Source organism: Monodelphis domestica, chromosome 1, assembly GCF_027887165.1.
Source record: "Monodelphis domestica isolate mMonDom1 chromosome 1, mMonDom1.pri, whole genome shotgun sequence".
Taxonomy (NCBI): Eukaryota; Metazoa; Chordata; class Mammalia; order Didelphimorphia; family Didelphidae; genus Monodelphis; species Monodelphis domestica.
This window is the reverse complement of record NC_077227.1, coordinates 283,380,285-283,441,272: the sequence shown is the minus strand read 5'-3', so window position 1 is coordinate 283,441,272 and position 60,988 is coordinate 283,380,285. Positions and strand designations below refer to the sequence as shown.

The 60,988-nt window shown below is 37.9% G+C and overlaps 1 protein-coding gene and 2 long non-coding RNA genes across 4 annotated transcripts; 1 reads left to right on the top strand and 2 right to left on the bottom strand.

Moving 5' to 3' along the window:
- Positions 1 to 17,547: 17,547 nt before the first annotated feature.
- Positions 17,548 to 43,550, top strand: LOC130456333 (uncharacterized). 2 transcript variants are annotated; one of them, XR_008915015.1, is made up of 3 exons: positions 17,548 to 17,710; positions 40,225 to 40,275; positions 43,185 to 43,550. It is a non-coding gene; the product is annotated as an uncharacterized LOC130456333 (long non-coding RNA). The 2 variants fall into 2 exon arrangements; XR_008915016.1 differs by lacking the exon at positions 43,185 to 43,550 and adding an exon at positions 42,931 to 43,174.
- On the bottom strand, positions 37,103 to 39,871 carry LOC103098538 (fibrous sheath CABYR-binding protein-like). The gene has a single exon (XM_056810959.1). It carries the CDS (start codon positions 39,651 to 39,653, stop codon positions 37,272 to 37,274), a length of 2,382 nt encoding a protein of 793 aa, XP_056666937.1. The 5' UTR covers positions 39,654 to 39,871; the 3' UTR covers positions 37,103 to 37,271.
- Positions 43,551 to 46,875: 3,325 nt separating the features above from the next.
- Positions 46,876 to 47,948, bottom strand: LOC130459000 (uncharacterized). Its single transcript, XR_008918305.1, has 2 exons — positions 47,806 to 47,948; positions 46,876 to 47,495 (listed from the first exon to the last, which is right to left on the bottom strand). It is a non-coding gene; the product is annotated as an uncharacterized LOC130459000 (long non-coding RNA).
- Between the last annotated feature and the right edge of the window lie 13,040 nt (positions 47,949 to 60,988).

Sequence of the window (60,988 nt, the reverse complement as noted above, 5' to 3'; positions counted from 1 at the left end):
AACATGAAACAGCAGCAATCTTTAAATACAGAAGGTATGGGTGCAAAAGGCCCAGAAAGGCAGTCAAGTAGTTAAAAAGTGGTAGAGGCAGATGGGGACATGGGCTTGGGATAGGGTGAAGGGAGGCAGAGAATAACATTCATATAAACATGATTAGATTTGGGAGTACTAGACAGCATGGACCCTAATGAGATGGGAAAATATTGCTGGAAACAGGAATTTGAGGTCTCATTTTATAATACTTTGGGGGGTGGCAGACAAGGGGGTTTATTAAAATATTCCCCAGGCTGGGGATCGCTATCAGATGGCAAAGCATGCCCATGGCTTGGTGTTTTATACCCATTTTCTTGGCACAGAAACATTACTTAACATGTCTAAATGGAGATAATTGGAAAAGAGATATAACTTTTAACAAATCACTTGGTTAACATTCTATATTGTATTGTGATTAGATTCTTGACAACATAAAGGTTTCACACAAGAAATGATTTTGTCACAGGTGGCTTAATTTTCTCATTACTCTGAGGAGTTTTGAGCTTACAAACAAGGAAAATTACTTATTGCTTTTAAGAAAAAATAATCAAATGTTCTTAAAAGACAATTCAATAATCATATTGAGGTTGGAGGGTACTGGGAACACAATTCAGATTTAATATTGGACTGGTCATTTTTCAGGAGGTTTGTGAAATCACTGAGGCATATTGGAAACTTAGTGTACTTGTGTATGGGCCTTTTATGATTGATTTGTGTGCTGGCTTCATGAGAATAAGTTTCTGTAGGTGGGAAAGTTCTGGGCTTCGCCTGTAGCTGTGGTTTTCCTGGGAAAAGTAAGTTAACCCATGATAGCCTTTTGGGGTTGGGTTTGAGGGTCTGATGTTTTGGGGAATTGGGGTACAGGTATTTTGCTCTTGCATTATTCCTTCTGAGATTAGGGGGAATGATAGTCATGTCAATTCCATAGGGACACTGATGAAAGAGGTCATGTAGAAGGGGGTTGAGTGGGCAATCACATTTCACCAAGGGCCACTGGCCTTAGCTACCATGTGTGACTATCAAGGCTCCCAGCATGACTAGGCTCTATACCAGTGATGATGAGCCTTTAAGAGATGGAGTTCCAGGCCCTGTCCCTACCATATCTCCCCAGATCCAGTGCTGTGCCCCTCCCCCCACTGCATGCCTGGCACTCCCTGCCCCCCCCTTCCATACACAGGGAAGGAAGAAAATACTCCCATTGGGCTATTGGGCAAAGGGGTGGGTAAAGTGAGGAATGTCCTCAGTGAGTATAAAGAGGGGAGGAGAGTGGCCCACCTTACCCCCTGTGCTCCCATTGGCTGCTGGGCAGAGGAGCCGGTGATGTGAAAAAAAGTAGTCAGGCACAGTGGAGAGGGGGAGGGGATCAGTTTCCCCTGAGTCCCTCTTCCTTTCTAATGATGAACTCTAGTGGGATGGGGAGGATGGCTGTGTACCCACAGAGAGTGCTCTGCATACCATCTTTGGCACCCATGCCATAGGTCCACCATCATTGCTCTAATCACAGTGCCTTTTTCAGCCACTTTTTCGATTATTGGAACAAATTGTTCTCATCAGCCCATTCTGCCAGTGGAAGTCTGCATTCTTTGAATAGACGTCTCCCTAATTCACCTGGTTTAGTTCATTTGCCAAGATGGTTTTATTGGTGTATGGCCACTGTACATGTTACAGCTTATTGGAGAAATAGGTGAGTTGAATGAAAGAGGGACACCTAAGGTGGAGGAGGAACCCTGAAAAGGGCTTGGCAAGCCCTCATACCAGAGATACTAGTTATTCCTAATACCTCACACTCCTGGGTGTGCTGAACAAATTATTCTTGTTTGTAAGCCTGTACCATTTGCCTTCTGGAATATTGTAACCTTTCTGCTTCTTTATAGTACGGCTTTTAAATTGTTATGAGCTTGACTGTGGCCCCTCAGTATTTAATTTCCTTCTTTCTGACTATTTGCATTATTTTTTCTTTGACCTAGAAGCTTTGGATTTTGCCTATCATATTACTAGGAGTTTTAAATTTGGGGTTTCTTTGAGGATGTGACTGGTGGATTTTTTCTATTTCCATTTTGCCCTCTGTTCCTCAGAAAAAGAAAAGCAAATGCCAGTAAGTGGTCTATAGGTCACAGGTTTTATGAGTGGAGAACGACATAGAGAGTTAGAATCTAGCCCAATTTCAGAGGGTCCAAAGGAGGGCACCTGAATTGAGCTTTAAAGGGCTGAAAAACTGCAGGCATTCTGAGAGAATGCTAAAGAGCAGTGGTGATTATACCAAGAAGCCTAAGCCTAACCCAATCAGAGGGGGAGCCAAAATGGTAGAGTAGCAGAAAGAAATACGAGTTTCATTCACCCCTAAAACTGCAAACAGATCTAGAAAGGTCAAATCCTCATTAGGAAGTTTAGAAAAAGTCACAGTGACTCATTTTTTTCCAGGCCAGGTTGATAAAGGGAGACAGCAGAGGTCTGTGTATAATAGTGGGACTATGATCTGGCCAGGATCATAGAGCATTCTAGAACCTAGGGACTGAAAAAGGACCAAGAATGTGCACGGAGCAAGAGGAGGTCCAGACCCATAGCAAGATGTAAGAATAGGTTCCAACTGGCAGTTTTGCTTCCCAGTTCCCAGTCATAGATATTTAGAGTAGTCTGAGCCTGGGCCTAAAGACTGCATTCCAGTGTAAGGATTGGGTTGAGGAATGATTTCAGGTGCTAACCTATGTATTAAGGAAAAGATGAACGCAGAAGTAAACAGTTGCTATATGGCTTGGATCCTCCAGTAGCATAGCTAGGTCTTAGTTCCAACTTCTAGTATGAAGTTTGCAGAGGAATAATGAGGACAGGAATCCCAGATCAAACAAACCAATTGTTCTGTCATTCTGAACCAGCAGAGCTTCTAGCTGATTGATAGTCCAGAAGTAATCTACTGAAACTGCAAAGTAATCAAGTTCATCAACCCGCTTCTCAGATTCAAACACAAATCAGGGACTTGCAGAGATCAGACTAGAGAGATGAGTGGTCAGATTTCTCCTAGATCAGAGCACTTTGGGGGCACTGGAAGGCTGCAGGCCTCCTCCCGAGTTGTCCCTGAGATCTTGGATACCACTTGATATCCCAAGAAAGCAGCAGCATCTTGACCAATGTGGACCTTTCCTCCAGAAGTATGAATATCAAGTCAGAAGTCAGGAAGCAGACTGGAAGAATGGACAAAGAATCTCAGTATTAAAAACTATTATGACAGGGACTCAAGGCACATGCAAAAGAATATAGCTTGGACACATATTTGACTAGGATTTCTGGGCAAGATGAAGCAAGAGCTTAAATACTTTAAAAATACTTTTCATCCTTTAAATGACAGTGCTGGAGGGAAAAAAAAACAAAAGAAATGAGCGTTATGGAAAAAAAGGATAAAGGGAGTTAACAGCTTGGCACAAGAGGTATAAAACCTTGTCAAAGCAACACAATTTCCTGAAAATTAGGATGGACCAAATAGAAGTCAATGACTCCATAAAGACAATAAGAAATATTTTTCAAAAGTCAAAAGACTAAAAAAATACAAGACAATATGAGGTATCTCATAGCAAAAATGACTGGCCTGGGAAACAGATCAAGGAGAAATATAAGCCATCCTTGAACTTGAAAGCCAGTTCCAAAAGAAAAGCCTTGACATTTATTTTTTCCCCCGGTTATATATAGAAACAATTTTTTACAATTATTTTCTGGCATTCTGCAATTCAGATTCTTCCCTCACCCTGAGGCAATAAATAGAATGCTCTAGATATACCAGTGATTTCATGCAATACATATTTCCATAATGCTCATGTTGTGAAGAAAACATCACACATCCAATAAAAACTCATGAAGGAAATTAAGTGGAAGATGATCTGCTGTCAGACTTCAAAAGTTCTTTCTTTGGCTGTGGATAGCATTTTTCATCATGAGGCCTTTGTGGATATCTTAGAAACTTGCTTTGTGAATAATAGTTTAGTTTTTTACAGTTGATCATTGTATCATAGTAACAATGTATAATAACAGTATTTGTTACACTGTTCTCCTGGTTCTGCTCACTTCACTTTGCATCAGTTCATATGTCTTTCCAGGTTTTTCAGAACTCATTCTGTTAATCATTTCTTCTGATACAAAAGTATTCCATTACAATCAAATACCACAACTTGTTCAGTCATCCCCCAACTGATGGATACCTCCTCAGTTTCCAATTCTTTGACACTATAAAAAGAACTGCTAAAAATATTTTTGGGCAGGCAGGTCTTTTTCTTTTCTCTCTGATATCGTTGGGATATGTAAAATATTAGTAATGGTTTAGTCAAAGGATATGCATAATCTTCTGACCTGTTGAGCACCATTCCAGATTACTCTCTAGATTGGTCGCATCATTTCATAGCTCTACCACCAGTGTATTAGTGACCCAATTTTCCCACATCTCCAACATTTATCATTTTCTTTTTTGGTCATATTAGTCTAAATGATGTAAAGTTATCAGAGTTGTTTTTAATTGGCATTTCTCTAATCAATATTGATTTGGAGCATTAAAAAAAAAAAACATGCTTATTTTCTGTCTTATACCAATACTGTGTATTGGTTCTAAGGCAGAAGAGTGGTAAGGACTAGGCAATGGGGGTTAAATGACTTGCCCAGGGTCACACAGCTAGGAAGTGTCTGGGATCAGATTTGAATCTAGGACCTCCTGACTCTAAATCCACTGAGTCACTCAGGTGTCCCCTGGAGCATTTTTCATATGACTCTAAGCAGTTTTAAGTTCTTCCTCAGACAACTACTAGTTCATATCTTTGGACCTTAATACTTTGTACTCATAAATTTGACCCAGTTCTCTACATATTTGAGAAATTAGGCCTTTGTCAGAGACATTTGCTATAAAAAAATTTCCCCAATTTGTTTTTATCCTTATAATCTTGGTTGTAGTTTGTTTGTTCAGAAACTATTTAATTTAACATAATCAAAATTATCCATTTCATTTTTGTGATATTCTTTGTGTCTTATTTGTTCATAAATTCTTCCCTTATCTGGGTTAGCTTTTCCAATCCTCTAATTTGTTTTGCAATCTGTATGTGTGTTTGGTAATTTGTTATATAATTTTTATGGTATCACTGTTTCTAGATCATGTATTCATTTTGACTTTATCTTGGTGTATAGTGTGAGATATTGATATTGTGATTGAAGAAATTTGGACAAAGACAAAAAAAATGGATCTACAAAGCAAGGAGAGCTCAGAACACAGAGGAACCAGATCATCGGGGGAAGGGAGAGAGAGAGAGTTCCATGGGAGGTTGGAGGAAGGAAAGTCAGTTGGGACCCCAACTATTCTGAACTTCACTTCTCACTTCTTTTTCAATGGAAAAGGGTCTGAAGACACCATTTCATCCTCTCTAATTATCCCTTTTCTATCTCTAATTGGAGCTGAAGAAAGCTGTCTTGCCCAGAAGACTCATAGCAGTGTTTGCTGTTATTTCTTCCCTCAGGGGAAGATATTTTTGTTTCATTGGAAAGGATTTACTTTCAAAGCTTTTAGTCAATGTTACAAATTTAATTTAGGGATAGCCTTTTTCCTCCTTCCTAACCTCACCCTTATTTCCACCTCCTCAAAAAGAACAAAAGATCCTTTAACTCAAGAATTTAGTCAAAAGGGTTGTTGTTATTGGAGGGAGAAATTTGATTTACCTTCTGTGAGGAAATCTCTATTAGGCTTGCTTAGTGAGCAGGAAGAGGAGAGGGGAGGGGCCCAAGATTTCATTGCTTACTTCCTGGTGTAACATCTTTAGATCTCCCCATTCATATCTCACCCAATTCTCCCTCTAAAACAGTATATGGCTAGTTTCTGTCATACTGCTTTCCAGTTAAATAGTGAGTTCTTTCCCTAAAAGCAAATCTTTTGGTTTATCAAACACTAAGCAACCATGGTCCTTAACTACTGTGTTGATTACTTATCTTCTATTGATCCCCTACTCTATTTCTTAGCCAGTTTCAGATTGTTTTGATGATTACTGCTTTATATATTACATTTTGAGATTTGGTCCTGCTAGGCCACTTCCCTTCATGTTTTTTCTCATTAATTCTCTTGATATTCTTTTTTTTTTAAACTCTTACCTTCTGTCTTGGAACCTATTGGTTCCAAAGCAGAAGAGTGGTAAGGGCTAGGCAATGGGGGTTAAGTGACTTGCCCAGGGTCACACAGCTGGGAAGTGTCTGAGTTCAGACTTGAACTCAGGACCTCCTGTCTCTGGGCTTGGTTCTCAATCCACTGAGCTACCCAGCTGCCTCCAATTCCCTTGATATTCATGACCCTTTTTTCTTCTATATGAATTTTGTTATTATTTTTTCTAGTTCTATAGAATAATTTTTGATTGTATTGGCACTGAATAAGTAAATTAATTTAGGTAAAATTGTCATACATATTAGCTCAGTCTACCCATGATCAATGAATATTTTTCCATTTGTTTAAATTTGACTTTATTTGTGTGAAGTGATTTATAATTGTGTTCATATAATTCCTGTGTTTGTCTTGGCAAATAGAATCTCAAGTGTAAGAGGGAAAATTATGATACTGGCCGTAAGTTAATAATTCTATTAAATCAAAAGTAATAGGGGGGAAAAGATGGAACGACAGGAGAGAGATATATAGGTTAAACTTATCCTTGCTGCTCCATTTACCTTGCTATTATGTGGCCCACATTAGGGCCCCCTCGCCATGTTCACAGGGAAGTCCAGTCAGCAACAAACTTGGAAGAGAAGAGAGGGAAATTCACTCTTGCCTCCAAGGTGGTATGATGACATTGGTCTGGGAGCTATGGAAGTCACCTCCCACTGCTGATTCAATCTCCTCTAGGGACTACAATGGTTTGCAGGGCCCAGAGATCTGTGAATTACTTTGTGCTGGGGCTCAGGGCCTCACCTCAAGCCAGGGAAGGGACTCTGGCCCTATATAGGCCAGACACACTATAGACTGCCTTGCCCTGGGGATTGGGCAGAACTCTGGGCCTCTTCTTAGGTTAGTACCAGCCAGGCACAGACTGCCTTATGCTGGGATTCAGGTCTTCACTACTGGCTTGGGCAGAGGCTTAGAGCCTAACTTTATCCTTACACCAGTCCCATGCACTGTACACTACCCTGCAATTCAGTTTGAAGCCTCACCATAAGCTTGATTAAGGGCTCTTGGCCTCCCCTTAGGCTTGAACAGGCCAGACTCCATGGACAGCCTTGGGCTTAGGGCTTCAGTGCAGGCTTGTGCTAGGGCTTGGAACTTCAAGGGTTAGACATGGGGTGCTCTCAGAAATTCAATGATCTGGGACAATTTTGAAAAACTGATGACAGGGAATGCTATCCATCTCCAGAGAAAGAACTATTGGAGTTTGGATAGATGCTGATCAAAGCATACTATCTTTCACATGAGTGTATTTATGAATTTATTTTGGAGTTTGGAATTTGTATGCTTGTGCTCTTACAACAATGACTAATATGGAAGTATGTTTTATATAATACATGTATGACCCAGATCAAATTACCTACCAAGATGGAACAGGGAAAGGGAGGTATAAAAGTGGTTTGGATCTTAACATTTTGGAAAATGTATATTGAAAATTGTTATTACATATATAATTGGGAAAATAAAGTATCTTTGAATCAAAAAAATAAAACCATCTCCTTGTCTTATTTATTAGCTCAATGATTTTCTTACTTCCAGTTTTATTAATTAATTAAATTTATTAATTAAAATGCTTTGCTTTTCAGGATTTTCAATTTGGTCTTTAATTGAGGATTTTAATTTGTTCTTTTTCCAGTTTTTTTCAGTTGCATGCCCAGTTCATTGATCTTCTCTTTATTTTATTTATGTAAGTGTTTAGAGATATAAATCTCCCTCACTTTGGCTGTACCCTATAAATTGTGGTATATTGTCTCCTCAGTATTATTTCTTTGATTTATTTTTTTAACTCATTCATTCTTTAAGATAAGGTTATTTAGTTTACAATTAATTTTTATTCCTTTTTTTCTGCAGTCCATTGTGGAGTGTAATTTTTATAGCATATAGTCTGAAAAGGATACATTTAGTATTTCTGCATTTCTACATTTGGCCTTGAGGTTTTTATACCTTATTATACTGGTAGTTTTTGTTAAGGTACTATGTACTGCTTATAAAAAGGTATATTCCTTTATATTTACATTTAATTTTCTCCAGAGATTTATCCTATAAAACTTTTCTAAAGTTCTATTTACCTCCTTGACTTCTTTTTTTTTTTTGGTTAGATTTATCTACTTCTGAGAGGGAAAGAGTGAGGTCCCCCACTAGAAATGTTTTACTATTTCCTCCCATAACTTGTGTAACTTTTCCTTTAGGAACTTGCTATGCCATTTGGTGCATATATGTTTAGTAATGATAGTCTTATTGTGTATGGTACCCTTTATCAGGGTGTAATTCCCTTTATCTTTTAATTAGATCAATTTTGCTTTGAGGACATTATTGCTTCTCCTGCTTTTTTTTACCTTAGCTGAGGCATAGGAGATTCTGTTCCAGTCCCTTTTATTTTCTGTGTGTTTCCCTCTCTTAAATATCTTTCTTGTAGACAGCATATTGGGATTCTGGAGTTTGGCAATAATAGTTCTTGGATATTTTATTTTGGAGTCTTTTTTGGGAGATGGTCAGTGGATTCTTTCAATTTCTATTTCCCCCCTTTTCCAAGATAGAGCAGTTTTCCCTGCTGGTTTCTCATAATATGGTATTGAGACTTTTTAAAAAAATTGTGGCTTTTAGGTATTCTTAACTTCTTAGATTAGATCTCTCCTGGATCTGTTTTCAAGTCAGTTGTTTTAGAAATTAAAAAAATACATATATATCATAAGGCAACTAAGTGGCTCACTGGATAGAGTCAGAGCCAGAGAAGTGAGATGGTTCAAATCTGGCCTCAGACATGTCCTGGCTGTGTGACCTTAGGCAAGTAATTTAACTCCAATTGCCTAGCTCTTACTTCTCTTCTGCCTTGGAACTGATTCTTAGTATAGATTCTAAAAAGAAGACAAGGTTTTTTTGTTTGTTTGCATGTTTTTAAGAAAGAAATACCACCTCTTCTCCAGAACTAAGATTAATTTAATTTTCTTCTATGTTATATGTGTACATGTGTATATATTTAAATATATTTTCTAGGTGTAATTCACTGCATTTATTTGTTGTGAACTATGAATCTAAATTCACATACCAACAATTTCCTATTTTCTTTCAAATATACTTTTTATTTATTTTTAAAATTAATTAATTTATTTAGTCAATTTAGAATATTATTCCTTGGTTACAAGAATCATATTCCTTCCCTCCCTTCCCTCCTCCCACCCTTCCTGTAGCTGATGCACAATTTCACTGGGTATTACAAGTGTCCTTGATCAGAACCTATTTCCATGTTGTTGATGTTTGCACTAGGATGTTCAAGTATACCCATATACTTCATCCATGACTTCCTTCAGCAATAGAAGGTCCAACCCCTGTATCAGCCCTACTCCACTCAAGAACTATAGTAGTAGCAGGTATTTTCCTTTTAATCCGTTTTCACCCAATAATAGAAAGTAACGAAACAATTCTAACTATTATTCTATGTTTAGGGGCAATAACAACACTATTCACAGCAATCTGTGCAATCACACAAAATGTGTGTCTATACCCCCAATCATATCCCCATGTAATCGACCCATGTAATCAAGCAGTTTTTCTTTTGTGTTTCTTCTCCCACAGTTTTCCCTCTGAATGTAGATAGTGTTCTTTCTCTCTTTCTCATAGATCCCTCCAGGATGTTCAGGAACACTGCATTGCCACTAATGGAGAAGTCCATTACATTCTATTGTACCACAGTGTATCAGTCTCTTTGTACAATGTTCTTCTGGTTCTGCTCCTTTCACTCTGCATCAATTCCTGGAGGTCATTCCAGTTCCCATGGAATTCCTCCAGTTTATTATTCCTTTGAGCACAATAATATTCCATCACCAACATATACCACAATTTGTTCAGCTATTCCCCAATCGAAGGGCATCCCCTCATTTTCCAATTTTTGGCCACCACAAAGAGCACAGCTATGAATATTCTTGTACATGCCTTTTTCCTTATTATGTCTTTGGGGTACAAATCTAGCAGTGCTATGGCTGGATCAAAGGGCAGACAGCCTTTTAGCACCCTTTGGGCATAGTTCCAAATTGTTCTCCAGAATGGTTGGATCAGTTCACAAATCCACCAGCAATGAATTAATGTCCCAACTTTGCCACATCCCCTCCAGCATTCATTACTTTCCATAGTTGTCATGTTAGCCAATTTGCTAGGTGTGAGATGATACCTGAGTTGTTTTGATTTGCATCTCTCTGATTATAAGAGATTTAGAGCACTTTTTCATGTGCTTAGTACTTTTGATTTCTTTATCTGAAAATTGCCTATTCATGTCTTTTGTCCATTTATCAATTGAAGAATGGCTTGATTTTTTTGTACAATTGATTTAGCTCTTTGTAAATTTGAGTAATTAGACCTTTGTCAGAGGTTTTTGTTATGAAGATTGTTTCCCAATTTGTTGCTTCCCTTCTAATTTTGGTTGCATTGGTTTTGTTTGTACAAAACTTTTTAATTTGATATAGTCAAAATTATTTATTTTACATTTTGTGATTTTTTTCTAGCTTTTGCTTGGTTTAAAAATCTTTCCTTTCCCAAAGATCTGACATGTATACTATTCTGTGTTCACATAATTTACTTATAGTTTCCTTCTTTATATTCAAGTCATTCACCCCTTCTGAGTTTATCTTGGTGTAGGGTATGAAATGTTGATCTAAACCTAATCTCTCCCAAGCTGTCTTCTAATTTTCCCAGCAGTTTTTATCAAATAGTGGATTTTGGTCCCAGAAGCTGGGATCTTTGGGTTTGTCATAGACTGCCTTGCTGAGGTCATTTATCTCAAGTCTATTCCACTGATCCTCCTTTCTGTCTCTTAGTCAGTACCAAATTGTTTTGATAACCACTGCTTTATAATATAGTTTGAGATCTGGTATTGCAAGGCCACCTTCCTTTGCATTTTTTTTTTCATGATTTCCCTGTATATCCTTGATCTTTTGTTCTTCCAAATGAACTTTGTTATGGCTTTTTCTAACTCAGTAAAAAAGTTTTTTGGTAGTTCGATGGGTATGGCACTAAATAAATAAGTTTGAGTAGGATTGTCATTTTTTATTATGTTAGCTCATCCTACCCATGAGCAATCAATGTTTTTCCAATTGTTTAGATCTAGTTTTAGTTGTGTGGAGAGTGTTTTGTAGTTGTGTTCATATAGTTCCTGTGTTTGTCTCGGCAGACAGATTCCTAAGTATTTTATATTATCTAGGGTGATTTTGAATGGAATTTCTCTTCTAATTCTTGCTTCTGAGATGTGTTGGAGATATATAGAAATGCTGATGACTTATGTGGGTTTATTTTGTATCCTGCAACTTTGCTAAAGTTGTTGATTATTTAGACTAGCTTTTTGGTTGACTTTCTAGGATTCTTTAAGTAGACCATTATATCATCCTCAAAGAGTGACAGCTTGGTCTCCTCATTGCCAATTTTAATACCTTCAATTCCTTTATCTTCTCTAATTGCTACTGCTAGTGTTTCTAGTACAATGTTAAATAATAGAGTTGATAATGGGCATCCTTGTTTCACTCCTGATCTTATTGGGAAGGCTTCTAGTTTATCCCCATTGCAGATGATGTTGACTAATGGTTTTAGATAGATACTGTTTATAGAAGGTTAGGGTTTTTAAAAAAAGACAAAAAAAGACAGAAGAACATTATACATATTAACAGCAGTATTGTACTATGATTTAACTGTGAAAGACTTAGCTATTCTTAATAATACAATGATCCAGGATAATTTTGAAGGATTTATGTATGACAAAGAATGCTGCCTACCTCCAGAAAAAGAACTGTTGGAGTTGGAATGCAGATCAAAGCATACTATTTTTCACTTTTGATTAATGTTTTTATTTTGGGATTTTGGTTTTATTTGAGTATTCTATTACAACAATGACCAATATGGAAACATATTTTGCATGATAATACACGTATAACCCAGATCAAATTGCTTATTATCTTCTGGAGGGGAGAGGGAAGGAGACAATTTGAATATTATAATTTTGGAAAACATTTATTAAAATTTGTTATTACATGTGATTGGGAAAATAAAGTGTATATTTATATTTAAAAAGTAAGAGTCCAACTGGACCAAAGAAAGGAAAAATGAAAACAATTCTCCAACAAATAGCTGATTTCATTTCATTAGCCATCTCATATTCTGTCCTTGACTCGGAGTTGCCCTCCTGAGACAGTTTATAGCACTACAACCATCTATACAAAAGCACAGTGTTGACCAAGGATTGAGGCAATAATAAACATGGTAGGGAAGCTATAAAGATGAGTAAGACATAGATTTCTGCCTCATAAATTTTATAAGCTATCTAGTTAGGGGTGTGAGGAATAATATAAATATATGAATTACATAAGGCACAAAATGTAGTAACTATCATAAAAATAAAACCAAGTAAAATAGAGAGAGAAAGGTCCTATTTCAGTGAGATCAAGTTTCACAGAGAAAGTAACAATGGGAAACCATTGAAGTTTTTTTTTTATTTAAACCCTTATCTTTTGTCTTAGAATCATTCCAAAGCACAAGATTGAGGCAATTGAGGTTAAGCATCTTGGGCAGGGTCACAGAACTAGAAGTGTATGAGGCCACATTTGAACCCAGGACCTCCCTTTTCTAAGCCTGGCTCTCCATCCATTGAGCCACCCAGCTGCCCCAGGTGTTAACATTTTTTGAACAGGGATTTGACTTCATCAGTGTTGTGCTTTATTCATTCAATTATGTTGTTCAGTTGTATCCAACTCTTCATAATCCCTTTTGGGATTTTCTTGGAAAAGATACTAGAGTAGTTTGCCATTTCCTTCTCTAGTTTATTTTATAGATAAACTGAGGCAAATAAGGTTAAGGGCTAGACCAAAGGGGTCTAGATCACAAAGGGCCACACAGCTAAGAAGTATTTGAGAGGGGAAGCTGGGTAGCTCAGTAGATTGAGAGCTAGAGCTAGAGACGGGAGGTCCTAGGTTCAAATCTGACCTCAAACACTTCCCGGTTGTGTGACCCTGGGCAAGTCACTTAACCCCCATTGCCTGGCCCTTACCACTCTTCTACCTTGGAACCAATACACGGTATTGACTCCAAGATGGAAGGTAAGGGTTAAAAAAAAAAAGAAGTATTTGAGATCAGAATTGAACTTAGGGAGATGAGTCTTCCTGACTCCAGACCCTATCTATTTGCTGTGCCACTTGTGATCACATAATTTATTACAAATCAGATGGTTCAATAGTTTTATTTGTCATATTTGTTTGTCATATTACATATATTTGAGTTATACAAGATTTATCTGGTAATTTGCAATTTACTGTGGGGAAAAAAGACCCCTACCTCCTTATACTTTTTTTTTTAACCCTTACCTTCTGCCTTGGAATCAATACTGTGTATTGGTTTGAAGGCAGAAGAGTGGTAAGGGCTAGGCAATGAAGGTCAAGTGACTTGCCCAGGGTCACACAGCTGGGAAGTGGCTGAGGCCAGATTTGAACCTAGGACCTCCCATCTCTAGGTCTGGCTCTCAATCCACTGAGCTACCCAGCTGCCCCTTACCCCCTTATACTTGATTGGATTTTAGTGATAGTGATTGGTTTAAGATAAGCAGTATTGTGATTCTAAAGTGATTAGTACAAATCTAGTATAAATATAATCTTAATACAATCAGTAACATTCACAATTTCACAAGGATTTCTAACTAAAGCATAAAAACTGCTTCTAATGGGATATCTAACCCCTTCCTCAGATTGTACTTCCCTTTATCATAAGATGCTGACTATTGGGATCTCATGTCCAAACATGGCACAGACATACCCTTTCCTATTTGGAAATAGTCATCTCTTCCCCCCAGATCATAGGAGAGAGAGGTAACAGTCACTTGACTAAGTCATTAGTCAAAGGACTAATATGGGCTTTCCAAAATGAACTAACCAATCAGTTTTGTAATTGGGTAACTGTTTCTAAATAAGGTCTATATGATGTTATGTCTTGTGATCTTGTAGGGAAGTATTCATTTTGTTATAAAAACCAGGTCTCAGCCTCTGGGCGTTTCTCTTGCCGGGGTCCAACAATGTAATGCATGCAAGAGAATGTTTTTTTGGAGGACTTGGCCCTCTTGCAATAAAATCTAACTTTCTACCTTGACTTGGAGAAATTTGGCTTTTTTACTTTATTTACCTAAATTGTCTATATGGAGTCTGTGGGTCTATGCAAAAGGCTTTGCATATATTATCTTAATTTGTCATTATAATAACCCTGTGAGGCAAGTAGTGCAAATATTACCATCACTTTACAAATGATGAAACTAAGCATCAGGGAATTTGTAATTTCCCCAAAGTATTACAACTCATAAACCATAAAAATCAGAATTAAGCCCATGTTGTCTTCTGATTATGTATCTAATGTTGTGAAACCTACATTGCTATGTAGACACAATTTCAGGGTCAGCTACTGTGATTTCTGGGAAGGTCTTGTAAAAAATTGCAGAGATTTCTGAGAGAATAACAGTGGAAGGAGTTGAGACAAGTCAGGAGAGTTTAGAGTTTTGAATTTACCCTTCATATGAAAATCACGTGGCCAGACCATGTCGTGCCCTAAAAGAAACGTGATAAGGCATTCCCACTGTTGCTGCTGCTGCTGTTTTCTGTTTGCCACTTGAATATCTCTCCTTCATGAATTGTCCCATTTCTCTGGAATTTGCCTAGGCTTCTTCCTCCTAAGGGCAGGAACCTAAAGCAACTAGCTTTCTGGTGCTGCTTGAAGTACTCCACATTGACTGCATATATATTTATTTATTCGTTTATTCATTTATTTATTCATGAATTTAATTCTCCTAAAAATACTAAGAGCAGCTAATCTTTGTTTTGACATTCATGTGTGTCTATCTCTGAGACCTGGGGGAATGAAGGAATCTAGTTGAGGAAGCAGGAGACATCTCATGGGGAAACAGTGGAATTAGTCATTTTCTTTTGGGCAATCACAAACACTTTGGTGTCATTCTCTGATTGTTTCCTCTACATATTTACTTCCCTCCAATTTATGAGTGGGTGAGGAGGACTCCAGCACCCCCAATCCCATTCATATATCAAAACAAAGCAAAACAAAACACACAGGTATCTGATAACAACTGTAAGAAGGGGTTCAATTCCACTGCATGAAATAGGTAACACATATATGTAATAAATGTTATTGTATTCATAATTTTAACAAAGGAACATCTGTTCCTTATTATAGATGTTTCTGTGTATATATAACATATATTCATATATATATATATATATATTTTTTTTTAATTACCCCTTACCTTCTGTCTTAGAATCAATATTGGTTCCAAGGTGGAAGAGCAGTAAGGGCTAGGCAATGACTTTCCCAGGGTCACACAGAGCTAAGAACTATCTGAGGCCAGTTTTGAACATAGGACCTCCCGGCTCTAGGCCTGACTCTCTCTCCACTGAGCCAAACTGCCAAGTTGCCTCCTGTTTCTGTAGTTTTTTAAGGAAGATTCATCTGTAGGGGAATATAGGATGAATGGGGGAAGTAGTACAGTAGAGGTGATGATTTTACTCTAGGCTAAATGTATCCATGAAATCAAAGTTCAGGAATTGGCAAATTGTTTTTTCTGTCTTTTAATCAGCCAGCATTTAATTTTCAGTTATATGGTAAAAACACTCAGGGCTTTTTATGCAGTTACATGTAGTGGAAAGAACACTGGGCCTGGGGCCAGCCAAAAAAAGACATCAGTATAAATTCTGGTCCTGTCACTTGTTTTGTTATCTTGGACAGGTTTGCTTAATCTCCCCAAGCTGCAGTTTCCTCCTCTGTAAAGTGGGATTCTTGTGCCACCTGACTTATGGGTTGTTTGAGGGTAAACTAGATAATGTATATGTACTCTGTAAAAATATGATATACATATAAGCCGTTAAGATTAAAAAAATATTAGGAAGCAAAAAAAAGAAAAAAGAAAGATTAAAATATTTTGAAAATAGAGGTGACCCATTCCAAATAACCAGAGGAATATTCAACCCTTAGTTGTATTTTTAGTCATAGGTATATGATTTGGACATTTTGCTTCCTTTGGTATTTTGTTCGCCTTTGTATCCACTATGGTGTTTTATACAAAATAACAGGTTGCTAAATGTTTGCTGAATCAATGCCATAATTATTACTGCTGCCATTGAAATAGTTTCCCCCCCCCCCCTTTTTTTTTAAACCCTTACCTTCCGTCTTGGAGTCAATACCATGTATTGGCTCCAAGGCAGAAGAGTGGTAAGGGCTGACAATGGGGGTCAAGTGACTTAACCAGGGTCACACAGCTGGGAAGTGTCTGAGGCCAGATTTGAACCTAGGACCTCCCATCTCTAGGCCTGGCTCTCAATCCACTGAGCTACCCAGCTGCCCCCTAGTTTCCCCTTTTTAAAATGATTTTGATCATTATTTAGGCCAAGAGAATAAAGCAAACCAAGGTAAGTGAAAAGAATAATAGAAGTGAAAGATCTCCATTGACAAAGAAATGCTCTAATAACTATGTACTTGGTCAGTGCTCAGAATGCTACCCTACTTGCACAATTTATTTAGGGCATCATATAAGAAGAGAGACATAGTCTCCTCTTTTGTAAAATGGTGGCCTATTTCCCATGATTCAGCAGGATAGACTGAGCCTGCTAAAGGATTGGGGAGGTTCTTTTGAGGTAAGCAAATAACATTTCATACTAATGCAACTCCTAACAAGTGAATGGTGAAGGGAAAATTCTGTGCATGGCTTTCACCCTGACTAAGGAGGCAAAACTCAGGGCAAAGAGAATTTGAAAAGCTCAAGGTAGTTCACTGGAGATTAGCAAAAGGCTTCATGATGGTCCAGCTTTTATTGATCACTTTCATAATGGAATGGAGACAATTCAAAGGGCCCTGGCCTCTCAATTCCTCCGCAAGGTATGATATGTGACAATTTCCAGGTACAAACAGGGAGGGGGGTGACATGATGGGGAGCCAAAGATGAGGGAATACAAAGATGCAGCCTGACACCTTCCCCCAGTACTGATAACAATCAGGCCTGGGAACAATGGGTCACTGAGTCAGCATAACCTTCAATATTATAACCTATGTGAATAATGCTTTGATTTAAATAATTTGTATTCTCTCTTGAAAGAGTTCTGAAATTATTTTGGAAATGACTTTTGGGCTATGTTTGTATTATTTCGTAAATAAAATGAATCTCCCAAATGGTTCATCATAGGAAGATTTCAGACGTTTTATTAGCTTTGAATGAGCTAGTTCAACAATTCCCATTTTTACTGGATGGAACTTTCTGAAAGCAAGAAGCTCTCGGTCCTTCATCACAGCCATAGCATAGAATCTTAAAAATTCTTCATGTCACAATCAGAACACTTTAGAATAAGGTGCGTTATCACAGGCATTCCAATCTTTCCTTTGTTTCCTCTGTGAAAATCACTGCTTATGACCTGAGACAACAGCATAGAAAAAGAAGGTGTTCAAAAACTATTTATTCTTGAATATGACATTATGGCATTTTCGATTTGACTCCTGAAGGTAAAAAGTCTATGATTACCCATATCTTGTATCCATGGCCAGCTTAGTGGAAAAAATGACAAAGTAGATGAAATTTGGTTTTGGCACATTCTCTTGTTTTTGGTGAATTTTGGACCCAGGTGCCTAGTCTAGGTGCTTGATTCTCCAAGATGTTCTCACCACTTAAAAAAAAAAAATCTAGTTCTACTATTTTATCAGTGTAAGAAAGTCCCAGTATGGAAACCTCTCTTCATTGGTGCAGCTTAGCAACTAACCTGTCTCTACCTTATGGTCTCAGAAACTGCCAAATGCACAGAGGGGATAAATAATTTGTTCCAAAGTCAGAGGCAGGAATTGAACCCAGCACTTCCTCACTCCAAGGTGAGCCCTCTAACTCTTCTGCCATGCTTCCTTTTCCTGATGAGCAGGGGTAATTGCTGCTGTATTTACTCCCCACTGAAATGTATCTGTTCTAAATGACACAGTGGAAAGAACAGTGGTATTTCCAAAGAGGACTTGGATTCAAATCCCACCGTGGACACTACCTTTGTCAAGGTGGGCAAGTCACTCTGCCCTGGATCTCAGTTTCTTCATTTGGAATATGGGAAGTACACCTAGATGGCCTCTGAGGTCCCTTTCAGCTTGAAACCAATCTATGATCCTATATCTTATCCATTCATGCACAATGCATACATGAATTAAATCTGCACTATTATGTTAATTTGGGACACTTAAAAAGCTAGTCTCAAGTGTCGATGTATATGTTTTAACTATGGTTGCTCTTTTTCTCCAGAAGAGCCATAACTCCTTCCCTGTTATTTCTTAGTTATTGAATGTGCTAATTTAATTTACACTCAAATTATGAGCATTTCAGAACAGTGAAGGAGAAGATTGAGGCAGGCAAATTATTTAGTAATGATTCAGTCATATCACCTTTACTGAGACAGGCTGACCTACTAGCCATATCAACAGCTGGAGGACAACATCTGGACAGCAACTACAAGATCAGTTTTTAAAAGGCTTCTCTCTCGTTAGTTAAACATTTTATTTGAACACACACACATATATGTAGCTAGGTGGTAAAGTAGATAGAACACTGGATTTAGAATCAGGAGGATCTGAGTTCAAATCCAGCCTCAGATACTTGCTGGCCGTATGATGTTGGGCAAGTCACTTATCCCCTATTTGCCTCAGTTCCCCATCTGTAAAATGGGGACACACTAGAGAAGAAAATGGCAAACCACTCCAGTATCCTTGCCAAGCAAACCCCTTGGACGAGTTGGACATGACGAAATGGCTCAACAACAACATATATTTTAAAACACTTTTTGTAATCAAAAAAGGAAATGTTGAACAACAGGAGTCTTTTGAAAGTTACATATATTATTAGCAAGTTTTCTTTTTTATTTTATATGTTCACATTAATAAAAATAACACCTACAGAAAGTCCTACAACCAGTGCTTAGGCTTTGGTAGGTCCTATCAAGCTTCAGAAGCTTTGAGAATGGGCTTGATAATGCACTGTATGCTTTTCCTTTGAAGACAGGCGAGGTACATTCAGAGTACAATAAATTCTCACCTAGATTGGCCACAGGGTGGTGAATTTTTCAACCCCAGTTTCTATCAAATTTTAAGTCTTACTATTCAAATCAAAGACCCTTGAAATATTATGAACATTTTCTACTTAAAGAATACAGTGAAAAAAGGAGGAAGGTTGGTGAATGAAGTCCCTTAGGTCTGTAATGCCTTACCCAATCTCCAATTTACTTAAAATGACAGCAGAGGTGACACTTCCTTGCATGAATGAAGACCTTTCTGATTCGATCTAGTTTTTAGCCCTCTACTATTTGAAATCAATTTTTATTACTTCAGATATCTACTTTGTATTTCTGAATCCCAACATCTGGCCTGGTCCCTGACATGTAGTAGATGTTTAAAAAAAAAGTTAGCATTTGTATAGTGCTTTAAAGTTTGCAAAGCGATTTATGAATATTATCTCATTCTCTCCTTTCAACAAACCTGGGAGATGAGGACTGATTCTAAACATTTTATAGATGAAAAAGCCCAGGCAGACAGTGTTACACAGGTAGCAAGTACCTGAAGCCAAATTTGAACTCAGCTTTTCCAAACTGCAGTTCTATACTGTATCACCCAACTGCCCTGCATTTGATAAATGAAGCGTGGGATGGGGCTGAATTTGGAGCCAAGGGAATTAAGTTCAAGTCCCAACTCATCGGCTTACGTGGGCCTGAATTTTCTTGTTTGTAAACTCAGGAAGTTGATTGGATGATTTCTGAGTTCTTTCAGTCTTTGAATTCATGATTCTATGTAATCCTGTGAATTTTCACCAAGTAGGGTCTGGAAGTGGGTGAAAGCTGCTATGGGTAATTTCAGACCCATATTACTTATTGTGATTAGAATTACTCATTTTCTGGTGGTCAAAGGTCTCGAGAGCTAGGATATCATATGAAGAAGGTCATTAGTTTTGCCTTTTCATTCTTGTATTAGTTCTTCAATGGCAAAGATGGAGTTTTTACTTTCACTTTCTTTAGTGTCTTCAATTTCTCTGATCAAGCCTAGGGAGAATTAACTTTTATCTCTGGATTACCAGTATAAATAGAATCAAGGCAATCAAGAACAAGAAAGTCTGACCATAGCCCTGGGCCAGTTCATTTGAGACAGTGAAAATGGAAATGTGACTGTTAGGTTGCAAATAAGAGGAACAAAGTCTTCAAGCCAAAAAAGAAATATATTTATTTTTTTATTTATTTGTTTTTAAAACCCTTACCTTCTGTCTTGGAGTTAATACTGTGTATTGGTTCCAAGGCAGAAGAGTGGTAAGGGCTAGGCAATGGGGGTGAAGTGACTTGCCCAGGGGAAGTGTCTGAGGCCAGATTTGATCCCAGGACCTCCCATCTCTAGGTCTGACTCTCAATCCACTGAGCCACCCACCTGCCCCCAAGAAATAGGTTTATTGAGGGAGGGCTGGTCCCACAATCAAACTGGACTCTGGTCAAGCCCAGAATCTAAGAGCCTTGTTGAGCTGGCCCCCTTTATGCCCAAAGAATGCTCACAATTTATATACCAGTTTAAAAATAATCCATGGAAGTTTATATATCAGGATAAAAATAGAAAGATACAGAAGTAATGTTCATTGGTGAAGCAGTCGGGAAGTACTTTTCATTGGTAGACAAAATCACTTGATGGACAAGGGGAGTAGGGGTACCAAATCCTACTTTCTAAGAAAAGACCATCATGTGATTTAGGCTGAAAATGCCAAGGGACCATGATATAGCAAGGTTACAAGTTTAAGGTCTTATGCGAACTCACAATGACTAATTTTATTATAACTATTGTTTACTTGATTCGAACCTTAACACATACTAAAACAATCATAAAACACTACTAAAATCATAAGGATTATTATAACATTAATTCACTTATACTAACTATCCTGGAATTACAATTATGATTAACTAAAGCCTATTGCTAACATTAAAATCTAATCCTCACATCAGGGGATAGGGGTTTTCTCACTCATAGTGCCAATGTCTTATATCACAGATATTTCAACCAACCAATAAACATTAAGCAAATAATAAGCTAGCATTTATATGTTCCTTTGAGGTTTGCAAAGCACTATATATATATATATATATATATATATATATATATATATATATGCATATGCACACACACATAGATTTAAACATATATAATCTTATATGATAGTCACTGTGCTGGTTACTGTTGATACAAAGGCAAAAAAAAATAATCCCTGTCCTGAAGGAGTTTACATTATGTTGGGAGAAATAATATACACATTTAACTTTAATAATTATAATGAATACTGCTGGGTTGTTACACATTCTTGATTCTGGATCAATACACTCAGACAGGGTTCAGTCCTAGAGGAACCTGACCATTGTGATAAAGGATGAAAAGGTTTGCAATGTGCAAAACTGCAGAAACTGAAAAATGCAAACCTAGGTATGATTGACAGTGGCATGTGACCAAGGGTCACATGGGAGCCTGAGCCTGTGGATCTGAGATTCTATGGACCAACAGTTTGTCTTCTGAGGATGTCTGCTCTCCTGGATTGATCGAGTCTGCTCTCCTAAAGACCTTAAGAGAAGTTTGCCTGTGATCAAACTGTGGAAGGAGTTTTTTCCTGTATCTGGCTGCTGGCAGCATTAGTCTTACTTGGACATCAGGACTTGCTTGGACATCTAACAACAAAGGATCCTGGCTCTGTTTTATTTTGGACTCCTGCTGTGAGAATTGGGGGGGTATTTGGTTAAGTTTTAGTTTAGTAACATAGTTAACATAGTTTAGTTAGAATAAGAATAAAAATAGGTATATCCCTATGCCCTTCTTCCTTTCCCTTCCCAAATAATAAAGCAGATTTATTTATATGTTTCCCTCTTGTGTTTCCCTTACCCAAATCCTATCCTATCACCACCTATAATAAAGGGTTGGATTTTGTTGTTGTTGTTGTTTTCTTTGGTTCCTTTATACTTCCACTCCAAAACCCTGGGGAAAATTACTTAAAGTTTAGATTCATCTTGTTTCAAGAGTGTCTCCAAAAGGGAGAAATAAAAAGGTAAAATGTAGATGAGATTATTTTTTTTCTACACAAAAATTTCAGAAGTGTATTTTGATAGGAAATACTTTAAGAAGCAGTCTATATTTCCTAACTTTGTAGTGATCCCCAATTTCCTAGCCTTTATTGCTCTTCTGCCTTGGACCCAATACTTAGTATTGATTATAAGATGGAAGGTAAGAGTTTAGGGTGAAAAAAAAAGTAGTCTAATAACTATTGTAAAGACATCAAAACATACAGCAACGTGTGGGACTGCTAAATAGGTATTTCACATTTCAACTTGGTACCAAATGATTCTTTCCAGATTCATGTCTTCTGGGAAACCAAGGGAGGGGTTGGGATTATCCTCCTGCTTGTGGTTGTCTTCTCTAAGAAGCACTATAGAAAATGTAGAAAGGGCACTTCTCAAAATACAACTAACAATGATGGAGGATATAGGATCTTCTGATTTCTTGAAGTCTTGAGGTTGTTTCCAAGTCTGGAGAGTTCTGAAGATCGCTGTTCAGTCACGTATAATCAGGCAAAGAAAGACAAATCAAAAGAGGCATCTAGAGACTCAGGATTAAGTTTACCTAACTGAGTTCCTTTTCTATCTGCCATGTGGGAGTGGTCATGATGCTGGAGTTCACCTCTTACTTTTCCTTTCCAGGAAATTCAAGAATTACAGGATGTTCCCCCTAGGTTACTTATGTTTTTCACTTTATTAAATACTGAGTTATTGAGTATTATTGTTTCTGAAGCTCCCTCATTATGTTTTCTCTATTTTTAAACCAGTACCACATGATTTTGATGACCACTACTTTTGAGTTTGAGTTCTGGAAGTGCTATTCCTCCTTTATCCTTTTTATAATTTCTCTTAATATTTTGGATCTTTTACTTTTCCAAATGAATTTGCTATCAAGCTCTGGATTCTCAGTAATTTTGTTGGTATAGCATTAAAAGTATATGTTAATTTTGGTAGATTGTCATTTATGGCCTAGTCATAAGCACTGCATATGCCTCCAGCTATTTAGGTTGATCTTTAATTCTTTGAGGACTGCAATGCTATTGAATACCTGTACAAGTCTTTTGTGTGCTTTACAAAGTTGGTTCTCAGGTATTTTATGCAATTTGTGGTTATTTGGAACGAAATTTTCTTTTCTATTATTACTTTTTCCCCCCCAAAACCTTTCTTTTTCTTTTTATTCTTTTTTAAAGTTAACTTATTTAGTCAATTTAGAACATTATTCCTTGGTTACAATAATCACATTATTTCCCTCCCTCCCCTCCCCCCACCCTTGCCGCAGCCAACATGCAATTTCATTGGGTATTACATGTGTCCTTGATCAGAACCTATTTCCATGTTGTTGGTATTTGCATTAGGATGTTCATTTAGTGTCTACATCCCCATCCATATCCCCTCGACCCATGTATTCAAGCAGTTGTTTTTCTTCTGTGTTTCTACTCCCACAGCAAAACCTCACTTTCTATCTTAGATGATATTAAATATTGGTTCCAAGGCAGAAGAGTGGTAAGGGCTTAGGCAATTGGGGTTAAGTGGCTTACCCAGGGTCACAAAGTTAGGAAGTATCTGAGGTCACATTTGAACCCAGAACCTCCCATCTCTAAGACTGGCTCTCTGTCTACTGAGCCACCCAACTGCCCCTCTATTATTACTTATTGTGTCTTATTATTATAGAAATGCTATTGATTTTTGAGGACATTTTTTATGGCCTACAATTTCATTGAAGCTATTAATTGTCTTAATTGGTATCTTTACTGTTATTCCTTAGGGTTTTCCAAGTAAACCATGTTATCAGTAAACAAGAATAGTTTTTATCTCCTCTTTACCTATCTTTTTTTTTAAGCCTTAATTTCTGTCTTAGAATCAATATTTTGCATTAGTTCCAAGGCAGAAGAGTGGTAAGGGCTAGATAATAGGGGTTAAGTGACTTGCCCAGGGTCACATAGCTAGGAAGTGTCTGGGACCAGATTTGAACCTAGTACCTCCATCTCTAGGCCTGGCTCTCAATCTCATGGGCCACCCACCTGCCCCCTTTACCTGTATTTATTTCTTTCTCTTGTCTTATTTCTATTGCTAACATTTCTAGTACTATATCAAATGTGAGTTGGGAGAGTAGGCATCCTTGCTTCATTCTTGTATTTAACGAAAAAGATTCTAGGGCATCCCCATAGCATATAATGTTTGTTTTTGGTTACAGGTAGATGCTTTTTATGATATTAAAAAAGGAGCTTGTATGCCTTTACTTAATAGGGTACTTAGCATAAAAAAGTATTGTACTTTGTCAAAGACTTTTCTGCATCTGTTGATAAGATTATGTGGTTTGGGAATGTTTGGGGTTCAATAAGATTGATTATGTTAGCTATTTACCTAATGTTAAATCATCTTGATCCCTGGTATAAATCCCACTTGATCATAAAGAATGATTTCTTGTATAAATTTCTCTAATTTGTTTGAAAGGATTTTGTTTAAAATTTTTGAGCCAATATGATATTGATATGTGATATGATGTTGACCTGTAATGATGATATTGACCTGTAATTTTCTTTTTGTTCTATCTTTTCACAGTTTACATATTAGGACTATATTTGTCTCATAAAAGGTATTTTGGTAGTTTTTTTCCTCTTTCATTCTTTGAGAATAATTTGTGAGTTTGAGTACTAACTGTTCTCAGGACAGCTCTGAAGAGGGCTCTGCTTCTTTGGTTTAAAATTACTTGTAGAAATTCCTTAAGTAGTTCTGCTAAAATAAGCTAATAGCAAGATGATACCATTTAGTGCACACTTTTAAATTTATTTTTTTATAACTAATTCATGTGGTGAAAATCAGCTTAAGACATATGGAGCTAATAAGAAATGATCTATAAGAACTGGAAAGACCTACATGAACTGATGTGGAATGAAATAAGTAGAACCAGAAAGACATTATACACAGTAACTAAAACACTGTGGGCTGATCAAATGTAACAGACTTTGCTACTAACAACAGTACAATGATCTAGGACAATTCTGAGGGACTTATGAATAGGAATGCTATCCACATCTAAAGAAAGAACTGTCAGAGTAGAAATGCAGCAGAAAACATGATTTATCACTTATTTATTTCGGTATATGATTTAGAGTTTTGGTTTTAAAAGATTACTCTATTACAAAAATGAACAATATGGAAAAAGGTTTTGAGTGATAATACATGTAAAACCCAGTGTCACTGCTTGTCAATAATGGGCTAGGGGAGAGAAACAACATGAATCTTGCAATCTTGGAAAATAAAATAAAGGATAAAACAACAAAAATAAAGGCTTAAAAACTTGAAAAGAAAACATTAAAAAAAAAGACATGTGGAGCTAATTCTTTTAACAACAAAGCTATAAGAGCATCAAATTAGGAACCAATAATTCACCTGAGAATTTTAGAGAATTTTAGTTTTTATGTATCACTTGTTATTGTTTCTCTCTTTACCTAAACACTGTACTTAATATAAGAATCTAAAAAAAATTCATGAGTGTAAAATGAACTCATGTCTTTTAAAATTATCAGATACTTTTAAAGGGAAGATAATTTCACTTTCTTTACAAATATCAGTGTCATTTTATGTGTAAAACCTTTAATCAAAATTTGAGAACTTATTATTAAAACATAAAGCCATACTAGATAAATCTCCATACTAGATACAGAAGCCAATCATGTATATATTTTTATATAGTTCTTAGAGAAAACCATCTAATTCTGTTGCTTTCTCAAAATCTTTGTCTTACTACTTTGTCTAATTCTCCTCTTAGGAGGATATCATCCCTATATTATAATCTGACCACAAATACAGATTAAAATTGTAAGATTTTTCATACTTGCATCCTATTAAAGTAACTCAGATATGTTCTAGTATCAACTTATCAATATATTACCAAATCTATTAATATCATACTTACAAAACTTCTACTGCTTACCTGCCCTGATTATAGAAATTTTCTATTGAAAGGAAAAGGAGAGACATAGTTACAATGATGCCAAGACTTGTCTCCTCAAGGGCACAGACTGACTTGACATATACCTAAGAGATGAAAAATTCCCTTAGCTCTGTTTGATTCCAGAGATGAGTCATATCTGACAGCTGTAAAAGTTAAAATTAAATCTCAATAATAATATTATATTTTAAGAGATTTATTAATGATCATTAGAAATCAAGGAATAAAGAAGATACAAAATAAAGACCACATGCCCATGGCTGGTTAGCCATTTTTTAATCAACCCCACTCACCACCATCAATGCTGATTCTACATCAGAGAGAGGGAGCCGCCAAAACCCACACCCTTTATCCTCTGTCTAAACAGGAAGTACATAATGACAGGAAGTCAATGGGTTCTTGGGATATGTAGTTCTTTTTTTAGGGTAACAGATTTTCAATCATACACAGCCAATCACATAGCCACAGGGTATCAAAAGTCAGGTTCAGGATGAACCAGGTGGGGAAATTTCCTGTTCAGAAAAAAAGCACAATGGGGAAACTGAGTAAAGAGGCCATGTCAAGGTCATTCCTTCAACTTTTCCCAGGGTCAGATATCTGCCTATCCTAATTCTCAGACTGTAGCAATATGATCTTCTATTATCTACTTCAAGATGACAACCATCCTTATAATCAAAAGGCAAAATAAAATTTTGGCCCCAAGAGTCTTGACATCAAATAGCAAAATCTCACTAATCATAGCTGAGGGCTTGAATATTATTTGTTTTCTCATGTTATGTTTCATTTACTTATAAATTAAAATTAACCACTTTCTGGGGTTTCAGTCATATAGCAAATACCTAATAGTTGACTCATATTAATGTTTTGAAGTTACATCTTTAAACCATCATAAACATTTTCATGATTCTTCAATAGCTAAAGATTTTCAAGTGAAAACTTTCTGCTATAGTAAACTTACTATTATCTGTTTTAAAACAAAATATATCCCACTAAATATGTTTTCAAATATCTATTTTTATCATACTTTAAAAAACTCAATTCATAAACAGCATCCAGATTTTTTCAAAGTTCTTTTTATAACATTTCTTATACAATAATTTCCCAAATTTCATAATATAAGGAAATTTAGAAATACAATAATATATAATATCATATATTTAACAAGTGAAACAAACAGTCAGATGATGTCAATTCAGCCAAATGCATTTTCAAATTATCTTACATAGAAAATCATTCATTTTATCACCTTTGGCACTTCATGTTAATCATATTTACAATCCAGGATGCAATTTCATTCAACTAAAGAAATAACAATAATAGTCAACATGTATATAGGGCTTACCATATTCAAGTCATTGCATTAAGTACTTCACAATCATTATATTTTGATCCTCAACACAACCCTGGGAGATAGGCATATTTTTTCCTCTTTACAGATCAGAAAACAGATAAGATAACTTGCTTAAGATCATATGGCTAACAAATCTCTATGACCACAATGTACCCATTTTCCCCTGCATTCTTCCTGCATTCTTTTTGGCATTTGATACAATAATTAATAGAACACAATCTAAAAGCCAAATCATTTCCTGTTGTGTTAATTAATAATCTAACTTCATCCTCTCTTTCCCTGGGGCTTTTCATTCTCAACCCCAGGAGAAAGAGGAGAGATTCCAAGTGGCATTCTCACATTCTCATTCCTTTACTTTGAAGTTCAAGGGATTCTAAAGACTGAGGAATGTGCCCTGGAATGTCTTTGAGGGACCGAGTACTGTATTTCCTAACTAATCATATCCCAAACTACATACATAACTAATCTTTATTCCAAAGAATTTTTCTTTTGCAATTTAGCACAAAATTTTGTACAATCCCAATTAATTGCAATACTGTCACCGTCTGGGGGTTTATAAGAGCTTAAGAATATATGGTTTCTTTCTCATATTCTTTGGTGACCTTGCTTCTAATTTACCTAAACAATTACATGTTATATAAACCTTTTTTTTTTTTAAAGGGCAAACAGGGGTAAGTGATTTATCCATGGTCACATAGCTAGTGTTTCAGGTCATATTTGAATTCAGGTATTCCTGACACTAGACGTGGCAATATCCACTGGGCAACCTATCTGACCTCATATAAAGCTTTGAAAGTTCTACTTCAGCCTTCCAAAAGACATTTGTGGTTCCTGATCACTTTTCCTCTCCTATAATTGTTAATAAGTATCTCCATTAGCTACAACAGAACAGGGTCCAGATGATGATAGAGGTAGGGTACAGACTCTCTTCCAGTTTAAATCACCCCTTCTATTCCTTAATCATATTTTACTCATTTTAACGTTGCTCCCTGACTTAAAGTTTTCTCTTTTCATTATCAAGAAAGACTTGATAAAAGGTGACTATAAAATACACATCTAAAACCTTTCCTTTTTTCTCCCTTCACTGTGGTGTTACTTTCAAACTAGCTGCCTTCCTTCATTTCAATAAAACAGTAGGTCCATCGATCTTCAGGAAAAACTGCGATCTAAGTGTTATTTGCCCCTGAAACTTTTACAAAAAATTTCTCATTTTTTCCTTAAAATATATTACAGAACAGTAAGTGCTTTATCAGTACAGAACAAAAAAAGGGAATCAATTCCTGGAATTACCCAAAGACCTAGGAGTTCTCTCTTGTGATTTAAAAATCATTAATCTCCAGTTTCAAAATCCCCAGAATTCACTAAGATGTTTTTAGCAGTTCTACAAACTAGGAAAAAAGTTTTCTTCTCTTTACACAACTTTTCTCTATAATCCCAATGTGGTCATTGAGTAGCAACAAGAATCTTTAATCTGGGAGGAGGAAATGCATTTTGGAATCACTGTACAACACTACAGAGTATATAAGTACCCATCCTGAGGCAAAAGGAACAGAACTGCTTCAAGTATGAAACTTCATTAACTTCCCCCAGCATTCTAAATTCCTTAGCTGTAGCTTTTTAGCAGTTTTTCTGGCTGGCTGTTTTATTCCCCTTACAAATTGTCCAAGGTAGCTGAATCTACAAACAACATTAAATACAACACAAGACAAACATTTTCCTACATTTTACAAAGAAGCAAAAGACAAAATAAGACAAATACATAACTTGCTAGTCTTAATTTTTTCAATATGGAATAATGAAAAGAGCTAAATTAGAGTAAAAATAAATTACCAGATCTATGCTAAATGTCACATAATTCAATCACACACAGTTTAGTCATTCCCATAACTATTAGTAACATCTCCTGATTCTAAGTTACTAAAAAATCTATCCAGAGGCTATCAGGGCAGTTTTCCTTAATAATTTCTTCTAATATTACGTCCAAGTTCTTTCTTTGATTATGGCTTTCAGGCAGTCAAATTAAAAAAAAAAATTAACCTTACCTTCTTACTTAGAATTGATACTAAGTGTCAATTCCAAGGCAGAGATACAGCAAAGGCTAGGCAGTTATAGGCAATTGGGGTTGTGATTGACCCAGGGTCACATAGCTAGGAAGCGTCTGAGCCCACATTTGAACTGAGGACCTCTTTTTGTGCTTGATTTCGCATTTTCCTTTTGAGTCTTCACATGTAAACATTTTGACATTGTTGTTTTCTTCTGAGTTTCTTTTTCAACCTTTTCTTAACTTTCTGTGGTCAAGTTCTTTATTTTTTGCTCATTTTTTGGTCTATTTTTTGTCTTTTACATTTATGCTAAAGTTGAGAGCTGCTTCTGGGTAGAGGGGGCACTGTCACAAACCTCTTGGGCCAGGGTCCACATGGGCCCGGTTACCTGTGAGGTTGTGCTGGGAGCTTTAGGGACTATACTGGGCTTCAGTATGGAAGATCTGGCAACAAAGTTTACTAGGCTCTGTGGGCCTAATTGCCTTCTAGGTTATGCCAGGGTACAGAGTGCCAGGATGCAGGATGTGGGAGCCTTGTAACTGGCTTACTGGGATGAGGTCTGCTACCAGTTTACCTAGACACTACATGTGCTCCTTTACCTCAGTTAGACAGGCCTTTCCTGCTGACCTTCTAAGTTGTCTTGAGTAGAAAATTGTTTCATTCTGTCCTTTTGTTGGTTCTGCTATTCCAGATTTTGTTTTGAGGTTGTTTTAATAGTTGTTTGGAGGTGAATTTCTGAAAGATAAGGGACTTCCTGCCTTATTCTATCTTGGCTCTGTCTCTCCCATAAGTTGAACTCTACACCTAGTCCTTACCTTAACTTGGAATAAAATGAGATTGAGAACAGGAGTCAGACTTTGGAGATAATCTTCTTTAAACATTTTCTAGGTGAAAAATTAACCAGAGTACTCTAGTTTTTCTGAAAGGCTATCATGCAGGGGGCTGGAGTCCTAATTTGACATCACCAAAACTGTGGTGAGTAATTACTAATAACTGAGGAAACGATCTAAGCTATACAGTTTATTAGCAAACAGGCATAATGGCCTCTCCAGTCAGTTCAACGACCCTGGATACAAATAAGTCCTATAGTTTACTTGAGATGTTTAATGTATAATGCAGAGGTAGGTTCAAATAACACAATCAAATTTTCTTAGAGTTCTCACAATTGAATAAAATTTTATCACAAGGCAGAAACTAGACTAGACTCATAATTGAATAGAAAGGGAATTGAGCTAGATTCAGAATTGAGTCACAAGATGGAGTCAGTGTGTTTCATTCAATTCCCAAATCACCTAGGTGTCATCCTCTACTGCAATATTCTCACCTTCCCACATCCAATCTGTTGTCAAAGACTGTCAACTTCACCTTTGGAACACCTCTCAAAAACATTCTCTTCTCTCTTCTGACACTTTCACCCCTCCAGTGGAGGCCTTCATCACTTCTTTCCTAGGCTATTTTTGCAATAGCTTATTCAATGTTTTACCTGTCACAAGTTGCCCTACTCCAGTCCATCCTTCACTCAGTCACCAAAGTGCAAGTCCAACTATGTCACCTTCTAGTCAAAAAAACTCCAAGGATTCCCTTTCACCTTTAGGATCAACTAACAAAGACTCATTTGGAGTTCAAAGCTATTTATAACCTACCTTCCAGTCTTTTGCACCTTACATTCCTTAGCATACACTTTGATCCAGTGATTCTGGCCTCCTTGTTGTTCCTCAAACAAGAACTCTGTCTCTAAAATCTAGGTATTTTCATGCCTAATGAATTTTCATTCATTACATGCCTGTAATCCTCTTCCTTTTTGGCTTGACCTCCTGGCTTCCCAGATTTCCTTTAAGTCCTGGATTAAATCTCACTTTTTACAGGAATCCTTTCTTAATCTCTCTTAATTATTTCCCTAGGAAATAACTTGTTCATACTAAATTGGTTTACATGTTGTCTCTGCCATTATTGTGTGCTCTGTGAAAGCAAGGACTGTCTTTTGCCTTTCTTGGTATTCCCAGGGCTTATCACAGAACCTAGCACATAGTTGGTCCTTCATAAATGTTTATTGACTAAATGCCTTGAAGCAGTACGAGTCAAATTGAAGTTATGTAATATAATTTTGTACTGGACTTTGTGATTTTCCCCAGTTTCAATCAGAAGCATGTGTGTAGGACCAAAGCAGAGAGATCCAAAGCAGGGGCTTGGCAGGGCAGCATCATCAATATGACAAGGTAGCAAGGGACTCAAGAGGAGAGTAAGTGAAGCTAGTATAAGGGAGATGAGTAATGAAGAGATTGGACAACACATAGAAAAGGAACAAGGTTTGAGGTTGCCAGACAGAGGGAAAGGTAGAATGACAATAGATAATGACCAGATAAGGGAATTACAAATTTCATGAATATGGAAATAGATAATTTTTTTCCTTTTTAAAAAAAATTTTATTTAGTCAATTTAGAACATTATTCCTTGGTTACAAGAATCATATTCTTTCCCTTCCTCCCCTCCCTGCACCCCTTCCCGAAGCCGAGGCACAATTCCACTGGGTTTTATATGTGTCCTTGATCAGAACCTATTTCCATTGTTGATGTTTGTACTAGGATGATCATTTAAAGTCTACATCCCCAGTCATATCCCCCTGGACCCATATAATCAAGTAGTTGTTTTTCTTCGGTGTTTGGAAGTAGATCATTTGTGGTTGATGGCTCTGACCATCTTTGTGTATGGCTGAGTTGGGGTGTAGATCATGTGAAATGGATAAGTTGAGGGACTGTGAGATTAGGGTTTGTGAGGGAAATGTATGTTAAAGTTCTGTAGTATAAGGGCAGGATTTGGGGAGGAGAGAAAAACTGTCAGCTAAGGACTGAATGTGTTAAGGAAAGAACAGCAGTGTCCTAGAGGTCGGATTTTTGCTTTGAGATTATTTTCTTAGCTGGCTGGAGGATGGGCTGGAAATAGAAAATATAGAATTAGGAAGTCTGATTAGGAAACTATTGCAATAGTCCAGGTAAGAATTGATAGCCTGAAGTAGAGCGCTAGCTTTATGAATGAAAAGAAGGCAATGGCTAAAAGTCCTGTTTTGCAGACAGAATCAATAAAAATTGACAACTGGATATGAACATGGAATAAGGAAGAGGGCTGGGTCAAGGATGACACAGGTAGTGAACTTTCTAAGGAAATTTAGAGTGATAGGTTTTCAGTTTCTTTTTGGACATGTTGAGGTGCTTCTGGCAGTTAGAAATATTCAACAGACAGCTGATAATGTGTGACTAGAATTTAGGGAAGAGACTAGAGCTGCATATGTAGATCTTGGAGTTGACATAAAAAATGATAATTGAAACTATAGGAGCTGATGAAAATAATGTAGAAGGGAATAAAGAAAGGAAACAAAAAATGGCCAGAAAAATATCTTTTCAGATTCTTAGGACTTGTGGTTGGACACAGATAAAGATCAATCAAAGACAATAGGAAAGAAGTCAAATTGGAGGAAAACCAGGTAAGAGCAGTGTCATGAAAGCTGACAGAGCATATGCCAGAGGAAGGGATGCTCAATAATGCCAAGAAAGATGACAGCTAAGAATAATAGGCCATTCTAATTACCAATTAAGAAGTTCTTGGAGAGATCTTTTTCAATTGAGAGAAGAGATCAGAAGCTAGATTGCAAAGAATTGAGAAATGGGTTGGAGAAGAGAAAATGGTGTTCATATGTGCAGATGTTTTGGGATTTTTTCCTGGAGTTTGACAATAACTGAGAAAACTGAATGGTATACTGCCTATTTTGTTTTTTGGTCTTTGTATCTCCAATGTCTAGCATAGTGCCTAGTGTATAGCAGATGCTTAATAAATATTTGTAAAATTTAACTGGATCTGGTAATGAAAATTATTTCACCAATGGATGTCTCCTACATCAGTTCCTGTTAAACTCAGTACTATGCTTAGTAGGAAGATGGGCTCTGAAATTTGCCTTTCTCAGAAATTTGGCACCCATTGGCATTATTAAAAAATATCTATATATTTCATCTTTCTCTAGTGTGCAAATAATGCCCAAAGTCCAAATGATTTCCCCATTAATACTGTTGCATAATTTCTAAGCACAGGAATGCAAATAAAACAAAGTCTCCAAGCCAAAAAGAAATAGGTTTATTGATTTATTTAGTTTAAGAAATAGGTTTATTGAGAGAAGGCCTGTCTTACAATAAAGCCAGACTTCTGGTTAAGACCAAAAGACCCCAAGCCTTGTGAGAGAGGACTTCTTTTATGTCCAAAGAATTAGATATCTTATATACCAGTTTAAAAATAATTCAGGACAGTGATAAAAAGAGAAAGATGTGGATTGGTTGAAGTAATCAGGAAATACTTTTCATTGGTAGAAGTCATTTGATAGGCAAGGGGGGAGCTGGTGACCCTGAAACCTACTTTCTAAGCCTGATAATATCAAGGATGATGTATACTAAAATGATCAGGGTGAGGAGAAGGTGCCAGGCCCTTTGCCAGGGCAAAAGCCTGATGATATATACTAGGATGTATACAAAAGGCTTTTAAGGGAGGCAAAAGCCTCTATGCTAATGAAGACCAAGTCCCAAGTTCAAGAACATGCTTGTTGAGGGTGCATGATATAGCAAATTGAAGGCTATAAGGCTGAAACTGAGGCCTATGCTAACAATTATTAGCTATATTAAAGCAGTTAAAACTTGTACTAAAATAATCACAAAAGGCCTACTAAGATCATTACTTAACTCAATACTACTGCTAACATTAAAAGCTAATCCTAATATAAGGGGGTGGGGGATTTTTCATTCACAATACTAATTAATATCCCAAAATAATTTCATATCTCTAGCTTAGCAATTATCATAGGCTGGATTCTACATTCTATCTCCATTACTTTTTCATTATTTAGGTATAGAATTTCCACTATATCATTAAGTATAGAATTATCCAGAGAAATAAAATATTGCTATTGTTAAGAAAGATTTTTACATGAATATTCTTAATATTACACCTTATATATGTTTTATCTCTCTTTCTCTCACCCATCCATGTTTTTCCTCTAGAATTTGCATCTTAGAAAGATTACTCCCTAAGGTTATATTTCTTTCATCAAATTTCTGAGATGCCTTTATATGCTGATAGATTACAGTTCATGGGCAGCTAGTGAATAGAGAGCTGGGCCTGGACATAGGAGATCTTGGGTTCAGATCTGACCTCTGACACTTCCTAACTGTGTGATTCTGGGCAAATCACTTAACCTAGCACTTTTTGCTCTTCTGCCTTGGAACCAGGACTTGGTTCTAAGACAGAAGGAAGGTAAAAAAATTTTAAAAAATGTAGAGTTCATCCAAACTATTTTAGGTTTCTTTATAGAAAGGCATTTGTGCACCCTGACCAAGGTCTTCTGCCCTGCAGTTCTTTCACATATCAATCACTTAAATTAGATTAATTTATTGTTTATTATCTATTGTGAATAAAATTCAAGAGGCAGATTGAGGTACATCTTCAAGGAAGATAACAGTTTATTGGCAGGGCACAGACCCCCTAATAAAGCAGGTCAATGGTTGCCTCTGTTTTAAGCCAAGAACCCCAAACAGAAGGACAGCTCTTTTTTTTTTTTATGGTTTTTGGGGAATATAGAACAAAGAGCAGGACTTCTTAGTTGGGGAAAGAATATAATCAGTTATAGGGTTGGCAGTATCATGGGGGTGAGGACAAGACTGGTTAGTGAGTCGAGGCTCTGGGGACAATAGGATTGATTACAAACTAGGAATGAGAAGTTAGCAACAACCCCCTCTTTTCCTTCTGTGACTAAGAAAAATTCACTGGTTGAGTCTAACTGTAAAGTTAGAGATAATGGACCAGATTTCTTTGGATAGCAAACCAGATATCCTTCGTGTTTTAAATGCAGTAGGTCAGATTTCCCAGTGACAATTTATATCCTTCAAGGATAGCAGATTTCCTTGATGCAAGAATAAAACAGCAAGAGAACTGGATTTCTAAAGTTAACTCATTACAGACCAGCTGAATTTCCAAACTAAATTCAGAGTCAAAGAACTATGACTTAGGCAGTTACAGGACAAAATCAATTGTAAATAGGATCAATAAAAATGATATATAATCAATCTGACCTCATACCCTTTTTTTGAACGTGCTATCAAATTCTCTTGGGGTATTTTTGTAGGGTTAGATCTTGTGTTCCAAAGGTTTCAAGTCTTTCTATATATTTCAACATAATTTGCTTTCTTTTCAATTTTTATTTTAAAAACAGTTCTGGTACACTTAAAGTTTTAATAGCCAACCAAACCCAAAAGGTTCCCTGATTTCTAAGGAAACTAAAATTTTCCTCTTTGCTCCATTGTCCAGTTACCTTATAGTTACTGGAACTTTTGCTTTTTTCTCCAAGCTTTTGGACATGTTTTCTGTCAAAAGACCTATATTTATACTCTATCCCACTTTGTTACATAATTTATATTCACACAAACCATGCCAAGAAAAACCTATAGAACTTTAGGTGAACCATTCAGAAACTCAATTCTATTTTATTCCTTGTGTTCTGAGTGAATCATTAAAAAAACAAACTAACATTTAAAAAAGTAGTTATGATGTGCAGCTAGGTTTCTCACTGGACAGAGAGCCAGACCTGGAGACCAGGTTTGTGATCCTGAGCAAGTCCCTTAACACCAAATGCCTAGTCTTTATCACTCTTCTGCCTTGGAACAGATACCCAGTATCAATTCTGAGACAGAAAGTAAGGGTTTAAAAAAATAAAAAGCAGCAAAGACAAAACTTTATTATATTCTATGGTAAGATACAAAAGAATTCAGACACAAAATATTCTTTTAAAAACAAACAAACCTCTAAAATGATGTTTGACCTCTGGGCAATTTATTATTTTTCCCTTTACCCTCAACAAATTCTTTTGGTGAAATATTTATGGCCAGCTTCATAGGAAATAAAAGTTTTGTAATGGAACTATGTATTCACTTAACCCTAGTCAAAATTTCAAGTGTAAAGTGTAGAAGAGTATATGGAAAATGTGATAAAGGCAGAATAAAGAAATATCCAACTTGTAAGAGTTGGAAGGAGAATAAAAGTATGATGAATTATACAAAGTTCTAGAACTTTAACTGCGAAAATGAAAATTATAAGGAATGGTGAAAGATTTTCAAAGAAAGCTATAATTTCTAAAACCAATACCAATTAAAAATGAATATCCTTCCTGCTTTGTATAATAGCAAAACAAACTCAAAGAAAGCCTGGATGAAGTCATAGTGTTAAATATAGCCTTTCCAATAGAATTTGACAAATTTAATTCAACAAATATTTATTAAGCACCTACTATGAGCTTGGCACTGTTCTAGAAAGGGCTCATTTTTTAAAAAGACATTTTGAGTAATGACTTCTAACATATATGATTCATTTTAAAAATAGGTCTTTTCTTTACTCTAATCTTATTTTTAGCGGCAATAACACAAGAAATTTTAAACCGCTTTCCTTTTTTATTATTCATTTTTCCAATATGTACTCCAATTGTGATGTTTCCTTTTCCTTTGACAATTCCCCTTGATACTTTCAGGGCCCTACCCTTTTCTAAGGTATGTGCTTAAATTTTAACTTGATACTATGATTCCTTTTTGGGGACTCTTCCTCACTCAGCTGTTTCAGGAGGCGGTAAATCAGAAGGAACTTCTGTCTGAGAACTCTCCATTTCAGCAGGGGGTTGCTCTAGCTCATCTTGAGGTGTTTCTTCTGGTGGCTCAAGAGGAGCTTCTTCCTCAGGGGCAGTCTCTTCTTGGGGAGCTTCTTCCTCAGGGGCAGTCTCTTCTTGGGGAGCTTCCTCCTCAGGGGCAGCCTCTTCTTCCTCAAGAGGAGCTGCTTCTTCAGGGGCAGCCTCTTCTTCCTCAAGAGGAGCTGCTTCTTCAGGGGCAGCTTCTTCCTCTAGAGGAGCTGCTTCCTCAGGGGCAGCCTCTCCTTCTTCTAGAGGGGCTTCTTCCTCAGGGGCAGCCTCTCCTTCCTCAGGAACAGACTCTAGTTCCCCAGCTTCTTCCTGAGGGGCAGTCTCTTCTTGGGGAGCTTCCTCCTCAGGGGCAGCCTCTCCTTCCTCAAGAGGAGCTGCTTCTTCAGGGGCAGCCTCTCCTTCCTCAAGAGGAGCTTCTTCCTCAGGGGCAGCCTCTCCTTCCTCAAGAGGAGCTTCTTCCTCAGGGGCAGCCTCTCCTTCCTCAAGAGGAGCTTCTTCCTCAGGGGCAGCCTCTCCTTCCTCAAGAGGAGCTTCTTCCTCAGGGGCAGCCTCTCCTTCCTCAAGAGGAGCTTCTTCCTCAGGGGCAGCCTCTAATTCCTGAGGGGCAGCCTCTCCTTCCTCAAGAGGAGCTTCCTCTTCAGGGGCAGCCTCTCCTTCCTCAGGAACAGACTCTAGTTCCCCAGCTTCTTCCTCAGGGGCAGCCTCTACTTCCTCAAGAGGAGCTTCTTCCTCAGGGGCAGCCTCTACTTCCTCAAGAGGAGCTTCTTCCTGAGGGGCAGCCTCTACTTCCTCAAGAGGAGCTTCTTCCTGAGGGGCAGCCTCTACTTCCTCAAGAGGAGCTTCCTCCTCAGGGGCAGTCTCTACTTCAAGAGGAGCTTCTTCCTCTGGGGCAGCCTCTAATTCCTGAGGGGCAGCCTCTCCTTCCTCAAGGGGAATTTCCTCTTCAGGTGCAGCCTCTACTTCCTCAGAAGGAGGCTCTACTTCAAGAGGAACTTCTTCCTCAGGTGCAGCCTCTACTTCCTCAGAAGGAGGTTCTACCACCTCAGCTTCTTTCTCAGGGGCAGACTCTACTTCAAGGAAAGCCTCTTCCAAGGGAGAGGCCTCTACTTTTACATCCTCAAGAGGAGCTTCTTCCTCAGGAGGCAATTCTGTTTCCAAAGCAGGAGACTCTAGATCAATAGGAGCCTTTTTGTCAAAAGATTCAAGTTTAACAATAGAAGTCTTTCTTATTGCAGAGCCAGATTCTTCAGGGGGTTCAATAGCTGAGGCTTTACTAGCCCTATGACTTGCCTGGGAAGATGAAATTTTAGCAGCTTCAGTACTTCCCTGGGCTTTGACACTTCCTGGGGACGAGAAAGCTCTGCTAACACTTTTTTGGAGAGACACTGTTTTGCTACCCTTAGCGCTTGCCTGGGTAGAAGAAATTCTAGCAGCTTCAGTACTTCCCTGGGCAGAGATGATTTTGGCACTTCCTGGAGGAGAGAAAGTTTTACTAGCAGTAGCACTTTTGGGAGGAGTAGCAGCTTCAGTGCTTCCCTGGGGAGAGAAGACTTTGGCGCTTCCTGGAGGAGAGAAGGTTTTGCTAGCAGTAGAACTTTTGGGAGCAGGGGCAGTTTTGCCAGCAGAACTTTCTCGGGATGTTCTTGGTGTTGCTTTAGATTCCACACTATCTTCTGGCTGACATACTGAATCCTTTTTGCTTCCAGGCTTAGAAAGTACCAGGAACTCTGCCTCACTCATGCCAGTCTGCTGCCACTTATCCACCATTATCATTTCTCGGCACATGCCATAGTAGGCCATGAGAGCCCAATCTCCAGTGCAACTTGTCTGCTGAGATCTGTTTATCAAGGAATGGCTTGGGCGTCTGGATAATGGAACTTCATGTTCTTTAGATGGTTGAGCAGCTTGTTCACACTCAGATTCAGATTTTGGGGGTAGAATTTCTTCCTTCTTTACTACCGGTTTTTTTTTCCCTACTTTACATTCCTCTGTCTGCTGGGATTTATCTGCTACTTCTTGTCCATGTTTTCTCCTCTGCCAGGTTTGTTGAAGCTGAGAAGACAATCTGACTTTATCACATTCTTTAGAATGCTTTCCTTTGCTTTCATGTACATTACCATGGCTCATGACAGGTTTTGGTGTTGCCTGTTGTGAACCTGTCAGATGTTTCTTTTTCTCAGTGACATCTGTTTGCTGGCATTTATCTACCATTGGTTGGGAAGGTTTCCTTCTTCTTCTCATTTCTTGCCTCCCTGCTGAAACAGGTTGATCATGTTCATTACTTTCTTCCATTGTCACAGTTGGTGATTTCAATTTGGTATTATTCCTTAGGCTACTTATTGTCAAAATTTTCTGAAGTTTTGGGTGGTTAAGCTTTTGATTTCCTTTGTGATGGATTGATCACAAGTGATTGTACTCTGTCTTACATTCTTGTTGGATCCCACTTTATTCAATAAGCCTCGTTCCGGTTTAATCTCAGTTATGAACAGAGTCTCACTTCTAGAAGTTTCCCTCAAGGGTCTATGACATCACTGTTATGTCTACCTACAGGGTTCCATAGTCTTCTCAGATTCTCATTACATGAGTATACATTCATAAGCATTAGCTGTTAGCTAACATACTAACTGTAAGGAATTGAGCAGTAAAATACCCAACATTCTCTTCCAAGAAGAATCTTCAATTCTGACATTTTTAGTTTATCAGAGAAGAAACATTTTTAGGGTTCATTCCAGAATCTTTTCATGTTTACTTTACTGAAGACAGTTGTATTGAGTAGATTTGGGGGAATTCTGCAATGTTTTCTAGGGAAGAAAAAAACTTTGAAAATAAATATTTGAGAATATTTTATCAATATATGTTTCAGAGGGAGAAACAAGGTGAAGAACTCAAGAATTTTAGAGTCCGTGGCTTGAAAGTGAGTGAGTTCTTTTTTTAGATCATGCATATTTAATTCTCAGGAACAAAACATTTGACTATCTAAATGTATAGAAAAATGTATGCTGTGTTTGGTTCCTAGGTCAAATGGTGATACCTATTTATACTTATGTCTTATTTAATAAAATAGTTCCAAATCAGAAATATAGTAATTTTTTGAGATGAAGCCAGATGAAACTAAATTCATTTATTGAAATAATGACTGGATTTTCTTTTAAATATCAGGAAGAGAAAAAAAAAACACCTTTACATGGACCTTAAAAAATAATTTCAAAAACCATGTGTCCTAGTGTAAACTTGAATTAGGCTAGTCTCCTCATAGTTTGGGTTCAACATAGAAATTAGATTAGGACATAAGTCATTCAAGAATTATCAAAAGGAGATTTACTTAATCAAAGCAGGGGAAGGATATTCAAAAGGGATTCATGATAAGTTGTAAATCAATTGATAGCTTTAATTGATATTTAATTTGATAGATTTAATTGATATAAATTTAATTGATAGATTTAATTGAATCCCTTTGAGCTGCTTCCACATCACAGTCCTCCAGCCAAACTCCTGAATAGGTTGCTTCATCCTCAGGCAACTAGGAAGTGATGTCAATATCTAATCAAATATCAAGGTCAGTTTGAATATTCTTTAAGGAAAAACTAGCATAACTTGAATGAAGGGATTAGGATAGTGATGATGAACCTTTTAGAGATTAAGTGCCCAAACTACAACTCTCATGCCTCATGGGAGCCCCCTGCCTTACCCTGGACAGGAGAGGGAGGAAGCACTCCCATTGGGCTTCTAGGCAGAGGGGCAAGTGATATGAAAAATGTCCTCAGTTGCACAGTGTATGGAGAGGGGGAGGGGAGCAGTCCCCCCTCTAGCACATGTGCCATAGGTTCACCAACACAGGATTAGCATATTGCTCTGGAGGACACTTAAATGATGCATCAAGGTTGTAAGGATCCTGATAGTGGCAGCAATGAAGGAGAAAAAGAAAAATGAAAACAGAAAAGGTAATTTGAAGAACAAAACAAAACAATGTAACAGTTCCCTGAAGGGCCTGACAGTATGAGAGAAAGAAGACCAGAAATCTTAGGCTTTGCTTCCCCCAATCACCATCACCACATAATTTGGAAGGATCAGTTTTTGGAATGATAAGAGCAGCACCAGGAATATCCAGACTACAGTGAAGATGACCCTTTTGTATTGTAACTAATTGTCTTCACAGGTAACAGAGAATTCTCCTGTACAATCATTTATTTAGTGTTACTTTGCCTATCTGCCAAGGACCTCCATGTTTGGTGGGGAGAGAAAACCTATACCCCATTAAAGGCCTCTGAGGGACTGCTCTTTTTCCTCTTTAATGTGGGATAAAAATTTTCACCTCCTTTGCTGCTAAAAAATGTCACCTCCCTATAGTGCTACTTTTCTGTCCTATAAGTCTTACCTAGGGAGTCCAATAACTCCTGGGAGCTTTATAGACTCTTCTGGGGAGAAGGGGGAGACTTCCTCTCCTAATACAGGTCCAAAATCTTTTATAATTAATAGTGTTAGAGAGTGGCTTAGAACACTGAGTAGTTAAGTGATACATAGCCAGTATTTGTCAGAAATGGGATTTGAACTCATGTGTTCCTGACTCTTACCCTAGCCTAAGACATGCCTCTCTGATTCAAAGAATGTTAAAATTAGAACTATGAAGTAAAAAATAATCACATGATTCTAAAATCACTTGCACTTAATTTTCATTTTCTTTTCCATTTTCAAGCATTGAATGCCAAACACTTTATTTTGAAAGGGATTTGTTCTTGACTCTTCAGGTTTCCTATTTACAAACTTAGCAAGATATTAATTTTTCTATACTACAATTTTGCCAGAAGGAAATGACAGATACTGCAACAAACTTTGCTCCTGGGAATATTGTAAAATTTTCCTAACGAAGGATTTGATATCAAGTAAACTTAAAATTCAGAATAAGTTTTAACAGCTGTAATTTTGTTGAGGGAAGGAACCCTGTCATAATAATAATAGCTAGCATTTATATAGCACTTTGAGGTTTACAAAGGGTTTTTCATGTTAACTTATTTGATTATATAAACTTATTTACATCACGTTTACCCACAGTATTTTTAATGTTGTGAATTACTCTGGGGGAAAAATTAGGTTACCCCCATGTATCTTTCTCATGGGTCTTTCAGGGGCTGAAGAGAGCGCATTATGTAATACAAATCAGACATTTCCAGTAGAAATGCAAGTTCTTTGAGGGCAGAATAGGTTATATTTAACTCTGGACCAAGAAGAGTGATGCCCTTTATATATTATGTGTGCAAGAGTGTGTTGGAGCCAGTTGAATAAGTTCACAAGAGCTAATTATTAAATTTTCACCATGAGTGAATGTGAGCAAATTTTCACTATGAATGAAATTCACTCACTATGATTTAACACCTTGCAAATCAGCAGAGGCTACAAATCAGGCCTTGGTTTATTATTTTGTTGATTAACTAAACTTCAGAAAGTGAAAAAGAAAATGTTAATAGTGCAAAATAAACTTAAAAATGTTAGATGAAATCCTCCCCGCCCCTCCACCCCCCCCAAGATCTGGTTACATATTTACCAATGCATTTCTCAATGGTTACTATTTTAGGTTCCTGTCACAATGGAGAGAGTGATGGGTCTGAAGTCAGGAAGACTTGAGTGGAAAAAAAAAAACAGTATCAGACACTAACTAGCTGTGAGGCTCTGGACAAGTCACTTAATCCCTGCCACAAAGTTAAAGTGCTTAGTGCCTGGCACATGGTAGGAGCTAAGTAAATGTTTATTCCCTCCCTCCAACCCTCCTCTCACCTTGTCTGAAGCAGTAAACTTTAAATGGCTTTCTAATTTCCTGCTTTTTTATAGCCATGAAAAAAAAAAACAACCCAACAACTTTTGAGGATGATTTCTTACCGAAGTTAGAGATCTGTCACGGGCAAAGTCCACCCTTGCCCACGACTCCAGGGTATCCCGACTGGTGGTGAACAATCAGTCAACAAAAATAACAAATGGAAGACAGCTTAATCATAACAGCCATAGGATTGTTTTGTACCTGATAGCTGCTCCACTATCCTGATGTCTGATCTTTATTTTTATACCCATTTTCTTGGCATGCAGATACACAAAAATCAAAGAGAGATAATTGGAAAAGTGATACATTAACTTTTAACAAATCACTTGATTAACTTTCTATATTTTTGTATTGTGATTACAGACAGAATAAAGGTTGCACACAAGATAAATGATTTTGTCACAGCTTAATTTTCTCATTACCCTGTGAGAAGTTTTGAGCTTACAAACAATCAAGGAAAATTACGTATTGCTTTTAACAAAATGGAATAATTAATCAGCAGTTCTTAGAAGACAATTCAACAATCATATCATCGGAGGCTGAGGGGTCTGGAAACACAATTCAGATTTAGACTGGTGGCTTCTAGGGAGTTCCTGGGTCACTGAGGCATACTGAAGCTTGATGTACTTGTACTTATCGATTGGGCCTCTTTGTTTGATTTGTGTGCTGACTTCTTGAGAATAGGCTTCTGTGAATGGGGAAGTTCTGGGCTTGGCCTATAGCTGCAGTTTTGCTGGGAATTATGTACGTAAGTAAAAGTTAACCCATGATAGTCTTTTTGGGATTGGGTTTAAGGGTCTGATCTTTTGGTGATGTTTTGGAGAATTAGGGTACAGGTGTTTTGCTCTTGCATTATTTCTTTTGTGACTAGGGGGAATAATAATCATGTCAATTCATAGGTAAGGGGCATTGATGAAAGAGGTCATGTTTAAAAGGGGCAATCACATCTCGCCAAGGACCACTCTGTGAGGTCTCACCAGCTACCACGTGTGACTCTGTCATCGTGATCTGATGGCTCCCAGCAGAGATCCAACATTACAATGAAGCTGGAGGGTTTAGAAGCCCAAAACCTAGTGCATAAACACTAGGAAAAGTCACTCCTATGTGGTTACTAGAACTATCCCAATCAATCAAAACATTTATTTAAGCCTATATCATGTCCCAGGCATTGTCCCAAGTGCTGAATACAGGAAAGGAGGTTAAAAAAAAAAGATGATCCCTGGGGGCAGCTGGGTGGCTCAGTGGATTGAGAGCCAGGAGGTCCTAGGTTCAAATCTGACCTCAGACACTTAATAGCTGTGTGACCCTGGGCAAGTCACTTAACCCCTATACCCTTATAGCCCTTACCACTCTATTGGTTCTAAGACAGAAGGTAAGGGTATAAAAAAAGAAAAGGAAAAAAAGATGGTCCCTGCCCTCCAACACTCACAAGCTAATGGAGGACAGTATGCAAATATATACAATTGACATACAGGATAAATAGAAAATAATTAATAGAGGGAAAGCATTAGAAATGAGGGGCTTCCTGTAAAAGTCAGAATTTTAGTTGAGGCTTAAAGGAAACTAGGGAAATCAGCAGGCAGAGAAGAGGGAGAACATTCCAGGTGTGGGGGACAACCAGAGAAAATGTCTGGAGCCAAGAAACAGAGGGTCTTGTTTCTGGAACAGCAAGGAGGCCAATGTCACTGAACTGAAGAGTACATGATGAGGAGTAAGGTGAGAGAAGACTAGAAAGAGAGAATAGGTCTAGGATACAAAAAGCTTTGAATGACCAAAAGAGCATTTTGTGATTGATCCTGGAATTGATAAGAGCCACTAGAGTTTATTAAGATGGGAAGTGACATATTCAGACTTGTACTTTAGGAAAATCACTCTGGTGGTTGAATGGAGAGTGGCCAGGAGCGAAGAGAGATTGCTGGCTATTGCAATAATTAAGATGTGAGATGATGAGGGTCTGGATTAGTGTGGTAGCAGTGTCAGAGAAGAAAAGGCATATTCCAGAGATGTTGCAAAGGTGAAAGCCACAGGTCTTGGCAATAACTTAGATATGGTGGGTGACAAACAATAAGGAATCTAACATGAATCCTAGGTTGAGAGCCTGAGAGCCTGAGGGCCTAGGACGATGGTGTTGCCCTCTGGTTAGTAACTTCCTTTCAAACTCTAAGAGAACCCAAAGAGATGTGAGTTAGGCAGTCCTATCAAGTCATTCATCTCACTCTCTTTTCCATTCAAGTCCTTCAAGTCTTGTGCTCTCAAGATAACTGGGATTCAGTGGATGACCTTGGCTTTGATGTCTAACCAATCTCTAAACAAATTGTTCTGATCCTGGGAGGAGGAGGGAGGAAAAGAGTATTCACATGACTGGTGGGAAATTTTCAATTGCCTGGGGTAGATACCTGGCCCAATAACCTCAACCTGGTTTAGTCCACCCGCCCACATGGTTTACCAGGGTAGGCTGCCACACATTTTCCAGTTTCTTGGAGCCACAGGTGAGAACTGAGTGGCAGATGGACAACAAATGAGAAAATCAGCCTGAAAAGGAGTCAACAAGCCCTTATCTCAGAGGTACTGTCTTTTCCTGGACATTTGGGAAGATAGTGTTGCCATCTACATCAATAAGGAATGTGGAGTGGGGAGGAGGGCTCAGGGAAAAGATGAGTTTTGGATAGGTTCTGTTTAAGATGTTTACTGGACATCTAGTTTGATATGTCTGAAAGGCAGTTGGAGATGCAAGATTGGAGGTCAGCAGAGATGTTAGGGCAGGATAAGTAGGTCTGAGAATCAAAACTAGCATAATGATAGTAATTAAATCTATGAATGTTGAGATCAATAAGTAAAATAATATAGGGGAAGAAGAGGACAAAGAGCAGGAGACCTAGAAGACACATACTTTGAAAAGACTGGACCTGGCTGAGGATCTCGAAAAAGAGTTTGTTCCACACCTTCATAACATTAAGAGGCAGCAGGTTACACACAACAAGGGTCAACCCAATACAAACACAACACAAAAGGGTTTATGAGAATTAAGTTCAAATCTATTAGATGCAGGGTTTAATAGAATAAGACAAAATTAAGAAATGGGTGCCTGTCTCACACAGAGAGAAAGGAGTGTGTGTAAGTGATGAGAGGAAGGTGATTATTAATTGCTCCGTGTTTTGCTTCTTTTCTCAAAAATTTTTTTTTTCTTTTAGTAACAATTTTCCAAATACATTTTCTGAAGTTATAAGGCCCCTAGATTTTTAAAAAAATGAAAACACAGACATACACCTTTCCTCTCAGCTTAAATTCTGATTCCGTTGAAGGCTTCGATGGAAAGAGAACTGATGACGTAGCTGTTTTGGGACACATTGGCTACCACCTACTCATTCTGGTCCTCTCCCGTCATTTCCGGAAAGATTCTCAGACTCTTGCAAGTCTCTGTCTCTGTCTCCCAAACAGGGAAGAAATACGATTTCCCAGGATCCTTAGCACCAGTACTTTCATTTTCCTTCCGTTCCGCCTCCAGTGGGTAAATCTCCGTGTGTTGGGGGAAATATTTTTTAAAACCTTCCCTCAGGATCCTAGGATTCTAGTCCCCTTTCCCCCCAGTTTGTTTTTTTTTTCTTCCCCTCACAAGGATGGCTGGAGAAGACTTCTCTTCCTTGTTTACAAATTCTAGACAACTCCAAAGCTGGCCAAAAGTCGAAGCAAAAAACAACAAAAAAATTTTAATGAAAAAGATTAGTTTTAATTTGCTTCGGGCAAGGCGGAGAGTGGTATCTTTGGCTCCCGGAGGCCTCTGCCTAGCAAGTTCTGTGGTGGCACTTTAGCTTGGGTTGAACCTTTACAAATAAAAATTAAGATGAAAAAATTCAGAAAGTCAACCTAAGAAGAGTTTCCTCGAGTGGTCTGACCTGCACCTCTGCGTTATGGCCAAGAATTCTCTGGGAAGACCTCTGGATGGTGGGGTGAGAGTGGTGGGAAAAGGGCTGACATCACCCAGGTATTGCCTCCCTTTCAGAGAAGGACTTGGCAGTTTCATTTCTTCATTCTTCCCTCCATTTCTTTATTATGACATTATTTGGAATGTATAGGAATATATATCCCCTCATCCTCTGATGATTCGGACTGAAATGTCTCATGGACCTTGCCAAATGGCTGCATGCAGTCAAAAAAACATAGAAATAACTAGTTGATTAGAATGCGGCTACCTTTCATATCAATCTTTAGACATAATCTCTGTCATTGGTTGTGATCCACTGACCTGTAAACATTCAGTTTCCCAGTCACACAGGACTGGGTGCAAACAATGCTCAGTTTCCATACTCACTGCCCTCCTTTGCAGTCTGCTGAGAAAAGAGCAAAAGTGACATAAAGTGGCCCAAAGAAATTTATGATATAATTAGCATCTTATTTACATTGCAGTCTGGCATGCCTCCCCCCACCCTAGCCAAACAGTGGACCATGGGTAAAGTGACATCAGGTCCCTGGAGACACAGGGCAATAACTGCCCAAACAAATTACTCCCTTCCTTAGTAGCTAAGCAAGATAAAAAGCATTCCTGAGATCCCCTACCCCCCCACATTTGCTTTACTCTCTCACAATATCTTAATCACTCTCTTCACTCTCTCACTAGCTTTACTTACTACACCTTACCTTAATTACTTACTGTACTACTTTGTTACAATGTGCTCTTACAATAAGACTTGTTTCCTTAGAATGGAATCATTTTGAACCATCATTTGAACCATCACCAATCAATTCTTTGAACGAGACTCAATCAGCATTAACCCCATCACTGTGAGCCTATCCCTGACACGCTCCTTGAAATGTCATCACCACCACCACCACCACCACCATTGTGAGCTAATTGCATGGAAAGAAGGCTACCAGGAAAGGACCCCAGGATGGCACCAGGGAACCAATGGTGGTAGAGTGGGCTAGAGGATGGGGTGCCTGGGCTGAGTTATGTCTGCCAAGGATTTTAAGCTGCTATAAGGGGGATAAAGTAGGAGACCTGGCTCAATCAATAAGTAGCAGCAACAGCAGCAGAAAATAGCTTACCTATTCTGGGACTTCAAGTGCTTTGTCATAACTGCCTAGCCCCTACATTCTACATCCTTCTGTCACCTTAGGGTTGTTTAATTACCCACAAATCATCACTTGATCTCCAATGCCAGGAACCACCATGGCTTCAGAGGGGATGATTGGGTGTCAGATCTCAAACCCCTGATCTGATTAAGGGTGGAGCAAAGAGAAGACGCTGATCATATTTTATTCACTTTATAAATCCCTCTTATGTCAAATCTCGGACAATACTCTCCAAAGTTTGCCCTGTTAGAGCTCTTCCTGTGAATATCTACTACTTCTGGCTAAGAATATGTAATGAATCAATGTAGTATGGTGGAAATTTATTAGCTGAGGTGCTGAAAAAAAAAATTGGTTTGAGATAGTCAGTCTCACAATAAAGCTGAACTCCAGTTAGGAATTGAAGACCTCGACCCCTTATATAACCAGTCATATAGAGGTGATGTATAAAGAGATGATAATAAAGTGCTATCCAAATCAGGTAAATTGTCCGGTGTGTCTTGGTCCTGTATCTTGGTCCCTACGATGGTCAGTCATACCATTGATGTAACCTTCACCGTTAGCATGAATATACTGCATACTATCCTGATTCAGCAGAAGTCAGCATAAAGATAGGCTGTTCTGAACAGTTATGAGGCAGAAACCTATGGAGTAAGCCCAAGTCTTTGGCCCAGTGTCACACCAGAGCAGATGAGAAGGATGTACAGCTTAGCCAGCTAGTCTGGGGAGGGGGGGCAATATCAGTACAAAATAGCTTGAGTGTTACAGAATTATAGAATATATAAAATACAATATCACAATTATAAGGGGTATGGGATTTCCTATTTGCTCCACTCTTTGCTCTATCTGATTATGCTATTTAATAGATTTTTTTTCTAGATAAAGGCAATTTTAGGGGGGTTCTGAGTGTTTTTGTTACAGTGTGGGCGAGGATGAAACTAGTGAGTAGTTGACTAAGCAGAATTTAGTCTTTCATCTGATGACTAGAAGTCCTCTGAGAGACCAGTGCTTTCAATGAATTTTATTAATAAATTGTATTTTTAAGCTCTCTAACTTTGCAGAGGGGGAAAAAAGGGTTGTAGGTGAACCAAGGGCAAATCAAACCCTAAGCTAAAATGGGTCTACCAAATTAAAAGTAGAAACCTTGGATGAACCAATTATTTCACAGTCTAATGAGGGGACTTAGGAGTAAAGGGGTGACCAGAGGGAATGTGATAGCAGCTCCACATCACAAACCAGCTTAGTCTTTGAAATACAAACCTACTCTTTTTTGTTTGGAGGGGGTTCTCCCCAGCCAAACTTATAGCCCCTCTCATAGCTGCTAACCATGAATATACTTGGTAGCTGTCTATACACTCCCAGGTCACTCCCCTTCCTTCCTCAATAAGTTTGTTATACAACTTGAAATTTTTCTCTCCTCAGCTCCTGCCTTTTATTGGGAGGAGACTTCAACATACATAGACTCTCCCTCAAATACCCTGACCTCTTAGTTCTTCAACCTGCTCACTCCCACCAATTTCTTCTCTACCCCATCTCAGTCACACATAAAGATGGCCATATCGTTAGTCTTGTCATCAACCATAAATGTGCCACATCCAGCAAGAATCCTGAAATCTCCTTATTCATGTAACCTGGGCTTTTCTGGGCATTCCCAGTTCTAACAGGGAGGTGCCTGTCATGGGCAAAGTCCACCCTTGCCCACGACTCCAGGGTATCCCGACTGGTGGTAAACAATCAGTCAACAAAAATAACAAATGGAAGACAGCTTAATCATAACAGCCATGGGATTGCTTTGTATCTGATAGCTGCTTCACTTTCCCGATGTCTGATCTTTCTTTTTATACCCATTCTCTTGGCATGCAGATAGTAGTCTCTCGGTGACCGAGAATGACAATTGTCTTTGTGCGTTCTTGTGCACAAAGATACTTTGTGCGTGAAGGAGATTTAAGTGGAAAAGTTGATGCACAGAGACAGCCCCACTCTCTCGGCATTGGAAACCTGGGTCCATTGGCACGAAAAGTCGTTACACCTGGAGACTTCCTCAGCTGCATTGGATGGCCGTGTTGTCTTTTGTGCTCCAACACGCCCTAAGCACTCCACAGTGCTTTGCTGCATCGCCATCTCAGCCGTTGAACCTTCTTATTGGTTTCTTCCACCTGTTCCGCCGAAACAGTCTTCACATGCTGGGTGAGCAAAGCCCTGGTTCACCAGGGGTCTACGACCCAATGGCTACCCTCACAAGGCTTAGCCAGCCTGTCGAAGCCATTGACGCTGCCGCATGCTAGCAGCTACTGGGAGCCACAAGTGAGAGATGGGTGTCAGGTGGGGGTCAGAGGCTGGAGAGCTGCCCTAGGAGGGCACGACAAGCTCTCCATACCAGAGATACTACCCCTCCCTGAACACCCCATACACCCCATGCAGATACACAAAAATCAAAGACAGTTAATAGGAAAAGTGATACATCAACTTTTAACAAATCACTTGATTAACATTCTACATTCTTGCATTGTGATTATGGACAGAATAAAGGTTGCACACAAGATAAATGATTTTGTCACAGGTGGCTTAATTTTCTCACTACCCTGTGAGAAGTTTTGAGCTTACAAACAATCAAGGAAAATTACGTATTGCTTTTAATAAAATGTAATAATTAATCAGCAGTTCTTAGAAGACAATTCAACAATCATCATTGAGGCTGAGGGGTCTGGGAACACAATTCAAATTTAGACTGGTGGCTTCTAGGGAGTTACTGATTTGTGTAATCGAGTCACTGAGGCATACTGAAGCTTGATGTACTTGTACTTATCGATTGGGCCTCTATGATTGATTTGTATGCTGACTTCATGAGAATAGGCTTCTGTATGTGGGGAAGTTTTTGGCTTGGCCTGTGGTTTTGCTGGGAATTATGTACCTAAGTAACCCATGATAGTCTTTTTGGGACTGGGTTTAAGGGTCTGATCTTTTGGTGATGTTTTGGAGAATTAGGGTACAGGTGTTTTGCTCTTGCATTATTTCTTTTGTGACTAGGGGGAATAATAATCATGTCAATTCATAGGTAAGGGGCATTGATGAAAGAAGTCATGTAAAAGGGGGTTGGGTGGGCAATCACATCTTGCCAAGGACCACTCTGTGGTCTCACCAGCTACCACATGTGACTCTGTCAAGGCGTCGTGGTCTGATGGCTTCCAGCAGGTGCCCTTGATGAGACTATTGAGCACACCCAGTTTGTCTAACTTGGAGCCTGTTGAGTTGGACACTTGGACAGGAATCTCCTTGGGTTGGCTGCCTACATCTTCAAAACTGGTAATTGAATTGTTGACTCATTTCAGTAACTCCTACCTACTGGCTTGCCCAATAGTGATACAAGAACTGATGAGAAGGAAAGGATTTGGCTTCTCCTCTTTTTTTATCCCAGCTCTGAGAAATGGGTCTAGTGGTATTTGTCTCTGTTTTGTGTTATTTATCCTCAGTTTCAGGTACTGAGGATGATTCTGACAGAATAGGAGTTCAAGGTGACCTTGGAGTCAGGATTGTAAGTGGCATTGTATTTATCTATCGTGGTAAGAAGTGCTGAGAAACCAAGGTGACCTAAGAGGCGTTTTAGACTTGAAACTGGGATCATGCTCAATGGGAATTGGGCCAAGTTATGAACCTAATCCATTTCCACTCCCTAGAAACTGAGGTGATAAAGGATGATAAAAGAGTAAGAGAGATTATGTCTCCCATTTATTGGAGAAGTAAATATTCCTTTGTTAAAGTTCCAGTGTTACAACTGACCATAATCTATTAGCTTTTAACTTCTTTCTCTCCCTTCCCTTATAAAACTCTGCTCTTAGGGGGCAGCTGGGTAGCTCAGTGAATTGAGAGCCAGGCCTAGAAACGGGAGGTTCTGTGTTCAAATGTGGCTTCAGACACTTCCCAGCTGTCTGACCCTGGGCAAGTCATTTAACCCCCCATTGCCTAGCCCTTACCACTCTTCTGCCTTGGAACCAATACACAGTATTGATTCCAAGATGGAAGATAAGGGTTTAAAAAAAACAAAACAAAACTCTGCTCTTCATCTGCCCATTCTTAGAGCCTTCAATTCTCAAACAATCTCTGCATTAACAAAGGACTCTCTTCTTTTCTCCATTTTTAACCCCTTGGTTAACCAATTCAACTCTATAATGTTCTCCTCTCTTAAATCTCCAGTCCCTTTATTTCATCAATTATGCTGTCAAACTGCAACCTTGGATTTGTTAAAAGAAAAAGGAATGGGCAAATGTCTGAGCAAAACTGAGAGCCGGTGGTAACAAAAGTCAGAATCTACAGACCCCTAGTATGGTCTGTGACCCTAAGTTCTAGAGGTCACAGATATTTATAATATAAGTTTAAGCACAAGCAGTGCTGAGATGAGCAGGTCTTGAGCCAACCTTTCTCAGTTAGGGAGGCCTCAGTTAGTGAGGACTTTCTCTCTTGGGTACCAGATAGTAAGCACACTGCAGGATGAGCCTCTCTTGCCTTTTAACACAATTCTGAGAGTTCAGGGTCAAAAGTGCACAGAGAATTAATCTTACTCTAATTATGACACAACACTTTATATTATTCCTTTATATTTCCTACTGATTATTATCTCATACAGATATCCAATTTGCTAATACTTCATGTTATTTTTCAATATAAACTACACAGTTGCAACATAACATATCAACAAAATGATTACAAGCTAATTAATTACATTCTTCCTTACACTCCTCCCTTTAGCTCAAAGTTGGACATGTTAATGACAGGCCAATACTAAACATATAAAGGGCACTCCTCTATGAATCCACGAGACCATGGTGCAGAGGGGCCACTCCCTTACCAAGGTGCACAGTTGACAATCAAAGGGGAAGAAATGGGAATAACAGCTGTAAACCTTAAAATTTCTTAGACTTATAAATGTTGGAAATTTCACCATTGGGAAATTTCATACTTGAAAAATTTCCTATTGATAGTGAGAACTCTATTGGAATGTGAACCCCATTGGCATGGGAGGTTCCTCCTCCTACCTTCTTAAGATTACTTTAGGACAGAAACCTTTTGCTGAACAATGGAAAGGGCTTTGACCTATGCTTAAGCATAGAACAGGAAGTTCTTTGAGTCATGATTGATTTTAGAATTGATACAATAGAGATACTTGGAATGACAGAACCAGGTCTTGGAAAATACAATTTCCACCCCACTCAGTCCTAACAGGATTTAGGAAGGGCTGCAGCAAAGGATCAAGATTTAATTATTTGAGAATATGACCTTCAACAGACATGTGCAAAGGGGCAGACCTCTGGGCCGTCCTGGGTTAAGCTAGAGCCACCATTGGCACAGGGAAGACATGGACAGTGATTGGTAGATGTGAGAACTGAGGGGAGGAACTTGGATGGTTTCCTTAAAGAGAGAGGGGTCTGAGGACTGGGGGTGGTTGTTTGGAGAGGTGGTGCTTGGAGAGTTGGCTCTGAAGGAAGCTGGAGGTGGAGGCCCCTGAGACTGTTTCTCCATTTTGGTCACGTGAGTGATAGGGACTGATCTCTTTTCTTTGCCTCAGCTATCTAAGGGCTTGGACCTTTTGGCCCAGCCTAAACAGAGGGGGTATTTAAGCCCTATTCCGTTCTCTCCCCTTTCTCTCTCCCTCTCTCTATCTTTAATACCTTTCTTCATCCTGTTTGTAATTAAACTCCATAAAAGGTTGACTGCTGACTTGAGTTTTCATTTAGGAATTACATAGCTGAATTCCTTGGCGACCTTAAATTAATATATATCAGTCTTTTAAAGTGATTTCCTTGTCACACAGCCAAATATATATTCTAACAAATTTATAACAGTCAAATATGAAAAACATATAGGTAAAACAAAGATTTTAAGATCTTCAAGGGTGAAAGCGGTTTTCCCCTTGAAACATAAATGCAAAATGAAGAAAGTCAGATGACTTAAAAAAAACCCAAGGGAATTTGAAGAACATAATTTCAAAAGGTTTCTAGACATTGAAAAATGATTTACCACTTATGGTTAAGAATTTTGTGAAGAAGGGGGCAGTTGGGTGGCTCAGTGGTTTGAGAGCCAGGCCTAGAGATGGAAAATCCTGGGTTCAAATCTGGATTCAGACATTTTGTAGCTATTGTGACCCTGGGCAAGTCACTTGACCCCCATTGCCTAGCCCTTAATGCTCTTCTGCCTTAGAACCAATTCATAATATTGATTCTAAGACAGAAGGTAAGGGTTGTAAGTATGTATAATGCTAGACTTTTTTTTTTTTTTGTGAATAAGCAACAGCTTCTGTGAGATAACAGTAGTGGCTAAAGCTGAGTTGGAGGAAGTCAGGGTGGTCTGTTACTGTTGGTGACCTGAAGCAGAAGGGATGGCCAGGAGAGGAAATTCATCTGCAGTGTTCTGCAAGCACAGTGTCTGGTATTCAAAGTGGGGTTCTTGATGAGACATGTTGATGGTTCATAATTGGGTACCTTGGAGTCCCAAGATGTTAAACAAAGAACAATCCTACATGAGAAAAATGGTACCCTTTACAGAACTGACTCCTTCACTTATCTGTTCAGAAGTATAAGAAATTTGGCCTTGCAAAGGTTGGAAGAGCCTCTGGACACCATGCCCTGCTGCTTAGGTTCTTAGATGGGTTGGCTTGTAGCCATATGAGAAGCCGAGTGGAGGGAGCAAAAGTTTCTTTTGAAAATGTACAATGCTATTAGAGCAGAGTTCTTTACCACTGGTGAGGTAGGAAGACATGACTCACTTATGGCAGGGAATATTTCAAATTCAAGAAGAATTTCAATTAAAAATTTTAAAAACCATCAAGATCTGGTATAAATAAGAGTGGATTAACAGAAGACACCCACAAATTGGTGTTTCTTTAACTGTGACTTTAACAATTTGAAGGTTGTGAAGATTGGATTTAGCTATCTCCTGATTGTAACAATGAAGGCACTTCAGTCTTCCTTTATTGTGAAGATTAAATTGTAATCCCCTGATTGTAACAATGAAGGTACTTAGTTCTTCCTTTATTGGGAAGATTGAATTGTAATCCACAATCTATTTTTAGATTTTAATCCCCAAAAAGTTGGTAACTCAGTATTTTAAGTAGATCTGCACATTTTAACTGCAAAAAGGTGTTAAGTAACTACAAAAGGTGAACTAACCAAAAAAGATGTTAAGTAACCCCAAAGTATAATCTAACCAAAGAAAGTGTGAACTAAAGAGTGGGAAGTCCTGGAGAAAAGTGTCTGCTGTGATTGGTAGATGTGAAATTTAGGGGAGGTGACTCAAGAGAAAAAGATCTTTAAAAAGAGGACCAGAGGCCAGAAGAGGAGATATTCGAGGAGATCGAGGGAATCTCTGACTTGGAGTTGGACTGGATCAGTCTCTTGAGCTTAGATTCAATGGGTCTATGCAATGGAAGTTGGATTGTAGGAACTGGACCCCTGGAGGAACTTGTGCAGGAGACCTCAGACTGCTTTCCTTTTAGACGGTAAGAGGTATAAACTTGAGAATTTTCCCCCTGGTTGGGGCTTAGAAATTCTAACTAGTATCAGAAGAAGTCAGAGTGATCTGTCTCTGTCTCTCTGTCTCTCTCTCTCCTTTTCTCTCTTCCTTAATATCTTCCCTCTATTGTAAATAAACTACCATAAATTCCATTTACTTTAGTAATTCATTTTAGGATTTAGAAATTAAATCCCTGGCAAACAACTATATAAATATTTAGAGTCCAACCACAATTAAATTTCACAAGGTTCAGGGAAGGTTGTAAGTTTTCTGAGTGAAATCAGAGTTAAGGCCAGCAAAGAAGAGAAAGAACATCATTTTGAAGATTAATATAAGATCTCAGCTTAGAATTTTAAAATTTCAAAAGTTTCAAATTTGATAGACATAGAGATACCCACATCATTTATCTTGACAGAGGTGTCAAACTTGAATAAAGGAAATAAGAGCAGCTACTGTAAAAATGGAGATTTGAACCCTGGACTTCAATCTCCAGAAGTCCTTGCTCTAGTTCCCGAGATGCTTTGTAACCTCACCTGAGTTCCCACCTGGGCCGAGAACAAATTACTATTTAAAGGGTCTCTGCCTACAACTCAGGCTCTTCCTACTTCCGCTTCCAAGCAGACACATCTCTCATGATGTAAGTGAAATTGAATGGGCTCTCTGGACCTAGACACATACTTTCTTATTCTGTATTTTCTTTAAATTCTTAAGCTTTAATAAACCTCATAAAAATATAATACTTCTAGCAGAGAGACACTAATTTTAACTGTTACACTACTCAGGCTCTTTTTGACTTGAGAAGTCACAAAAGAAGTGTAGACTTCCAGCCTCTACGAAAAGTTCTCACATGGGTTTTAATCACCTCTGCAGGGAGGTTAAGACTGGAAAACAAGAGTAAAGGGTTTAAGGACTAGGGAAAAAGAGACATGGGTGGAACAAACAGAAAAGGGACACAGAGAGAGATCTTCAGAGTGGTTTTAGTGTGGTAGCTTACAGACAGAGAGAGTGCCCGTGCCCACTGCAGTGTTTATTATAGGTTTTCAGCATTGAGGGTTTTTGGGATATCAATCAAACAAGGGAAACGGTAAAAGTATTAACATAATATTACCATCCAATTAGAAAGAACAGGTAGCAAATACAATTTTTAAAGCCAGGTGTTCAGGAAGAGTATTTAACAAATCTATCCTTTCTAGTGAAAAAATTTCTCTCTTTTAGATCCCTGGTCCAGACCTATTCAGAGTTTGACCACTTTTTCAGATGTAAAGTGTAAGTCTGACTTTTCAAAAGACTTTTACAACTTGTCTGCTAGCTGATGGAGCTCTTCACAGTAATTTTCAGTTCAACAAAATATAAACCCAATCCAATTTAAGGATTCAGAAATCAATCATGTGAAATATTAGAAATATATTCATAAGTCTAGCCCATGAACACTTTGCTCATTAGTTAGCTTTTGAATACATCTTTAATATCTTCATGATTCATTATAACTGAGACCCTTCAAGGAGAAATTATAGCAAAGAACCAGATGGACATTATGGCTATCAATGAGGAAAAAGCAATATTAAAGAAAAAATTTTAAGTGATCATACAAAGAAAATCCAGAGAGAAAAATTTTAAATCATCATAACTATTTCCTCTTTGTGAGAAGAGACCAGAAGGATCTATTCCTTGCACAGAGACAGGGGACAATAAAACAGAGTAGAAATAAAGTAAGAAATATATGCTAAAAGTCTGTAAGTATCTTAAAGATGTAAATAAGTCATTTTAGAAAAGAGGAATTAAAAGTAGAGCTATAAAAATGTTGTGTAGTGACAGGTAGCTCAGTGGATTGACACAGAATAGAAAAGGGCTCAAAAGGAAAAGGTGGTGGGGAGGAAGCCCCCTAAAAGTAGAGTTTTTCCATAGCTCAGAAGTGTTGGGTGCTTGGCTGAGAGGAGGCTTTGGGGGTCCATGTTCTTAGTTCCATCTGTGGGGTGCCAATTGTTAAAAAAAAAAGAGTGGATAAAGATCTGAGCAAAACTGACTTTGTTGAGAGCTACAGGTCACAAAAGTCAGGATCTACAGATTCCTAGTATGGTTTGTGACCCCAACTTCTAGAGGTCACAAATATTTGTAAGTATAAGCATAGGAAATGCTTAGATAAGCAGGTCTTGAGTCAATCCTTCTTGGGTAGGGGGTCACTGTGAGGGCTTTTCCTTTTGGGTATCAGATGGTTAGCATATCATAAGGTGAATTCTCTATGTTTCCCCTGCTCTCTGACACAATTCTGAGAGTTCAGGGTCAAAAGTGCATAGAAAAATAATTTTACTTTAATAATGACACAACACATTTAATGATTATTTCTTGATTATTCTTTCCTACTGAGTATTATCTCTTATACATAGGTATTCAATCTGCTAATAATTATCTCAATATAAATCACACAGTTGCAACCTAATATTAACTAATAATTCACTACTACACATGTGCTGCTAAATGAAGGTAGAGAAAAATCACACAACTGTTCTGACTGAATACACCTCAAATTTATGTTTTACAACCTCACCCTGTCAAATACACAATAATTCACTCATAAAATAAAAATGCTGATCATAGTTACCCTGAATGTATTAAATATTTAGGTAAAACTAAATTAGCTCAAAGATATAATATCAATATATATTATTCCAAATGCAACTTTAAAATTACAAAATCAGTGGTCAGATAATGCATAATATATATAGGCATTATATAAGCTAGGCAGTTCTATTATACTTGCCTTATCAACTCTATTCTACTCTCCAAAACTTCTCCAAATGTTTTCATCCTCAAACTTCCCATAGCTCCCTTTCCTCCTGCCTTAGCTGAGAATTATGCTTCATGTTTTACAGAAAAAGTTAGTCATTCTCTCTGAATTTTCTCTTCCCTTTCCCTCATTTCCTATCACTCATATGCATTCTGCCTATTTCCTCTTTACGCTTGTTTCACAAGATGAGGTGGCCTAACTCCTTAACAAGACTAACCCCTCTACCTATTCAAATGACCCATTCCATCCAATTCCTTCAACAGATTGTTTCCAATGGAAACTTTTCAAAAGAATCTCTATGTTGCATCTGTTTATTTCATATTGCTATAAATTGCTCATTAGATTTGTTTCTAATGCAAATTAAAGCAACTCTGAGAAAGAGTCACAAAATGTAAAATAAATAATTTTGACTACATCAAATTAAAAAGTTTTTGTACAAACAAAACCAATGTAACTAAAATCAGAAGGGAAGCAACAAATTGGGAAACAATCTTCATAACAAAAACCTCTGACAAAGGTTTAATTACTCAAATTTACAAAGAGGTAAATCAATTGTACAAAAAATCAAGCCATTCTCCAATTGATAAATGGGCAAGGGACATGAATAGACAGTTTTCAGATAAAGAAATCAAAACTATTAATAAGCACATGAAAAAGTGTTCTAAATCTCTTATAATCAGAGAGATACAAATCAAAACAACTCTGAGGTATCACCTCACACCTAGAAGATTGGCTAACATGATAGCAAAGGAAAGTAATGAATGCTGGAGGGGGTGTGGCAAAGTCGGGACACTAATTCATTGCTGGTGGAGTTGTGAATTGATCCAGCCATTCTGGAGGGCAAATTGGAACTATGCCCAAAGGGCAATAAAGACTGTCTACCCTATGATCCAGCCATAGCACTACTGGGTTTGTACCCCAAAGAGATAATAAGAAAAAAGACTTGTACAAGAATATTCATAGCTGCACTCTTTGTGGTGGTGGCCAAAAATTGGAAAATGAGGTGATGCCCTTCAATTGGGGAATGGCTGAACAAATTGTGGTATATGTTGGTGATGGAATACTATTGTGCTCAAAGGAATAATAAAGTAGAGGAATTCCATGGAGACTGGAACAACCTCCAGGAAGTGATGCAGAGCAAAAGGAGCAGAACCAGGAAAACATTGTACACAGAGACTGAGACACTGTGGTACAATCGAATGTAATGAACTTCTCCATTAGTGTCAATGCAATGTCCCTGAACAATCTGCAGGATCTAGGAGAAAAAACACTATCCATAAGCAGAGGACAAACTGTGGGAGTAAAAACACTGAGGAAGGCAACTGCTTGACTACAGGGGTTAAGGGGACATGTCTGAGGAGAGACTCTAAATGAACACTCTAATGCAAACACCAACAACATGGAAATTGGTTCGGATCAAGGACACATATGATACCCAGTGGAACTGTGAGTCGGCTATGGGAGGGGTGGTGGGAAGGAGGAAGGAAAAGAAAATGATCTTTGTTTCCAATGAATAATGTTTGAAAATGACCAAATAAAATAATGTTTAAGAGTAAAAAAATAAAAAGCAACTCTGAAGTACCACCTCACATCTATCAGATTGGCCAATATGAAAGAAAGGGAAAAGGACAGCTGTTGGAGGGAATGTGGCAAAATTGGGACACTAATGCATTGCTGGTGGAGTTGTGAACTAATGCAGTCATTCTAGAGGAAAATTTGAAACTGTCCAAAGGGCTCCAAAATTGTGATCCTGAAATATCACTACTAGGTCTATATCTCAGATCTAAAAAAAAAGGGATATTTGTACAAAAATATTCATTGCAATTCTTTTTGTGGCAACAAAAGTTGTAAATTAAGGGAAATTAAGGATTAGAGAATGGTTTAACAAATTGTGGTATATGATTGTAATGGTATACTATTGTGCTATAAGAAATGATGAGCAGAATGATTTCAGAAAAACTTGGAAAGACTTTTTTATCACTGGTATTAAAAAAGGAGAAATTTAATTCACATTCAGGATTATGGATATATGTAAACAGGGTCACAATTAATTCCAGTAATAACACTATGTTTAGATTCCAGTAAAACTCATTAAGCAGTAGGTGATAATTGTATATTGAAAAAATTAGAAATATTTATCAATCAAAAACATTTCATAACAAAAAGATCAATTGTAAATTTTTGAAAATTTTCCATAGTTTAAATATATAAAATTACATATCATTCATCAAACCAAAAGGTATATAAGAAATAAAACATGGAGCCACAACAAAAGATTCAAATCATAAAGGACAAAAATTACAGTAAAATATTATTTCATAACAAGGAGCTATAACAGGAATCTGATTCATACTCCATTTAAAAATTTTTTATTTGATTGGCACTCCATTTTAAATGCTTGATGATGAGTAATAGTATTCACTTTATTTATATATTGGTTATTACTTATCTGCATAACACACT

Coding starts and splice junctions, on each gene's coding strand:
- LOC103098538 (XM_056810959.1), bottom strand. CDS start 39,653: ATGGAAGAAAGTAATGAACATGATCAACCTGTTTCAGCAGGGAGGCAA.